The 56,762-nt window shown below is 26.2% G+C and overlaps 3 protein-coding genes and 1 long non-coding RNA gene across 4 annotated transcripts; all 4 read right to left on the bottom strand.

Moving 5' to 3' along the window:
* Positions 1-6,412: 6,412 nt before the first annotated feature.
* Positions 6,413-13,835, bottom strand: LOC145835864 (kelch-like protein 40). The gene is made up of 12 exons (XM_082943605.1): positions 13,616-13,835; positions 12,981-13,179; positions 12,431-12,655; positions 12,101-12,247; positions 11,328-11,481; positions 10,933-11,062; positions 10,431-10,588; positions 10,146-10,307; positions 9,698-9,867; positions 7,325-7,507; positions 6,970-7,097; positions 6,413-6,729 (listed from the first exon to the last, which is right to left on the bottom strand). Exons 1-12 carry the CDS (start codon positions 13,756-13,758, stop codon positions 6,543-6,545), a joined length of 1,986 nt encoding a protein of 661 aa, XP_082799731.1. The 5' UTR covers positions 13,759-13,835; the 3' UTR covers positions 6,413-6,542.
* Positions 13,836-15,333: 1,498 nt separating this feature from the next.
* On the bottom strand, positions 15,334-23,191 carry LOC145837267 (ras GTPase-activating protein-binding protein 1-like). Its single transcript, XM_082945070.1, has 5 exons — positions 23,067-23,191; positions 19,278-19,359; positions 17,487-18,296; positions 16,949-17,284; positions 15,334-16,533 (listed from the first exon to the last, which is right to left on the bottom strand). The coding sequence occupies exons 1-5, from the start codon at positions 23,174-23,176 to the stop codon at positions 16,291-16,293; spliced, it is 1,581 nt and encodes a 526-aa protein (XP_082801196.1). The 5' UTR covers positions 23,177-23,191; the 3' UTR covers positions 15,334-16,290.
* Positions 23,192-38,740: 15,549 nt separating this feature from the next.
* On the bottom strand, positions 38,741-47,386 carry LOC145835804 (AN1-type zinc finger protein 2A-like). Its single transcript, XM_082943522.1, has 8 exons — positions 47,306-47,386; positions 46,813-46,855; positions 45,882-46,056; positions 44,099-44,292; positions 42,505-42,588; positions 40,660-40,711; positions 40,240-40,301; positions 38,741-39,595 (listed from the first exon to the last, which is right to left on the bottom strand). Exons 1-8 carry the CDS (start codon positions 47,352-47,354, stop codon positions 39,457-39,459), a joined length of 798 nt encoding a protein of 265 aa, XP_082799648.1. The 5' UTR covers positions 47,355-47,386; the 3' UTR covers positions 38,741-39,456.
* A 5,821-nt stretch (positions 47,387-53,207) lies between these two features.
* Positions 53,208-55,726, bottom strand: LOC145837274 (uncharacterized). Its single transcript, XR_014369937.1, has 2 exons — positions 55,507-55,726; positions 53,208-53,381 (listed from the first exon to the last, which is right to left on the bottom strand). It is a non-coding gene; the product is annotated as an uncharacterized LOC145837274 (long non-coding RNA).
* Positions 55,727-56,762: the final 1,036 nt, after the last annotated feature.

Raw genomic sequence — 56,762 nt, 5'->3', positions numbered from 1 at the left:
ATTCCTTGTTTTTAGTTTCATTTTTGTTCTTGGCAAGAACAACAAACTCTTGCTTTTTTTCTTCTTTTTTTAAATTCAGCAACTTATTTTTGACAGTAAATCCAAAGTTAACAAAGAAGTCAACAAATTTTTATTAAAACTTTGGCAACATTTTTCTTGGTTTACTTTCTATTTCATATATCTTCTGTAAACAACTTTTTACTCATATAAGAATGCAAAAGCGTATAATACACTTTAAATTTCTTCTCTAAAGCTATAGCTTTGTAAGAAAGTAAACTAACCTTTAACTTTAGTTTATAACTTTTTCCTCACAACTTACTGTGAACTAAATGATACTTAAATTAGTTTTGAAAACGTAAACCTGTAGTTGTGGTTAGTATTGTATAGAAACTTTCAAAATTTTAATACGTTTGGTTCCTGAAATCTTTGTTGAAGTCTGCTGATCATTTAAATTGTGTAGTTTATATAGACAAAAATTGTTTTCATATAGAAAATTTAAGCAAAAAAGATAAAAGCTAATTAGATAAATTAGTTTTGTTAACTTTTTTCTGCTAAGTAATCTTTAATTTTAGTACTTTAATTAATTAAAACAGGAGTTTAGAGTTTAAGCTCATTACAAGCATATAAATAATAATCTTTACGATAGTTTTCAGCACAACTAGAAGTTTTCAAACATTTTTTGTCGTATGTTGCTTTTCTATTGTTATTTAATGTTATGTTCAAACTTTAATTTAAATTGTTTTTATTTTAATGAGGCTATATAAACCTAGATTGAAGCTTTTTGAATAGGTAAAGTGTACAAAACTTGAGTAATACTTTCTTTTTACAAGCTTAAAAACTGTTTGATACATTAAAATTTACACTAGTATGAATAAAGCAATATACTTACTTGATTTAGTTTTTTTTTCCATATCTTGAACTTGGTAAAAAAATCGGTTCTTGAACTCTTATTTGAAGCTTTTTTGGTTCAACTACCAATTAAAAAAGTTGTATTTAAAACAAAACAACTCAATATAACAAAAAGTAGCTGACCCTAACTGCCTCACCTTACGTCATAAGTAGTTTATTTTACAAACTTTTTTTTATAATTTTAATTATTTTATGTAACTTTTGTGCAACTTTACTTAAATTTACACAAGTTTTTCTAATTACCTAATTTTTGTAATGAAGTTTATTATTTCTGGTAAAATTAAAAAAAAAAAATCAAATGATTGTTTAGAAAATTTAAAAACTTTTAAGCATAAATTAGTTTAAAACGCATTCAGCTTTAAAATTCTTATTCAATAAACTATCATTAAAAAAGATTATCAACAAATTTATTTTAGTAAGTGTAGTAAAATCAGCTAGTATTCTAACGTTTCTCTTTTCAATAAAAGTATTACTAACCATAAGTAACCACTACTTAGTTAAAACACTTTTACGCTCTGAAGACATTCTAAAACTTAATCGTAGCCGATTAACACTCGTATATTTAGGACAGGGGTTGACAGGCGTTTGGTGGTTGCAGGAAAACTGTTGAAGACAAAAATATTTTTGGGTGGTAGTTTTAGTTTTTTTTTCAGGACAGACTAAAAATGTCTAGAATAAGTTTCAAATTTCGTAAATTGTGCCTAAGAATTACTTTTTTTATGCTTAATTTTTTATAACCATAATAAAAATATCTAGTGCAAGTTTTAAAGTTTTATTTTGTGGGGTAAATTTTCGTGTTAAAAGTATAGGTGATCAAGCTTTCGTGATAATAAAAACACGCTCGTGGCCCGCAGTTTGCAGACTCCTGATTTAAGATCTAGCACTGTAGTTATGTTTTTAAACTTTCCAAGCTAAAATATTTTTATGTTAGATAATCATTTATCAGTTTACTTTATGATTTTGATATGAAACAGAGAGTATAATGATACAAAATAAATAGATAAAATTAAACTACAGTCTAAACCAGGGGTCGGCAAACTGCGGCCCGCGGGCCAAATGCGGCCCGCGAGGGGTAAATCTGCGGCCCGCGAACACGTTTATTTTTTGAATAGAATGTGGCCCGCGAAAGAAAATTTTGTGGCCCGCGAGCATGTAAATGTGGCCCGCTGAGCAAAAATATTTTTTAAGTTAAGTTTTTTTCGGTAATCTGGTTTAATTTGATAAATTTCGTTTTAAGTTCCTGTATAAAAATTTAAAATAGTTAATAGACTTTACTGCTATAACTTAATATGTGAAAAAGACAGATTAGCAATCTAACAAGGTTTTTTTTTCTCAGTTTAATAACAGCTTTCTTCTTACAACAGCAAGTTATTATCTGAAAAAAAGTGTAAAGAGTGCTTAGATTTAGTAAATTATTTATATAAAACCTATTTAGTAAATAAATTAAATGCAAATGATTTCCATATTGACATAAGTGATGCACAGTAATTAACAAAAATACTATTTCTTTACAATTTAGGTATTTTGTGAAACATTTATTTTATACCTTAGTTTCTTTTATAAATATCTTCTCACTATAAGTTAAGCTTGAGTGTGCATAAAAACATTTAAAATAACAAAATTATAAGAAATAAGGTTTATTTTATTGTAGTCTTGATACATTTTGATTTTTTTAAAATTTTGTTTGCACTTAAAATAAATTTCTATGTACACCAATGAATAAACATGCTTATGTTTATACTTAAGTTAGATTAAGTTTAATATATAAGTTTGTTTACTTGTGATCATCGCTTTAGCGTGAAATAATTGTTAAGTAATAAACTCAATATAACTTTTGTCTTAATTGTAAGTTTAGTTTATGGATAACTTTCTAAGATTATTGTTTCTACATGTAATGGCTAAGTGTGTCTACAGTGTGTATGACATAAATTAAAATAGTTTTTGTTAGGCATGCATTTTTCATTTTCAAACAATGTTTTATGGTAAATTAAGTTAATTTGTTTGCGTTGCATAAGCATACTAATATACACAATTGCTGTTTTTTGGAACTACCTGTTTAATAGAAACTAGATTTAGGGATGGTAAATTTATCAAGTTTGTACATTGTTTATAAAAAAAACTAAAATTCAAAACTGTTTGAAGATTTCAAATCTCAGGCCAATTTAGTCTTTTTTTTTAGATTTTGGCTTGAATTACTTTTTGTATACGAAAATATCAGACTAGTTTTTTTGTCACTCAGGCTGGCTTTTTTGCTTTAAAGAGTTACAAATTAAACTTATGATTTATGTTTTGTTCATTTCACAGTGTTGGTTTGAATTATAATATGTTTTAAATTTTGAAGCTGATATAATTTGAAATATTATTTCCATTAATGTATTCATATAAGTGTAATAAATCAGTGTTACCAAAAAACTTAAATCCCAGAAAAGCTTGGAATTTGAATTTTATGCTTAAAAAATATGGAAAAAGCTTGAATTTGAGCATTTTTGAAAAACCTGGAATTTTAAACAAATTTTACATGTAGAGTAATGAAATCTCGATATGAAGCAAAAAACTTACCATAATAATGTTTTTTATTAAAAAGCACACTTAATTGGCTTAACATTATCTTTTTTATACTGATATTTTATATAAGAAAGTTATTTTTACTTTTAATTTGATTTTATACTAAAAGCAGGAAAAAAAAATGCACTTTCAAAAACTTTATATTGGTGCGTTGCACCTTTGCTTTTAAAATGTATTGTTGTGATTTGCATTGGAATTAAACCTAGAGATTCTTCAAAAATATCAAAGTTAGTAAAAACACCTCTATACAGAATTCTTATTTTCATTGATAAAAAACGAAAATCTTTCATTACCGCCAACATAAATTCTTAAGAAGATAAAGTTCTAAATGGCACATTCTTTTTAGTAATTAGTTTTGCTCCTTCATAGCTTTCCTTAACAGTTTCTTTGATCAGTTAGTAGTTACTGAAGATAATCATAAGCTTTTTTGCAACTGACTACAACGATTTGTTTTTTTTTTTTGTTTCTCGCAATAACTCCTAACTACCGTTTTTTAATTCTTATAGTTTGTTATATAGTTACCGCTTTTAAATTCAATATTTTTATTTCAGATAAAGAATTGCTATAATGCTCAATAAAAATAAGTTTTTCTGTTTCATTATTGGCTTAATAAACTTTTATACTTTTGTTAAAGATTTTTAATACACTTATTTGTCCATTCAAACTAAATTATAACATTTTTTGCTATATATTTTATTATTCACTGTTAATAGGTTCGTTACTTCTTAATTTTAAACAGTGTTTTCAAACAAACAGGCATGTTTAAAAATTTGAAAAACTCAGAATAGGCTAAACCTATTTAAGACATTTTTTAAAAACTCAGGTGTGTGTCATACTTTTATTTTAAGCACTTTGAATAAGTCTTCAAATTATCAAAATAGTTTTTATGACTGTAATGTAAATTACTAGTTATAATTTTTTTTTTGTCATCTTAAATATTGTGTACTTTATTATAATGATGATAAATTAATTAGGTATTTAAGCTTGATTATCAGCAAGTTTTTAGCTTTTGAGCTTTTAATAAACTTGTAAATGTTTAATATAACTTAAATATTTTTTTTAAGTGACAACCATATAGCATACTAGTTTATTACTAATAAGATGTTTTATTAAAATATTCGAGAATTAGTTATGTTAATATACTTGTTTTAGCTTTCTCAGTAAAAATAGGTATGTTTTTATAGTTAGCTAATAAATGAGTTTTTTAAAAAGCGTAAGCTATTTAAGACAAAAAAAAATATTGAAAATTATTAGAAGTATGAAAAAAGGGTTAAAAATATAAAAATTGTATAAAAGTACCCATAAATGTCTTTCAAGCTCGTTTTCTATAGAGAGCTAGGTTGTAATTAAAATTACAAAAATATTAAGTTTAACTTATTAAGTCCTTAAGAAAGTACATAGTTTATTAAGACTTAGGGATATTAGTCAATGTAAGTTTTATTCTAATAATTTATTTTAATTTAAGTAGTCATTATATGTATAGCGAAAAGTTATTTAGTTTAATAAAGTGATTTAAAGTAAACCTTTCTCTAGTTTGACTAAAACCAAAATATTATTCAAATGTCACTAAAACTAAAACTGCGGCCCGCGAAGACTTTGTAAATTCGAAATTTGGCCCGCGAGCACCAACTACCTGCCGACCCCTGGTCTAAACTAAACAATTAGCGTAAAATACAAATATTTTCCTGATTTTTGGTATGGTTAGTTTTTTTTTAATCCTTCCCTCGTAAGAAGCTTTTAAGATTTAACTTCGCTATTATTATATCTACAAACATAAAACTTAACTTGATCCTTCTTTTAAGTATTTAAGTAATATACGCGTTTTTTGTTTGTAAGCTGATTACAACTTAATTTATTTTATACCAAACTAGAAAAAAATACATAAACTCTATCGTACCTCTTGCACATTTTATTATACAGTCTTTGGTTTTCAAAAAAAATTATGACTCCAAAATGTTTGAAGCAAGGTATAAAGTAAATAGTTACTAACTAGTTTTAAGTATGTTGAAAAAATAATTTTCTCATTTGTTTCTACTTTTTTAAGCATTTAGTAAACTTGTCTTGAATTTTTTAAAAGCATTTTATTTTCGATAGAATAGTACCTTAAGCCTTTTAAAACTTCCAATAACAATATACTATAACTTTTTGTTTATACAAAGACATATAGCTTAGTAACCACAAAATTAGTTAAGTCTTAATTCGGGTGCAAACTATTCAAATTTGGACAATAAAGATTCTTTGAAAAAATATTTAGGGGACCACAATTCAAAAAGTACTACATGTTTTATGAAAAATAAATAAAATTAGTTGTAAGTCTAACTAAAACACTTCTTTTTTTTTAATGTAATTGTATTTTGAAATGTAGCTTTAAAGGTATAGTAGTTTTTAGGACTCTTCTAATATACTTTTTTTTATTTTTTTTGCTATTGTAGTCTTATTAATCATTCCGATTTTTTTTGTTTAATTTATTTAAATATGTCTTACTTTTTAAGTTGTGGCTGTTTGAATATTTCTTAAGAATTCGAATTGTCGTGCAACTCTTAATTCAAAATGGTAGTAAACTAACTGCCATAGAACCTAAAATTTCTACTTTGTATCTATTGAATATAGTAGCTATATATTTATAAAGCTTGTTAATTTTTAGATTAAGTTTTTCTAAACTATGATAGACCACACTACAGTATTCTAAAAATAATAAAAATGAATGGAATTTATTGTTTGTAACTTTCTTATGCTTTTAAACTTATAGCTGTTTGTTAGTAAAAATTCAGTTGCAATTTATCTACATAATTGTATTTGTTTTGTGAAGTATTTTATTATTATCTTAAGTTTCTGCTATAGATAAATACTTGTTTATTTTCATATATTGAGTTTTTTCAAGAAGTGTTAAGTATGAATATAATGATATGGTTGACAATCAATCACATTTTTATACAGTTTATACATTTTTTTACAAAACTCTACTGTATAAAAATAACAACACCTATATAGTTCAAATGTAATGTAACAACAAACTGCATAGATAAAATTATAAAAACATCTTGTTGTTAAAAATTTTACAGGGAATTCTAGTATTCATTATCGTCAATTTTGCATAGATCAAGTTGTACTTTAGTGCAAGCAGCATACAAGCTGGTGAGACAATCGACTTTACCAACCTCACAACTCCATTTCCCCTTTCCTTCTTCTCCACCATGCGGATTGAATTTATAAAAATCAAATCTCGCACAAGACTCGTACCGGCCTGTTTGCATCCTGCATATCCAGTAGTTGTGTAAATTATTTTTTAGTTTTTTTGTATGTATGTAATAAAAAAACTAAATCTTTTTTTTCTTGAAACTTTGTCGAAGTTATCTAAAAACTATGTTTCAAACTTGACTTACAGTTTATCCATAATTTTTAGTTCCTCAAAACATATTATTTTACCAAAAATATATATAATAGTAAATTTAAGCATTGAAAAGTTACAAAACTAAGATTTTCTTTTTGAGAAACCTTGCTGTGATGTGACCTCCAAAAGCGTATAATTCATCATCAAAGAATGCAAGTGTTTGAGCGCATCTTCTTTCTGGAAAATTCTTCAAGCTTTTCCATTTGGAACTTAACCTTGCTCCTTTTAACACCTACTCAGAAAAAATAAATGATGCACTTGTAAAATATTCGTTAGTTTATATGTGCTAAAATATTAATTAGAGCTTTTTCAGTAATAATCATAACTCACATGAATTTTCGATTAGGTTTTGAAATATTAGATTACTGGGTAAAAAAATAAATTAAGTTAATGCAATATTATTTACAACCACAATAAAAAACATTAACGATGAATGACTTTTTAACACACGTTCATCACCTCTAAACTGCTGTGTAAGCCAATCCTTCCAATTCCTCCTAAAACATATATGCTTTCCTCGTTACTGTCTTTGCTCACAGGAGAAACGGCAACACTGGTGAGAAATCGGGGTGTTATTAATGATGACATGATGTGCCAATTCCCAGAGTCGCCGTTAAAGCAGTACACGTCTGGTAAGATTTCCTGTAACAATATTATTGGTATGCTTATTGTATAACTTCTGACAAAACTAGTTTTAACATAACAACCTAGAAAGTCACAAAAAGCACTCTGTTCTTAGTATTGTTGATTATTGAGATTATATGTTTATACGTTATCATCTTAAACACTAAATTTTTTATTCGTTTTTCATACAAACATCCTCAAATATTTTTATTAATTGAGTGTTTTCTTCACTTTTAAACCGAAATATGAACTTGATGAAATAATAGATAAAAATTTATACTATATAATACTCTTTAAATGATCAGATACTCTTCTACAATATCTAATTATAAACAATGACCGTACATTAAAAAAATCTACCAAGTATTTAACTTTCAGTTTAATTGTATGTATCTTGTGGGTAGCTCTCAAATTTGCACGAGGGGACAAAATTGCACGAACGCACAAAATTACACGAAGATACTTTTGCACGAAGACACTTTTGCACGAGGGGATAAAATTGCACAAAGATAAAATTGCTTGAAAACACTTTTGCACGAACGGTCATTTTTGCGCGAAGACACTTTTGCACGAGCAGGCGATTTTGCACGGAGACATTTTTGCACGGTTTAAATTTTTGTTTTTAATTTTTTATTAACTTTTTTATTATTATTTTCATTATTTTTTTTAATTAAGTTTTTTTTTACTATCACTGTTACCCCTAACCCTTACCCTCGGTCGGTAACTCTCTTTTTTTTCATTTTTTTTTTTAATAATCTATCTTTTGGTTTTTTTTTCCTTTTTTTTATATATTCTTTTTTTGTTTTTTTACTCTCGTGCAAAATTGATCCTTGGTGGAAACTTATATTCGTTCAATTTTATCCCCTCGTAAAAATTTTTCCTCTCGTGCAATTTTTTCCCCTCGTGCGAAAGTAATTCGTGCAAGAATGTGCCCTCGTGAAATTTTGTATTCGTGCAATTTAGACCCCTCGTGCAATCTAGTAAACTCGTGCAATTTTGTCTTCGTGCAATTTAGACCGTTCCCGTATATTGTATGTAAACTGCAATAACATATAGCTAAAATTTTTGAATCAGATAAACTACATAACTTCACTTTTTTACACTTCTAAAACTAAATGTATTTTAAAGTTTACATATTTTATACAAAAGTATGTAGACTATTTTGTTTTAAATCTTAAACTTGTACATACTTTTTAAACATTTTTGTTGTACAATTCAAATGGTTCTTTAGTCAAAAAGCATGTTTTGTTTTTAAAAAATGTTAAGTAGTGTATTGAGTACAGTATTGTAAATATTATTTTTAAGAGGCTGAAAATTATTACCTTTTTTTTGCTTTTTTTTTTCTTAAAATCAAAATTTAATTTCATTACAATAATATTTCATTGTAGTAACCAAAAAAAATTTATAATAATGTTTTGTTGTATAAAAAAAACTAGCAGAAAATAGTCTAAGTTTGTCTATATAAAGCTTTTGTCATTAAAAACAAATCAAGTAAAAAATTAGTCTTATTCTTGTTACATTTTTAAATTTAAAAACTTTTTTTTACTACTTTTTTTTGAATTGTTCATAGTATAATAACAAAACTGATAAACTTAAGTTTAATTTTTAGTTTTTTTTTAAATTGTAAATGACTTGTAATATAGTTCACAAGTAATTTTTTAACTAAACATTATAAAACTGAACTCACTTTGTGTTAGTATATAAACTATTTTTAAATTTCTAAAATAAAAAAGCTGTTTTTTGATGGTTCATTATGTTAGCTATTCAAAAAATAATAATAAAACCAACATGTTTAGATTTAAAAGTGTGTGTGTTCACGTTAAGCCTTTTTTTATGTTAACTTTGAAAACACAACTATAAATTACTTGTTCTGTGTTTAACTGTTTAAAACTATACATTTCAATTTTCCAAAACATACATTTGATAAATTTCATAAAATAAATACGACAATTATATGTCTATGATATCTTTCCCTTTCAAAATTATTTTTAGGTTCTCTCACTTATTTTCATTAATAAGTTATCGAAATTTTCATTTTATATTTTATACTAACTTAAATTATATATAAGTTCATTGTCACTGTTAATAATTTTTAGCTGGACCAGTCACAAAACTTAATTTTTAAAAAAGTAGACTAACTTTCTGTATTTTCTTTAATTTTTACTTTAGATTTAGTCTTTTTACATTATACTACAAATAAAAACCAACTTTGTTCTGAGACTTTCCTCCTATAACAAAAATTTTGTTTGTTCGCAGGGAAGCGCAAGAGTGCCCATATACGGCTCTAATCATGTCATGACCAACTGACCAACTATCTGTGTCAGGACAATATATATCAACCCTTGAAACACAGCTGTTGTCTTCAACTGATTTCCCTCCTGAAAAATTCAAGCTAAAATGATCAAAAATAAAACTTTTCTTTTAATTTACTTAATCAGTACTCAACTTAGGAATATTGTTATCGCGAGTTTGCGTTTGGTAAAAAGATTTTTATTTTATATGAATCACCTAATGTAAAATAATTTTTACCAAATCGTATTTATAAAGCAGTTTAAGTTTTTTTGCTAGTATGCAATTTGTTTGAGTCATAACTGTATAGTTTACATTACTTTTCAAACTGTAATTTAGTAATTTTTAAAAGTGAAATAAAACATACCCATTACGTAAACACTTCCATTGGCTTCTCCGATAGCAGCCATACAACGTGGACTTGATAGAGATTTTTTCTGTGTCCATTTCAATTCTTGAGCATTTAATTTCCAAAACTTGCACAATATTTTAGGTTCGACTGATGATTCTTGTGAAACTATCTCAAGCCCTGCAAAATTTTATCTTTTATTTAGTACTACTTATTGTTAAGCATTGGCAGTTTTATATTTTTATTTTATTAAACTTTTCGTGAACTAAATTTAAATTTTATTACTTAAGTAAAGTTTATTACCTCCTAACAAATAAACAGAGCCATTGAAAGTAGAAAAACAATCACAATTTTTCAATGTCTGCATTCCGTTTTCATCAGGTAAGTCTTCACTGTCATCTCCATCATCTTCTTTTGTTGATTCTGAGCCATATGAAAGCCCTGTGTTTGGGTCGTATAGTCTGTTGTAATTTTTTATAAACTTTTGCTAACGCATAACTTGAAAATAAAGTATAAAACTCTATTGATAAATTATAATTATGCCGTATGGTTTTAAATTTATGTTTAAGTAAACTTACAACACTTTGAAATTAAAAACCATTTTAATAAAGTAAAAATTCGTATACAAATTAAGATAATTTGTAAAGAACCCTTGACCTGAGATATTTTTAAATTATTGTTTAGAAAAACCGGTATACTTATGTGGAAAATACATTTTTTTAAATACACCTTAAAACATAGAATACATTATACTTAATATAGTAAGAATATTTTCTAATAACTTTCGTATTAGTATACATTTTACTTTGTCAGTTTTCCAGTCGTAAAAAGTAAAAGATCACGTGATCTCATTCCGGCTCTTAACTGGTTATTCAATGGAATCCTAATTTTATTATTTTCTTGACCAATTTCAACGAAATAATGAGGAAAATTGTCTATTGAAAAAAAAAAAATTAAATAAAATTTTGTATCAGTAAAAAAATATCACGTGAAAACATAAACAAAACATAACAAACTTAAACATAAAACTAGCAAATAAACGTTTGAGAACATTAAAAAAAAGTATTTAGTGTTGTAAATCAGTAAATTTTTTTAACTTTAAATTACAGTTTTATAATTATCAACTTACTAAAAGTTTACTAAATTTTAGAATTGTACAAAATAGATTTAATAGTAAAATAACCCTAAAATAAAGCTAACAAAAGTCGATGTTTTCTTTGTCTTCTTCTGTACTAAAAATATTTTCACCGTCAGGTACCGCTAAAGAGCAGTTGTATTTTTCGCGCAAAGTATTATAACGTTTTGCCGCGCTCGCTTGTTGTTTTATTCCAGAAAATTCTCTCAACGAAGGCTCCTTTGTGCAAACATAAGTTTAAGCTTTGAAATTACACCCGCGTAAACTAACTTCAATAAAAAGTTTCTCTTATGTGAGGCGCACGTTTTATTACTTTTAATCTTTTACCATATAAACATTTCTTAGAATATCATTTAAAAACTAGATTTTTAGAAAACGTGTTTTAAATTGAGTTTAATTATCATTGTAAAAGTGTATTGAAGCAGTTGCCTAGATAGTATTTTTTTAAATTTTCTAAATGCATAAAAGTCATAAAATATAATTGGCTTTTTTTACTATGTCACACAACACAACTTTAAGAAGTATATGATTTATTATATATTAATTTATAGTTACTTTTAAAACACTGAATTTAAATAAAACTTTGAACTAATAACTTAGAATACAAAATTATATTATTATATAGTTAAATATGTAAACTGTTCAAAGACTTAAATTTAACTAAGTAAAAATATTAAAAAGCTTTCATAACTTATTTTACACATTAGTTTTAACTTTTTTTATTTATCTTGATAAGTAAGTGACATACTTTAAATATAAACTTGTATATGGATTAAAAGTTCAGAAAAAAATATATATAAATCAAAAGTCAATTAAATTATTTATAACTATAACTCACGTCAATTAAACATCTCTGTAAAAAAATTCCATTCAGAATTGCCATTCTAATATGAGAAAAAAGTTCTGATGTGTAATTTGTGCGTTCAATTATGTCGTGAGCTATCCAATTTAACACACTTTCGTATATAATTTCTTCATTGTCTATCTAAAATATTGTAGTTACATGAGTTTAGATACAAAATATCATATTAATGTTAGATTTTTTCTGTATGTTTGATATACCTTTTGTACAAGTAACAACATTTTAGCCTAAAATTTAGTTTTAATTAAATGTTGATATACAAATTTTAATTTAAAAAATCTGTCAGTATTTTTATTTATTGCATACCATGAGATCATCAGAGGAAATAACATCAACGACAGTTTCTTTAGAAACCATCAAAAACTCTTCACTGAGCAATACCATTTTAGTGTATTTACAAATCAAAGAAAAAGACGACTTTTTCAAGTCTTCGCACGAAATTGTGCAGGCAAACTGGTACGCTTCCAAACAATTATCACGTGATAAACAACCAATCATAAAGTTTTTAGCTTCTTCATACAAGCCTTTAACCTTAAAAATTTAGTTTTATATGAAAACAACAAGTTTGTATTTTAAAAATAAAGTATATTTTTGTCATTGTTTTTCTTTTTCATAAAGCAAAATATTGTTATATTATTTAAAATGTATAAATATATTTTTATCATACAGAAATGTTTTATTTAATCTATGAATTGTCACATTACAAAGAACTTAGGTTTTAGAAAATCAAAACTTTTAGAACTTTAAACTCCTAATAGTATTAAAACTACATATATTTCTTGTGAAATTCAGTATTAGGATTAAATACAGCAATATAAACTAATAATTAAAAAATTAGTCAATAATGTTTACTAACTTGCAAGATAGAGCTTGCAACAAGAACTTCCTGAACAAATTCTACTTCAATACCCGGTATCCCAGTGTATATATAATCAACAAGGGTAGAAATAGCCTTGTATGTAAATCCCTTCAACTCTACCACCTTTTTGTTTTCTTCTGCCATTTGATGGCTAAACATGGCGCGAAAGTATTCACATGACGCCGCCAAGACAACCCTATTAAATTGGAAACAAAAATGTTAATTTAGAAGTTTATTTGCAGCTATTTCAGCTCATCTATTAATAAACTCGATAACAGAAGGGTTATTTCATACACCATATCCACAAACCAACTTTTTGAGCACTTTTCTATGGTTGTTTAATAAACAATACTTTTCAAGAATAGTAAGCAGTTATTAAGTTTTGCTTATAAACATTCTAAGCTTTTATTTAGGTAAACAGTAAAAAAAAAAAGAGTTGTCTTTAGGTCATAATAGGTTTAATAAGATTATTTATGATAAGTTTTATTCTGAAAAGTAACACTTACAGCATGAAAATATACTAACTTATACCCATTATGGTCAAAATAATTTAATAAAATTTAAGCTTGATTTTTATCTTTACTTGAGAATATTCATTAAACTATTTAGATCTGATCTTTAAAAAAGTATACCGATGACAAGGTTTTATTTCTTTTCCTTCTACAACTAAAGTCACGTCAGTAAAAACTTCATTATTTCTCAAAAAGCTTAATCCTTTGACAAGTTCTTTATTTTGACTAATTACACGATTTACTGCCAACTCGTCCTTTGACATTGCTTACGTAATTAAATCAACGAAAATCTTTATTCAACAATTGTTTTGCTGTATTCAACTGAATTTAAACATTTAGTATCAAGTACATCCATACACTACTTATATTACTTGCTAGCATGCTAATTGCATAACAGCTGCACATGACAATACTTCTTCGATAGAACTTAAGTGTTAGATGTCGCTATTAGTCTACAATGGGGAAGCTTCAAAGTGTTAGCCGAATTTTTAGCACTGCTTCATATACATGTAGTCAGTTTTTTACTGAAACGCTTGAATGAGTTTGTTTTTATTTATACCTTTTTTTTACCATAATCCAACTAACTGTAAAGTTTTTTTTTTCATTTGTAGCTCATAATTTTGATTAAGTTGGGTGTGCAACTCGATGACCGAGAGGTCTTTTTGCGTATCCAGGTCCTTGAAACAAAAAACATTTCAATTTTTTGTTTTTGTTCAATAGACCACTTACCCAACAGCTTTACCGAAAAAAAAAAGCTTTTGCCACTAGTAGTTCGGCTAGCACTTCGAAGCCTCCCCTACAAATAACTAGTTATAAGAAATTTAACTATTTTAGTGTTTTGTTGCTGAAGTATAATTTATGGGTAAATTTTTAGAATTGGGATTTTTAAAGAAGTCAGACTCGAACAAATTAGACCTTTGTTTAATTCGCAAAATCACTTACATAAATAAAATGTTGTACCTTGTAAATACCAAACTTAAGCATAAATGTTTTTTTAAGTTAAATATTGCCTAATAAGCGTGACTTTATATTAGTAAACCGATAATTAAGGGCAACATATTGATAATTTAAACATTTCCAACGGCCGATTAATTTCTCCTTTCTTTGCTCAGTAAAAAATAGCTGACATTCCATTAGCTTTGTATTTGCACGTGCTTACGAAGTTTCATTGGTTTTTTGCTTCAAACAAGCTATTTTTCGTTAGTGAAAATTATAAGCTTCGTTTATTTTACACCATTTAAATATTGTGATTACATTAAGACCTTAATGTTTTCAATAATTTTAAAACTATATAGAATAACTTTAAAAATTTTGTATACTGTTAAAGTTTATAAGCTGAAGTAGAAAAGTTTGGTTCGGAAATATTCTTTATAATTACTGTGAACATTCATGGTATAAGTGAGTGGTCATTAAGTTTGATTTTTATTATTTACTGCGTAAACGAAAACAATACTGTCATTATTCAAACGATATCGGTTGTTTATATTCGATTACAATAGTTAGGAATGAATACAACTATGACGAATGTGAATTACTTATTATAACATGAGTAATTATGTTTGCAGGTTTGCTTATTAAAGAGCAAGTTAATTTCAACATTTGAGTCGACTTGAACTTTAGTCTAAAAATACATTAATACAAATACTATTCTTTGAGCTAGCATTAAAATAAATGATGCTATTTTTTATATGATACTGTAATAATTTGAGTTTAAATTAATTTCAACTATAATACTCGTAAGAAGCCAATCAAAAACTAAATATTATATATAAAAATTCAAATTTAAAATATTTTAGATGTACTAATATATTATTATAAAAAAAGACAAGTGTTTTGTTATTTCTATTTATTTACCATGTAGCAAAACTTCAAACCAAGTAACTTATTTAGAAATCCCAATCTATGGGACGGAGAATGTTCAATATGTTTACTAAAATGATTTAGATATAAAAGTTTTTATATTTATGTGTAGAAAAGCTAGTAAATATTGGTTTCAAAACAGTATCTTAGTTTACTATTAAATTTAAGTAGATTGATGAGCAATTAAATAGCTAATATAACTTGCTTAAAGTAAAATAAATACTAACTTTACAATGAACGAAATATTATTAGAATATATCTAGAGTTTTATAAGCTGTTTACACCTTACTAAGCCCCATCCTTAAATCATGCAGCGGGTACTCAATCAAATAATGGAGCTTAATATGGTGTAAAAGATAACTAACTAAGATGGTTTAAAATATTTAAGATAAATTTTTATACCCAACTTATTTAGAGAAATCAAGATTTAATTTGCTCAAAACTTAACGCTACTAACTTAAAAATTATCGTAAACATCAAGCTTAAACTTATACCAAACAGACTTTAGGTATAATTTTTTTTTTAATTAAATAAATATAAACTAACACAAGTTATAAAATTTGGTGGGTGGAAAATCGACAATTTTTTACTTTAGCATTTCTTAAAATACAAAAATCAGCGAATTTATCCTAAGTCTTGCTTTACTGTAATGAAATCAACATTATCTATTTACGTATTATAAAACTTTCTTTCATCAAAAATACTAAACTATAAATGTTTGTGTTTCTGATAAAAATAGAAGTAAAAGTTTTTTAAATTAACTCTGGCAAACAATTCATATAAAAAATAAGTCCTAGTAAATATAGGTTGAAAAAGAAGTAAGTCAATTCCAACATTATTCAAAACTAGTAACAATAATTTAAGTGTTCATTACACCATCACAAGTGTTTCCGAAGGAATTTTCTACATTGTAAAGGTGTTGCAGGGAACTGATCCTAACGGCGAGGCCTGTCGTTTTCAGACTGTCTGAAGCCGCCTCTGTCCTGGCGTCTGTCTCTCCTCATGTAACCGCCCCTGTTGTTGGCGTCACCGTTGTTGCGATCGTTTGGGCGCATGTCTCGCCTGTCGTTGTTGTATTTCCTACGGAAGTCACCACCTCCACGGTCGTTCCTCCTCTGCACTCTCTGCTTCTTTTCCTCGATGTTGATATCAAAGTTGCCCACCTTGCGAGCTTCAGGCTGTCAAATCATTGTACAAAAATTAAATGCTGAGTTAGTTAGACAAAATAGCAGTTGAGAAAAATGAAGCTAACTATTTTTGGAATATTTAACTATTTAGAAAGGAAGAGTCCTCATAATTAATTCATATTCAATTTATTACTAACTAGTTGCCTTTGACTACTTATTGTATGAATAAAAAATAATTATAAGTTTAAGGATCTTTATTGGGACTGTTCATTTAATTGAACATTTATATTATTAGAAAAATAGCTAATCAGTTAAGTATTTGTGTTGGCAAAAAATATTTCAATTAATTATTTAAGAAAATATTCACTTTAAACATTACTAAATATTTTCGATAATAAAACATAAGTTAATTAAGTAAAATAAACATAAGTAAGGCCATACAACATCAAATTCAACCACAGCTTACCTTGTTGTCAAGAACAGTTCTTGCAGTTTCAGGATCTTCGAAAATCACAAAACCGAAATTTGGCTGTCTACCATCAGGACTGAAGTTGATTCTTACTTCAATCACAGGTCCGTACTTTTCGAAGTGTTCCTTAATTTCATCCTTAGAGAGGTTGTTTCTGAGATTTCCAATGAAAACTTGTTGGTTGTCTGCGTAAATAATAGTGTTGTTCCTGGTTCTGCCATCATTCCTGTAGTTCTGGCGATCATCATTGTGGTTTCTATAGTCCTGACGAGGGCGGTTTTGGCGCTGCTGAGTGTTGTTCTCTGTGGTTGGTTTTGGCTCAGCAGGTTCCGGCTGAAAACAGGGCTGATATGGTTTCCACTAAACAAAGAAACAAGAAAAAAATTGTTTTTAATACAATATAATAGTGCTTATAATTATACGTATAATATAATTTGTAAATAGTGCTAAACTTAAACAATTGTCAGATTAGATGTTTGCTAAGAGTTTTTGGCTTGGTCAAAATTTTTATGTATAAATTTACGAATTCACTTACTGTTGGCTTCTTGGGAGCTTGTACTGGTTTTGGTACAACTTTTGCTACAGGCGGTGTGGGAAAGACAGGCTTATTAGGCTTGTTAGCGACCAAGTTTGCCCAGGATTTTTTCACAGGTTTTGCAGGAGGGCAGGCTACTTGTTGGGATTCTTGAATTTCTGTGAAACTGGGAACTGCAGGTTTTGGTACCGGTTTTAGTGGCTCCTCAACTGCAGGAGCTTCAGCAACAGGTTTGGGTTCCTCAACCGCAGCCTCTTCGATCTTTTGCTCTTCAGCAGCTGGTGGAGTTGCTACCTCTGGTTCTTCTTCAACTGGCTTTTCTTCAGTAATAGCTTCAACTGGTTCTTCAACAGCTTCCTCTTCCACAGCAACCTGCTCAACTTCAGCTTGCTCTTCTGGCTGTGCAGCTTCTTCAGCTTCTTCAACAGGAGAGCTGTTAGCTTGACTTACATCAGATTCAGCTTCTTCAGGCGCAGCAGGAGCTTCTGCTTCCGGTGTTTCAACTGATGGTTCAGCTTCAGAAGCTTCTTGCTCAACAGGTTCTTCTGGAACTTCACTATTAGCATCTTCAACAGGCCAGATGTTGTCAACATACCTGAATATGTCTGAAAGGACATAGTATTTGCTGCTGCTGTCCCCTTGTGGTGCTAATACAAAGGTTTGCATAAATCTTCGCAAGGCTTCATTGTTGTTTGAAATCTCTCCACACACTTGTACTGCAACTTGTCCATTACAATCACATGCATCAACTTGCTTAATGATGGTTTTCGCATTGTTGTAGTTTTCCAATTCTATTTGCTTTTTGATAGCCTGTAATAGAAAGGGTCATTTTAATTTCAATATTTAACTGAAACTTCCTTTATATTAAGGGCATAGAGGGGGGGGGGTAAACACCCTTTTTTGGTTTTTGATCTTATTTTTTATAGTTTTTACTAAGCTACAAGATGCTTTTTACAGATTTTAAAAATTCAAAATAATTTTTGAGATATAGCCGGTCAAAGTCGGAGGCAACAATAGGATCCTTATGGGAGGCGCAAACTAAAACAGCAAATAACTAGAAATCACTAAAAATCTATCTTCTCCTACGTTTTTAGAGATAACTACCTCAAATTTTCAGGAAATGTTCCTTGCAATATTTAGAAAATTCTGTCGGAACAGATTTAAAAAAAATTAAAATATAAAAATTTTATAACAAAAAAAAACTGTTTTTTTTGTTTATTTTTTAAATAAAATTTTTATTTTTTAATTTTTTCAAAATCTGTTCCGACAGAATTTTCTAAATATTGTTGCCTCTGACTTTGACCGGCTATATCTCAAAAATTATTTTGAATATTTTTAATCTGTAAAAAGCATTTTGTAGCTTAGTAAAAACTATATAAAATAAGATCAAAAACCAAAAAAGGGTGTTTACCCCCCCCCCCCCATGCCCTTAATGTCTGCATTATTTATAAATTATAATAAACATTTTTACTAAATAACTAAAAAACTGATTAAAAAAAAGTAAAAAAAATAAGTTAATTAAGTTAAAATTAAGTCTAAAGACTTACATATTCTTTGATATTAGTTAACTACTCTTTTCAGTTAACATATAAAACAACATAAATTTGTCTTGTAATTTATCTTTGTCTAAGTATAATATGTTTGAATACACATATTTATTTCGAAATATAAAACTGTTAAAACAAGGTGTTTAATTACTTAAGATTATGTAAATATATTTTACAGCTACTTTACAATTCCAAGGACTATGTATAAACTAGCTTTTTGAATAATGATAATTCAAAAACTAACAGCTTGTCCAACATATCGTTCGGCAGCTTCTCCTTCTTGATATTCATCCCCATGTGTGTATGATGATTTAGTTCCATAAAACCTACAAAAATTAGAACTTTTTTATGGTAATTAAAAGCAAGAGATATGTATAATAACAACTGAATAAATAAAAAGAAATATGAGGATAAAACTAGTTAAAAAAGTTTTAAGTTATCAAATTTAAGTTAATACATAAAATTTACTTAACATAAAAAAAAAGTGGTAGTAATCATTTTTTTTTCATTCATTTTTCTTGAGCACATTCATCTAAATTATAAAGCTGTCATAGGGGAAGGGAATAAACACTTATTTTTAGTCTTATTATTTTAGATAAATTACTAAGCGACCAATTACTTTCTACGTTTTGATTAAATTTAATTTAACTTATGCAATATAAGCAATCAAAGTTTGACTTCTACACAAAGGGAGGTACAAACTGAAAATTGATTATTTTGCTAAAAATCTATATACTCTCATGTTTGAGATAAATACAGGGTTGCCACTTGTTTTTAAAAAAATTTTTCCAGGTTTTCCAAATTTCTTCCAGGTTTTTAAAAGTACACATTTTTGTGTCTATTTTTAGTTTCAAGTTAGTTTCTATTTAAAATACTGTGTTAAATAGTATAAAAATATTGAAAAGATACTGTTAAGTTACTTTAAATGTGTTTTTTAATAAAAAAAAATTTTAGTGATAACAAAAAATCTTAATTATATGATAGATTTTTTGTGTCAAATCTAAATTTTACAACTGAAAATGTTAAAATTACTAAAAATTCCAGGTTTTACCAGGTTTTTTGATCAAAATTCCAGGTTTTTCCAGTTTTTTCAAAATTTCTCAAATTCCAGGTTTTTCCAGGTTATTTTAGCCTAAATTGTCTAACTCCAGGTTTTTTAAGGTTTTTCCAGGTTTCCAGGTAAAGTGGCAACCCTGAAAATACATCAACTTTTCAGGACATGTTCCTTGCAATATTTATAAAAAATTTCTATGGAAGAAAGTTTAAATTTGTATCTTAATATTTTTGCTTTTCAAAAAATGACAAAAAAAAATTGTTTTTTTTTTTTTTTTGAATATAGTTGTATGTATATGAGTAAAAAAATTTCCTTGGTGACCTTAAACTGTGTTGAGTCAACTAAAGGCCATAGGGGAGTCCAACATTTTTTTTACAAAAACTAACTTTGGCTTTTATATGAAAGCATTTAAGTACAAACTACAAGCCAGTTTTTATAGAATTTAAAAATATTGTTTTTTTTGAGTATTTAGTTTTTTATAAAAATTTTCCAATATAAAAGTATGGACCGCAAATTTTTTAGGATTAATTTTCTCGGAAATTTAAAAATTTACTAAAAATCTATCTCCTCTATCATTTTTCAAGCAAGGATCTTCAAATTCAGAAAAATTTCCTTATAATATAAGGAAAAAACGTTACTTTAGAACTTAAGTAATTTAAAAAAATAAAAAAATTTCCAAATTAACGTTTTTTGTTATTGATAAAGATTAAACTTAAAGTTTGAAGAAGATTGCTTGAAAAATGTAGGAGATAGATTTTAAATGAAATAGCCTTTTTTTGCTGTTTTAGTTATCCCTTCCCATAGGCAACCTATTATGCGGCCGGGCTTTGACTGGTCATAGCACAAAAAATAGTTTGATTATTATTAAACGATAAAAACCATCTTGAAGCTTTGAAAAAACTCTATAGAATAAGATCAACTTGTAAAAAACATGGTTTGCCTCATATTTTATTTAAAAAAATAACTATTTTTATTTATTTATTGAAGACAGATTTTCAATGTTTTAAATTCCTGATAAAACTGGCAATGAAAAACTTGTGGTCTATGTTTTTATCTGAAACTTTTTACAAAAATATATATACCAACAGTTAATTAAATATTTGTATTCTAAAAACAGTTTGAACTATATCTTTTACAGGGTTGCCAAATGTTTTTGGCAAATTTCCTTCAGGCTTTCAAACTTTCTTCCAGGTTTTCAAATTACATGTTTACAATTAAGATTAAGGTAAAAAAACTAACTTAGATAGTATAAAAACATTGAAAAGATTTCTTAATGCTTCCTTAAATGTGTTTCTGAATAAAAAAAAGTTTGATGATGACTATAAAATTTATCTATATGATAGATTTTTTGTATTAAATCGAATTTTTACTACTTAATATGTAAAAGTTGTTTAAAGTTCCAGGTTTTTACAGCTTTTTTTAGCCTAAATAGTCAAAGTTCAGGTTTTTCCAGGATTCCAGGTTTTTGGGATTTGGCAACCCAGGTTTTGGGCAACCCTGCTTATAGTTTATATTTTAAAATATCTTGTAACCAATGTTAAATTTTGTAAAAAAAAAATTTTCTTACCCCTAAGCCTTATTTTTTCTGTTTAAAAATTACCAAAAAACTACTTAATTCTATATTAAATTAATGCTTGCAAGAGCTCACAAAAATGTCTGAAATACTTATATACAGAATTGCTACTCGTTTATTCAAAAAAAAATCAGGTTTTTAAAAGTAGACATTTTTGAGTCAGTATTTAGTCTAGAGTTAAGTTTAAGGTAAGAAACTGTGTTAAATAGTATAAAAACATTGAAAAGATACTGTAAAGCTACATTAAATGCGTTTTTTAGTATAAAAATTTATTGATGATGACAAAAATTTATCTATATGATAGATATTTTGAGTCAAATTGAAATTTTACTACTGAACATGTTAAAATTCAAAGTTTTTTTAGTGATTTTTATTCAAAATTCCAAGTTTTCAGGTTAAGTGGCAACCCTGTATATATAGTAATTTTCTATGATGTTTATATTATGGTAGAGTTTCTCTTCAAAAGTATAGTTAAATTGTTTCTAACTCTTAAACACTTGAAAAATTTTAAGTGAGCAATATTTTACTTAATAAACTTATTTTAATGATATTTTTGTAAAAATAAAATTAAAAAGTTAAAAACATTTACAGTAATTAGATTAACAATTTAACTTACTATTTTATTTTTTTAAACATACTATATAAAAGGATACTAAAAATAAGCTAGGATCATGTTGCATTAATTAAAAATGTCATAGCAATGAAAATTGGTAAACACAATACAATGTCATATCTTTTTTTGTACTTGCAAACCTTTTATTATAAAATAAAAATAATTTTTGAGTTTTTTTTTCAACTGAAATTAGCAAACATGACTACTTTAATTTTTTTCAACTTTTGAAATACTTGATACAGAACAAATACAAAATAATTTTTGAAAAGAAACCCAACTATAAAATAATATAAATACTATTCAGTGTTCTACTTTATTACTTTGTTTTCAAATCACTAAAATAGTCAATTGCTGCTAGACTCCTTTTTAAACCCACAGTGTTGTAAGCAATTTTTAAAAATAATTGTTTTTGTCTATACTAGATATATATTTATTTACAAATTACTATTTAAAAAAATCAAGTTAAGTTTGACTTTTAGTCTCTTATTTAGAAATTAATTACTGAAAAACTATTGAAAGCAGTACAAAAAATTACAAAACTAAAATAAAATTGTATGAATTATTTAACTTGTATATCACTGTGAAAGGCTTCAACATATCTTTAGGTATTATTTAGGTTATAAGTTTAAAATACAAATTAGAAAAAAAACTTAAAATTTATATTTTGATATAAAACCACAAAACATACTTGATGTTTAAATTATTTCACCTTAGTAAAAAAAATTGTCTACTTGAGTAAAAATAATTATAGTATTTGTACAAATTAGTATTTCTTATTCATAAAAAAAATTACCTGTGCAAGTAGTTTGGTCTGATGTATAAAACTGTGTAGAACTGTTTTACAAATGCTTGACCAATCTGATTTGGATCTGGTTGTTCAATTGAAACATTCATATTGACCATGGTGAAATTTATATATAGCTAAAATATTTTTGTTAAAATTTAAGTGCACTATATATAAGCACTATATATACTAAAAATAAGCTAGGGTTATGTTGCATTAATTAAAAATAATCATTGTGTTTATTAAAACGTGAGATATTTTCTGTAAACATTATAATACAAAAAGGTTTTAAGTTATTATCTTTAATGAAAAACTAACAACTAATTCTACAGCATACCAAAATTTAATATAAACAAACAGAATAAAAATCCGAAGTTGAATACAGTTTAATATATGTTTAAGGTGAAACATTGTTAGCTCAGTAACAATTTGTTGAATAATCCTTTGATAATTATCTTTCTAAATTTTTATATAGCTTGAGCTCTTTAATTCATATATTTACTTAACTTTTGTAACTTAAAACAATAAAAATTAATTATTAAAAATCTATAAACCATAAAATAGTAACTAAGCTTTTTTTTAATCTATTATAATAATAAAAATATCTGAAAACAAAATGCTAATCTTTTCAAATAAGATTCTCCAAGTCATTAAATTTAACCTGAGATTTTGAAAAACTATCTTAACTAGTCTAAGTTTTTCATTAACTTCAAACAAGTCTGGTAACCCTATATAAGTTTAAATAAGCTTTATTAAGACTAACTTAGTTCATTTGAGTAAATGACAAACATTTAACTTATTTTTTAAGTTGTTTATGTCCATTTATAAAGTGAATTACTGAAATTTTGTATTAAGTATAATAATTACAGTATAATGCTGCTACAACAACTTAGTGTAAAAAATTTGAAACTAAAATTTATTTCTTATAATTTTGGTTTGTCATTTTAAAACACATTCTATTTCATAATAGATTGGAAGCTTCATGGTTAACTTAGATTAAACTTATTAACAAAAAATCATACCTAAACTTTAAAATAACTATCATTGTTATAATTAAGACTCATAGATAGGGTCAATGACTTTTTACGTTTATACACAATACTGTTTTGCTATTGGAATTTTAAGTTCTCTTTTCTTTTTCTTTTAATAAAAATGTTATTGCTTAAAAATTAAATCATCTAATTTCTAAGTATATTTTACTTGAATTAATAATTCAAAAGATACTTTAATCTATTTAAGATATCTTTACTTGGATATATCAAAAAAAAAATTCTTGTAAGTTAATGTTTTAAAAGTTTTTGAGTTAAGATTTTCAAAAAATATTCATAAACTATAAAATAACACTATAAGTAGAAATTTCAAATAAATATTTATTTATCTTTTTATTGATTCAAGACTATATAGAACTTGAAATATGACAAATTACATACAAATCTTAAAACTGATTTAATAAGTGTACTCATTTTTAATTGGTGTTTTTGTAATTACAAGTTTAACCAAGTTCTTTTTTTACAAATATTTTTTCAGACTCTTAAATTTGCAACTTGATAAATAAAATAATTACAGTGAAATGTTGATCTCTTTATAACTGAACAGTACAAAAATTTAAAAGTATGTTGTCCTATTAAAACAATTTATAAATTCAGAACAATTGTTTTAATGCAACTCCTAATGGCTTTTACCACACAAACTTTTTTAGATATTTGATCAAACCTGTTTATTGTAATTAATTTAACAATTCATATATATTTGAAATAAACAGTATAACTTTTTCAGAATTAATAATATAAAATATAAGCAAATTTAGTTTAATTATTTGAAATGTAAACAAATTGTCAGGTAAAATTAAAGTTATTAATTAAATAGAAAAATTCAAGCAAATTTGTTTAAATTACTTTAACTCAGCTTAAATTCCAAAAAATATCAACCAGCCTGGTTTAGACGTGAATGTAAGCAACACTATTTTTACTTGCATAATTATGCACACACATGTCTTAAAACCAACTCAAGACAAAACTATTTAAATATAAACAGCCTTAAAGCTAAAATACCAGTCTGAGTTATATCAAACTAGCTTAAGTCTACCTTAGTTTGTTTTTCAATTGGAAAAGTTGGATCATGAACTAAAAACTGAAAACTTCACCAAGTTAAAATAGCAGTTCTTATTTATGGAACTGCTGTGGAAAAATATTATATAGTTAAAATAATTTAGAAACTAAAGCTTAAGTATTTGATTTAGTTAGATATTTGACATAATTTACATCAACAAATTTAAGGGCATGGGGGGTTAAACACTTTTTTTTTTAATTTAATCTTATTTTATAGTTTTTACTAAGCTACAAAATGCTTTTTACAGATTTAAAAACTTCAAAATAATTTTTGAGATATAGCCGGTCAAAGTCGGAGGCAACAATAGGTTCCTTATTATAAAACTTCTATTTTTTTTTTTTTTAATAATTTTTGACAAAGATTTCTTAATATATCAAGGAACATTTCCTGAAAATTTGAGGTAGTTATCTCAAAAAATGTAGGAGGAGATAGATTTTTTGTAATTTCTAGTTATTTGCATTTTTAGTTTGCACCTCCCATAAGGATCCTATTGTTGCCTCCGACTTTTTAAAATTTCTGAAATTTTTAAAATCTGTAAAAAGCATCTTGTAGCTTAGCAAAAACTATATAAAACTGGATCAGACTTCCAAAAAAGGTGATTACCCCCCTATGCCCTTAACTCTTCAAAACTAGCCTGAGATTAACAAAAAAATACTTAAGCATGAGTCAGCCTGCGTTTTTCAAGTATTGTGAAGAAGATAAGCAGATTCAGCAGGATTTTTATCCAGCTTGAGTTAGAGTGTGGTAACCATATTTATTTGAGCTTAAAAAATTTTTTAGCAATTATAGACTATAGATCCTGTAACTAGATTTGCTAGGCTTGTAATGAATTTGTGGAACTTAGTAACAAGCATTTTTACACAATAAGTACTTAATTAGCCAAAATGTAAATAAATAAATTCTGCCCATTAAGTAAATTAACTAATTTATTGACCAAAAGTACTCATGATTTAACAACAACTACATAAATTTTGCCATCATCACCAATAAAAATTTTCAAATAATTATATTTAAAATTTCAATAAGATTCCCAAAAAAAAAACCTTGGTTTTTATATAAATAAGGCTAACTTTGATCACTTATTTGTTAAAAAATACTTAAAAATTTAACTGTTTTATTTTTTCTACTTGTTTTATTGTACAACTATGTAATCTTCAAACTCTTTTAATAGTTGTTATCATTTATTACAATTAAATTAGTCCCATCTAAAATGTTATTCACAAAACCTTGGGCAACTCCGTTATTAGCAGTCATTATTTAGCTAATCAATAGTATGTAGAAACTTTGGTTGCTTGATTTAAATCAGGGGTCGGCAAACTGCGGGCCGCGGGCCACATTACAATTTTTATTCAACTAATTTAATAAACTAATATTTTTGAAAACAAAAAAATAAAATTTTAGTGTTACACTTAAATGATATTCTATAGCTTTTTTTTTTTTGTTCAAAGAAATTGTCTTTAATTATGTTTTTTAAAGCATATAAAAAACGTTATTTTTTGATCTGGCAACTCCTGGTTTAAATCATGGTTTCCAACCACTCAAGGGCTTGTAATTAGGATATTATTTTAAAAATGTAGAAAAACCATGATATAAACCAAGCAACTAAAGTTTTTAGATACTATTGATTAGCTGAATAATGACTGCTAATAGGAAAGTTGTCCAAGGTTTTTTGAATAACATATTTATATTTCCTGAACTTCTCACAGGTTACTTTAATAACTAGTTTTTTGTGCAACTTTTGTATAATCAATAATTTTATGGTAAAAAATGTCTTAACAGGGTTGCCAAAGGTTTTTGGAAAATTTTCTCTAGGTTTACAAAATTTCCTCCAGGTTTTTAAAAGTACACATTTTTTGGTCTATTTATAGTTTAAAGTTAAGTTTAAGGTAATAAACTGTGTTAGATAGTATAAAAACATTGAAAAGATAATGCTAAGCTACATTAAACGTGTTTTTTAATTTATAAAAATTTTATGATGATAAAAGAATTTTATCTGTATGATACATTTTTTGTTCCAAATCAAAATTTAACTTTTGAACATGTAAAAATTGTTTAGAATCCCAAGTTTTTTTAGTGATTTTTGTTCAAAATTCCAAGTTTTTCAAGGTTTTATTTCAAAGTTTCTCAAATTCTGTGTTTTTTAGCCTAAATTGTCAAATTCCAGGTTTTTTAGCCTAAATTTTCAAATTCCAGGTTTTTCCAAGTTTTGAGATTTTTTGGCAACCTTAATCAACTTCAAATACCACCTAAAAACACTAAAAGGTAACATTAATTAAGTTAATAGATGAAATTTAGAAAAACTGAAAAATGGTTGAACTGAAGTCAAAAATTAGCCAAAAGTTTAGAAAAAAAAAATTCAAACTAACTAAGTTTTCAAAGCCTAAACCAGTCTGAATGTGTGACAACCATATGCTACTCTTTGAAAAAAAGAAAAAACCTGAATGACCAAAAACTAGCCAAAGTGACTGGAGACTAACCTGAGTTTATTATATACATCTTTTTTTTTACTTCTGCTGCAATTATACTTAGCTAGTGTGCATTTACACTATTGGACATATAATATAATTACCACAAAATAAGGTAATAGATTTTAAAAGTTGTTTAATCACAACAATATCAGTATAATTCATTCTTTGATAGTTTTTAACATTTTTTTATATTTTACATAACTCTAACAGGGTTGAAATTATTTAAGGTACAAAATCCAGCCTGAGTGACCAAAAACTAGTTTGAGTTATATCAAACTGGTCTTTAGACTAGTTATATATAAAAAGAGGAAGCATTTATCAAACAAAATTTTGAACTTTTCACAGAAACGTTTTCTTCTATAGCAGGGCTAAAAGAGAAATTAGTTTGTTTTTTATTACTGAAGTTTATTTAGCTGCTACTTTTAAAGTCATTTCAACTTTATTCAAAATAATTATTAGAGGTGCTGCCATTTAAACCCAGTTTTACAAAGAAACTTCTCATTTTTTTAGTTTAAAAGTATTCAAGTGATTTTGAATTATTTATGCATAAGTATTATATTTATCTTAACTTGTAAGTTGAAAGTATTAAAACTATGCAAAAGTTAAATGACATCATAATAGCAGCAATTAAATACACATCATTCATAAGCAACAAAATAAATACATTTTATAGTCTTGATATAAAAAAAACCGTATAAAACAGGGTTGCCACTAGTTTATGGAAAATTTTCTCCAGGTTTTAAAAAGTTTTTTTTTGGGTCTATTTTGAGTTTAAAATTGGGTTTAAGGTGAAAAACTGTGTAAAATAGTAAAGCAACATTGATAAGATACTGTAAAGCTGTTTTAAATGTGATTTTTACTTTATAACATTTTTTGATGATTACAAAAATAGTCTATTATATTTTTGACAGATTTTTTGTGTCAAATTGAAATTTAGCTACTCAAGATGTAAAAATTGTTTAAAATTCAAGTTTTTTAAAGGTTTTTTATGCCTAAATTTTTAAATTCCAGGTTTTGTGGCACCTTGATAAAACTGAAAAATTGTTGAACAAGTGCTGCCCAAGTTTTAGTAAACAAACTGTTAGTCAAGCTTAAGATCTAAAAATACCAAAATTTAACACTAATTTCAGGGAAAGAATATGTTAGACTATCTGAATTATCTTGAGCAGCCCGAGTGTGTAACAACCCTGAAAAGACAACTAAACCTTAGAAAAGTATTTCATTTATAAGTAAGAAGAAGTTAAATAATATGATAATGTGGATTAAACTATAAGCATTTTAATACATTTTTTTAGGCTTATACATATGATACATATATCAGGGTGCTTATATAAAAGGCAGCCTTTGAACTTTAACCTGGTAAACTTATATGCACCCTACTGCTCAACTTTTTTTTAAACACTTAGGCCAAAACTGTTAATATATTTTTTCAGACTTTATGCAATGACAAAATACCAAGAGAAGTACATTCAAGTTGTATTAAAGAAAAGCTAGCTCTAAAGAAGGAAAGTATTGCATAAATTAGTTTCAAGATTATATTAAAATTAAAAATTAATTATATTAACATTAATTATGAGAGTACTTAAACTTTCTCTAAGTCAAATATAATACTAGTTATTTTATTTACAACAACTATTAACTAGTCCTAGTTGGTCTGAGAGTGTGGCAACCCTGTTAAATGCAACACACTTTATAAAATAAACAAAACTTTTTTTGTCTCAAACAATGAAAAATTGAATTTTCACTTTAGTGCAAATGTGTAAGATAAAATTTTAATTGATGAAGAAATGACATCACTGACATTTAGTATACACTTAACAATGAGAATTCTAGTCAAATAAAAATTTTAAAAAACAAATATCCAAAGAAAAACGTAGCTGGAAAATATGCAGAAATATTACCTAAAGCTTCACAATACTTATTTCAACTCATACAAATAAACTGAAATTCAACCCAACAAATACTTTTCTGTAAAATAGTATAAATCAGAGCCTGATGTAATTGTTACCTTTAATACACGGCCATTGGTATACAAAATATATTTTTCAAGGTATGAGAACATGTTGGTGACATGGTGGTTTGAGCATAAATTAAATAGAACATAAAGATAGTTGATAAGGTAGTAAGTGTTTCAGTTAAATTTAATTTTGAGAAAAAAAAAATTGGAAGCATTTGCGATTAGTCAAGCATAAAAAAGTGCCCTAAATATTTACCTAAAAATCCTTAAAAAATTAAGTTACTAACACAATGCTTATTAAACGACAAAAAATGCGCTCATACAGGGTGTACGAAAAAAACCTTTCGGTAAAAGACTCATACACAACGGAAACAGTTTAATATCTTATCCAAGACTGAACTTAAAAGTTACTTATAAAAATTTGAAGGTTTTAAGTGTTGTTACATTAAAAAAAAAAAAATATTTTTATGAAAAACTATAGCTTAAACAATGTATAAGTAATTTTTTTTTTGTTTACTTCTTTTTTTTAAATAGATGTCATAACAATTGTAAAAAAATAACAAACATTTACAGCATTAACTAGAAAAAATGTTATGTTTAGTAAGTATAGTTTATTATAGTTTATTATTTGTAGGACGACAATAATAAAACGCACAAAATATTTGGTCCTAGGACCTGGTATACGAAGAACCTTTCGGTCATCGATTCGCACACCACGGATACCTTTTAACATCTTGTCCAGGACAAACTTAACTTAACAAATTATTAGTCATAAAAATCTAATAAACTATTAAAATCCGACGCAAAACGCAGTTTTTTTATCTTAATAGTAAATCAATAATAACCTGTATTATTGTTCGTATATTTCACTTAAGATATTACTAAAAATTTTTACAGAAATAAAAACTGTTTAGCACTGAATAAATGTATGTTCTTTTTTTTACATAAATAGTTTTGGTCCATTTTATTTACATTAGGCCGTTTTGCTGAACAACAATCGTCAGACGCAAAATAATAAAAGCTTTTATATTAGATAGAAACTTTTTTTGTCAGAATAGCTGTTATTCAGCCTAAGGCAATAAGTAAAGTAAACAAAATGTTTGTGTAAATTATATCTTCTCATCTATTAGACGTTAGAGAATTCATAACTCTGCTTTATCTGTTTCTATCAAAAATAGTATATTTGTTATAACTCAAAATGTCATACTCGATTAACTAAGAGCAGATTGGCTTGTAAAAATGTGGCATTTAAGCTGAAGTTAAGACTAAACATGAAATTTTTCATATAAAGCTATAAATAGCAAAGTTTTAAAATAAAAAAAACTATTAATTTTAAGACTTACTTAAATTTAAAAAAATTTACTTACTGTTACTTAAAAAATGCAAATAATGCAATACCTACTGAAAACTTAATAAACGTTTGTCTGTTTAATATAAAACACTCAAGTAATTTTAGTAAATAGTTTTGAACTAAAATAGTATGGCTGGATAACTACAAACATCCTTTTTTAATGAACTTCCTATTTTATGTTAGGCAATGCATACAATAAAACAAACACAATTTTTTTTTTAACATTTTTGAATTATTTTAAACGAAACAAACTATTAAAACAGAAGAAATATAAACAACAGTACTTTGATTAAGTTTAAAATTAGTCAAATTAAGATAAATTACGTCGTAAACAATTTAACTGTTATCGGAACGTTTTCTTAAAAGGGAAAGAATTGAGGCTTGTTTGATAGAGCTTTCTTGTTTCTAAGCAAAAAACTCACGGAATCGGATGAGTTGTGACACACTTTCTGGTGTGGCTTCTGGTTGACAACGAGAGTAAGCTAAATAATCATCCATTTTCTGCATGGCTTTAGCGTGAAAGAATGGACATTTAGATGTTTGGGGAACATCGTTTTCGTCTTCAACACCCTCATCGGCCTTTTTTTTGTTGTATCCAGAAATCAGTGGAGCAATTCCTTACTCGTTCATGTGTTTACACTCAGGATCATCGCAACTCATCCAGTTTTAGATCATATTGTCTGTAAATAAGATTTCTAAGCTTAAAAAGTAGTTTATAAGCTTTTATAATTAAAAAAACTACAACTGGATAATTGTAAGAAAATGTTTTAGTTTTTAAATTTAGATGTTTCAACAAGCATTTCGTTTGTTAAACATTTTTTATTGTACTACAGTGATTATTTTTCAGTGAATGTATGAAAATAATTTGTAAAAATCTATAACTTTTTGTGGCATAATTTTTTTGGAAAACTTTTATCTTAAAGTAGCTATTGATAATATATATATGTTGTTTATTGAACGATAAAAAAGCGCTTAAAAAGTTTGGTCTAAGGACCTGGTGTACAAAGGAACCTTTCGGTTATCGAGTCGTACACCACATGCTTATAAAGTTTCTTACGAGTTATTACACATAGTTTTTTTTTTATCATTTAAATATTTAAATCTTTAGTAATAAAACAATCAGTTAAACGAAAAGAAAAATGAAAGAAAATAAAACTAAACGAAAATTAACTGAATTTTGTGTTTAATAATGTACTATGAATCTTGTTTAGTAAAATAAGAACTAAAAAATACAAATAACTTTAGATTAACTTTTAAAAGGAGATAAACAACACTAGTAGCAAACGTGTGTGTATTTGAATTGTAGGTTACAACCTCTTTAAAGAAAGTAAAATTTAATACGCCTAAATATTTTTACGTTAAAAATTTATAAGTATTTTGTGCTAAAAAGGTAATTTTTATTTTATAAAATAATTTAACTTGAACAGTAAAAATAATTTTACATTTGAATACTTAAATAAACTGTTGTAATTTATTATTTTAATTTTTAAAGAAGTGACTTTTACTATAACTGAACTTAACTTTTATAAATGAAAATATGAAGATAAGTACTGTAAAATTTATGCTTTTAATAAGAAAAAAAAACTATAATAGTTTTAACAATAATGATATTAAGAACAAGAAATTTCTTTATATTTTTCGGCGAAAGTCAGCAGAGCAGAAGTCTGGACTTTCGTTTGCCGTGAGACAAGCTCAAGTTTAACAAAAGGGTTGATCATGCTAATTCGATCATCAGATTACAAGTTTCGGTAGACTGAGACCGGTTTCGTCCTTATTAGGACTCATCAGTCAGTCACAACCGAAAAACCTGCAGTCGTCAATCTACAAACGGTTTATCATGCTTTCACATGAAGAAACCATATGCTGGCAATGATCAGTCACGTCAGCATTGTCGTTTGCCGTGCAACGTTTAAAACATTGTCCACTAGGCAAGACATCTGGTACGCTCGTGGTTTTTCGGTTGTGACTGACTGATGAGTCCTAATAAGGACTAAACCGATCTCAGTCTACCGAAACTTGTGGTCTGATGATCGAATTAGCATGATCAACCCTTTTATTTTAGAATATATATACTTTTTTTTGAATACTTGTCCAAGTCTAAAACTGTAGTAATAGAAAGCAAACAACTTTGCAAACATAAAAAAGAAGATTTTTTTTCTTTGATTTTTTCAAAAAAAAAGAGATTTTTCAACTTAAGTTTGCTTGAAACAGTTATCTCAGCTTAATATTTAAATACTTTTTTTACTGCTAAACTATAAACATCTATAACTAGTTTTTTGCATTTGTATGCTAAAAAAGGAAAGTTTGTAAGTATTCTGAACTTAATTCAAAATAGTAATCTTTAAGAATGATATTTAAAATAACTAGATAGAAAATTCCAAAGCCTAGACTAAACCAATGTCATTCTAACCAAACAAATAAACTTTCGAAAAGTATAAAAAAATAAATTAATTTTTAATTGTTCACTAGCTACATCCTCTGTACCAAACCAGTGGAAAGTTTCATATGTCATACCAGTGCACAAAAAAGGTAGTAAGTACAACCCTTTAAACTACAGACCCATTTCTTTGACAAGCAGTTTTTGTAGAATTTTCGAACATATAATTTCTCTACAAATACTTGATCACCTTTTTTTAAATAAGCTAATTTCATATAAACAATTTGGTTTTCTACCTAATCGATCATCTAGTTATCAACTGTTGAATTGCTTACACTCATGGTTGGTTTCATTTCTAAGCAATTAGTCAACTAAAGTTATTTACACAGACATTCAAAAGGCTGTTGACTCTGTATCCCATTTTAAACTAATAAAGACTTTAACTCAATACAAAATTCATAAAAGTTTAGGTAGCTGGTTCAAAGAGTTTCTTGAAAACAGAACCCAAAAAGTAGTTATTGGTAGCACTTTTTCAAAGTCTTTACCTGTTTTCAGTGGAGTGCCTCAATGAGGGGTTATTGGCCCACTTTTATTTATAATTTATATCAATGATATAGCTTTAGAAGTAGATGTTGATAGCAACATAAATCTTATTGCAGACGATACAAAAATTTTTAGCCATTCTAACACAATTCTACAAAAATCTTTGGATAAAATTTATCATTGGCTAAAAGAAAGAAAACTAGTTTTAAATCCTAGTAAATGTTAGGTTCTAAACATTCAAAAAATACATCTAGTATCACTTCTGAATTTAGAATAAACAACATAAGGTTACCTTAAACTAAAGTTTTTAAAGATCTGGGAATTTTTATTGCTGAGACCTAAAATGGAACCACCATATCAATAACGTTTATCAAATTGCATCAACTATTTCTTTTCAAGTTTTAAAGAGTTTTAAATCTACAGATATAAACATTCTAAAGAAAATTTATCTCGTTTACATTCGTCCTAAGTTAGAATACAACACACCAATTTGGTTTCCATACTTGAAGAAAGATATTAACCATCTTGAATCCATTCAAAGAAAATATACAAGAATAGTCTTCAACCGTTGCAACATCTCATACACACTTTATTTTGATAGACTCTCAAAACTTGGTATTAAGTCTTTAGAGTATAGAATGATTGAGTTTGACTTAATTACTTTTTTCAAACTAATTAATAGTGAAACTACAATTAATTTACAGTCTATTTTTAAACCTCATAAATGTAATTATTTACTGAGAGGTAACAACAGAAAATTTATATGCAGACATAATTTCAATAATAATGTTTGGCATAATTATTTTTTTATCGTTCAGTTGAATAATGGAACAAGCTTCCAAACGAATTAGTTTCTTGTAAAAAAGTTGAGCATTTTCGGTTAAGGTTAAAAAAGTTTGATTTAAATAAATATTTTGTCAGCAAAATTCATAAGTAATTTTTTTTTGTTGTTATTTCTTCATTAACCACTGGTTGTATTTGTCTAATTTGGTTTAACCTATAGCTTTACTTTATTAGCGGCGCCTTTCCTCTGTGTATAACAAAACCTGTTTCTTAATACATAGTTTATTGGCCTGTTAAAGTGCTTGGGGCCTTGGGTTCTTAAGTTTTGTTTATAGTCAGTATTCTCAACATTTATCAGCTACTACGAAAGTCCAACAAACGCTGAGTTATCTGAGTATTAAAGATTTGAAAGTAAATATGAAGCAGGCTCTCCTAACAAAAGTGAAAAACGTTGTTCAGGTAAAAGCGGTTCTAGTTAAAGGAATAAAAGTGAAACAAGTTGTATGGATAAAAGTTAAACCAGTTACTCAAATGAAGGCTGAACCAGTTGTTCAAATAATGTGAAGCCAGTCGTTCGAATGAAAGTGAAACCAGTTTTGGAGTGAAACCATTTGTTCGGGTGAAGTTGAAGTAGGATATTGTTGTTCTCTTTTCGGAAGCACCGGAATTATAAATTTTGTGTTATAATTTTTGTGTTTTTATGTTAATTCTTAAACTTTAATTAGTTAGGCTCAGTTTTTTTTTTTTCATTTTTAATGTACAATTTTGGTTTGTTTTTGTCTTTTTGTTGTATGTCTTTCTGTATAAGTGGCCTAGGTTTTGATACCTGGGTCCTTCGGATGACAATAAACTTACAATAATAAAATAAATATTTGGATATTAAATGACAAATACTATTAACTCCTTAAACAAAAGTAAATAGACGAGTATATACTTGGTTAAAGTAGATTTAGTATAGAAGTAATTCAAGTGAAGTCTATTAACTTAACAACTGCTTTAATAAAAACCAAATTTCATCATTTAATGGATTATTAAACTTTAAGCTGTAAAACAAAAATAAAAAGACAAAATTGAAAAACAATAACGTGCATGCAATAACCTACAAAAGTATATACAAGATAGTATATTCAAAGCCATAAAAAGTATAAAACATTTAATGGATATTGCTTCAATTGAACTTAAAAGACCAATGTCACCTTAGAAAGTGCGAGGTTAAACCGAGGGACACTTTACTAAAAAATAACAGTCAGAAAAAAACTATAAAGAGGTAGCATCGGTATGTTATCATAATATATTCTAGAAAAATGCTTACAATTAATTAATTTTTCAGACAAGTCATTGTTCACTACATTAATTGGGTTAAGATGACTTTGGTCTAGACTCGATTGTATCAACTTTCTATTGTTTTTTTATATGTTAGGTTATTAGTAAAGTATTTTGAAATAAAGTACTTCTGTGTAAGTTTAATCACTTTTTCGAAGCTTATACTTTTTAAGCAGATTGAAATTTAAATACAGTAACATCTCGCTTATTTACGCACATTGTGTCCACAGAAAATTTGCGTAAAGATACGAGAGATCGTAAAGATACGAGAGGTACCAAATATACTTACTATAATGGTTGTTTTATGATATTGCTTCTAGTTAAAAGCAGACTGGGGACTTTTCCACTTTTAACAATTTGTTTAATTTATTTACAAATATGAAAACAAAAGATAAAACTATACATATATATAAAGAAAAGGATATAATTGATAAAAAATAATAATACTTGTAGATAATTTTACTAATTTTAATAATAAGTAGATTTTATCTTTTTTCTTTATTTGTATGTGACTTATTTGATACTTAACACTTATATTCAAGTCTACTAACCAGATTCAATTTACAATTAAGCATTTGTTTACAATTAAGAAATGGTGTGGTGTCTATATTAAAATTTGTTTCTATACCATTTTAGAAAAATATGCATTTGATTCTGTATTGGATATCTTTTTTCGAAGAAAAATAAAATATAAGAAAAATTTTTAATGAAAATAGTTTATGTTAATACAACTTTTTCTTATTTGACCTTTGCCCACATAAGAATAAACTTGTCTTGTTCTGTATTAAAGATATACTTATGGATTTAAAAAAAATCACAGTAAACCTAATTTGTGCAACAATAAGAAAAATTAAAATTTTTATTTTCTGAATTTTTAAGAATTTTAAAATGCGTAACTAAACGAGAGTGCGTAACGTCACGAGTGCGTAAAGATGCGAGAGGTTACTGTACCATTGTTTATAATTCAAAGTATTACTAAGTTAAGTAATGTATATATTTTTTTTCATTGAAATTTTTTAAAGCTAAAATTTTTTTCTTATTATCAGTTTATTTTTGTTATCAAAATTTTTTTAAATATTTGATCATTATATATATCTATGGCTAGCTGTCAAAATTGCACGAAGATACTTTTGCACGAAGAAACTTTTGCACTAGGGGATAAAATTGCACGAAATAAAATTGCACTGAGATATTTTTGCACGGACTAATTACTAAAAAAAAAATTTTTTGTTAGTTTTTTTAAAAATATATTATTAACTTTTTTTACTATCACTGTTACCCCTAACCTTTACCCTCGGTCGGTAGCTTTCTTTTATTATTAATTAGACTTTTTTTTAATAATTGTTTTTACTGATTTTTTTTAAATTTTACTTTCACTGTTACCCGTACCCTCGGTCAGTAACTTTTTTTTTTTTATTAAATAATTTTTTAGTTTTATTTTTCTGTATTTTTTTACTCTTGTGCAAAAATGTAACTCGTGCAAATTTGGCTTCGTGCAATTTTGTTCTCGTGCAATTAAGACCCGTTCCCATATCTATAGTAGATCTAAATTGATTTTTGAGTTTTAATACTCTTAGTTATTATTTTTTAAATAACTTAAAAAAAAGTTAAAAACCGAAAGGTTTTTTTCGTGCACCAGGTCCTTGGACCAAACTTTTTGAGTGTTTTTGTCGTTCAATAAATAATATAATATTACTTAGCACTATTCAAGACCTTTGCTAAAGTTTATTAAAAAAAAAGAATATGTGTTTCATCTTTGTTTTTTAACTTCGTACCAACTTAGATTATAATATGTGTATCTAATTCAAAGCTGTCTGAAGATTTTTCTTATAATATAAAAAACTACTAAAATATTTTTCACTACACAATTCAAACAACAAAATTAATTGCAACAACAAATAGAAAGTCCTTCACCACATCGAGGTAGTTAAAAGCCTACATACAATCTGCAAGAGTGTATCCTAGAAAAAATGGAGACAGCCAAAGCTAACAAGAAGTACAACTCGAAATGAAATTATTTGAAATCTGTCCATTTTTCAAAGAAACTCTGCTTTTAATCTTATTTAAAATTTTTGTAATAGTTAAGTGTTATCTGTACCTCTAGAAACTCGTTTTTATAAAGAGGATATGATTTCCACTTATAAACTTTAAATATATAAATTTTCTTCAATAGGGCTATTTAGAAAAAAACTAAAAAAAAATCCAATTTGTACATAAAATTAAACCGTACGATAATAATGTCCAAAAGCAATTTTTTATTTTAAACACTTTAAGTAAAGCCTTTACTAGTTACAAAGTTTACTATTATTTCTAACTTCCAACAGCTTTTCATGTGAATTCGATTTATTATATGTTTTTTGCAAACTTTCTCAGGTTTTTAAAAGTACACATTTTTGGGTCTAATTTTAGTTTAAAGTTAAGATTAAAAACGGTGTTAATTAGTATAAAAACTCTGAAAAGATTCTGTAAAGCTGCTGTAAATATGTATTTTAAATACTGTAAGAAAGGATAGAAGCTAATGTAGTTGTATACTTGTGTCCATTAAAAATAATTGCTATAGATTTCCAAAGTTAATGGTCAATAATAGATAAAATACGTTATGTTAAATCCAACTGTTATAAAACCATAAAATATTTGTAATTATTAAGTAAAATAAAATAAATTAAAATAAAAACGTTTTTTAGGCTACTTACGATTTTAAATAGCTTTATCAAATTAAAAGTAATTCCAGGAGTTAATACTTGCTAAAATTAAACAACTGTAAATATTTGATTTAGTTTATTAAAACTTTACGAAGTTAAAAGTGCCAAGTTGTTTAGAATTCTGTTTCAAAACAGTCATGTGTAAAATGAGCCTGTAAAAATATAAATTTTTATTAACAGCACATGCATAAATTAGTAAAGTAAAATATTTTTACGTTTAGGTAGATTTTTGATGCAGATCCAATAAACACTTTACACCAGTTAAATTGCACAGCGAAAAATAGTTTGTAAGGCAGAAATATACTTAAAAAATACTAAAAACCAAAATAAAACATTTGATAGGATATGTTTGTGTGTGCGATAAACAAAATAAGAAAAACAATTATTATCGTTAATAGTTTTTAAAATTTTGTTATTATGTATTATATTTTGATAAGATAGATTCAGTATTGAACGTATAATACGGCAATATTTCATAGTTCAATATAAAAGATATGTAAAACTTTACTCATATATAGTACATGATAAAACTTAAAAACTGTCTAATGGACTGAAAATACGCCAACAAAAGGTAACACTAAAATAAACTCTAGTATTAATATTATTAAAATTTACTTCATTTTACTAAAGCTACTACACCTAAATTTTTATAAGACTTAGTTGTGTTAAAATTTTTTGAGCGTTACATCTTTACTTCTTCAGCTGTAACTATACTTTGTATTCAAAAAAACATTTGCTTCAGCCAAGAAAACAATCAAGTAAAAAATATTTTTAAAAACAATTTGTTCACATGACTCCGCATGAGCTCGAACTCGGTTGCGGGTTGTCCCTGTTCTGTTGATCTCTTCTCCTAGCCGCCAATCTTCTTTCGTTCTCCTCATTCTGCAGTTGCTCCGCCATCATCTTGTCTTGTTCTTCTTGCGTCCTGAAAATATTTAGTTGTGATATAATGGGTTCTACAGAATTATAAATGTACTGTTTATTGCAATATTCCTTGAAAACAGCTCTTATGAAATTGGTAGTTTATATTAGAAAGAAATAAAGTTTTACATTTTGCTTAATATTATTAAATGTATAGATAGTCTATGAAAAAATTTAAATAAGAAGTTTAAGGTATAACGAAATTAAAGACGAAATAATTACTAATTTACTTGTTATAAAATACTTAGTTTTTTCATTATTAACTTAAAAAATACCATTTAAATCATTTTAAACTTGACACTAAAAAATATAAATAATTCTTAGTATATTTAATTTTTTTCCTTTAAAAACTTACTTGTAAAAGTTTTTTAAAAATAGAAATATTACAATAAACTTGTAAATACCAACGCCTATGACGTAGCAATGAAACACAGTTTATTATATTGCAAAAATTTGAGAACTTATTTACAGAAGCAGCTAATAATTTTACAAATAGTTTTGTATACCTATTGAAATGATTAAATTTATTTCTTATTTGTTTTAGTAACACTTTATAATTTACTGTGAGTATTAACAAATAGTAATTGAGAAAAACTTTACAAATAAAAATCATGATTAGATTAGTTTAGATGCAATAGTAAAACTAACATAAGAGCTTGAGTATCATTTAAAGAAAGCTGCAGAGCATAAGCCAGTTGTTCATCTTCTGTCTGTTTAAACAAATTGACTTATTTATTTAGGCTTAACATTGAAATTTTAAAGATTTAGGCATAATTAGACTAATATACTAAAAACAATATAAAATAAACAACAATAAATAAAATTAGCTTCAATAAAGTTCAATAACTAAATGTTTTATTGTAAAAAATACTTAGTTTTTAGGTCAGGGATATCTAAAATATAAAATAATTATAAACATCAAAAATATCTTCCAAAAACTTTGTAATCAAGGTTTTGAAAATAATGTGGCCGACGTAAGTATAGTACAAAATGTTAAACACCTAATTACTTTAACTTAAAATTCTTTTAATTTTGTTTGATGAGTTTTTTAAAATAACTAAATCTTACCATATTCCTACTTCTACCTATGTTTTGTTGATTTCGCCTCTGTTCGCGGAGTCTGTAAAAATAAATTACAAAATTGAAATAAAAAATCTCAACAAAGCTATAAAACACCTGTAAAAAATTACTGAATGTTAGAACAACATTGAGCTCTACTTGTGACGAACAAAACTTTTGAATTTTCAACATCCAAGGTTGCCCAATGCTTTTGAGAAATTTCTTCCAGGTTTACGAAAGTAAAAATTTTTAAGTCGTTTTTTAGTATAATACTAAGTTAAAGGTAAAAGTATGTCTTAAATAATATAACAAAATTTAAAAGATACTGTAGAGCTACTTTAAATGTGTTTTAGTAAAAAAAACTATTGAAGACAATTTTTTAAAATCTATATCAGGGTTTCCCCAAAGTGGGCGATTTTAGTAAGTTGGGGGGCAATATTTAGTAAAGGGGCGAACGGGATTTTAAAGTTTTGAAACTTACAAAAGAAATTCTTGAGTTGCAGATGAAAGTTTTTTGAGTAGTTTTGTTGGAGGGGGCAATAGATTTTTAAATTTTTTTATAGGGGGCAATTTAAAATAAAAGTTTGGGTTACCCTGATCTATATGATAGACTTTTTTCGTCAAATAGAAATTTTACTACTACTGTACATGTCAAAATTGATAAAAATTCCAATTTTTTTTCAAAAATTTTCAATTTTAAGAATTGTTAGCCTAAATTGTTAAGTTCCAGGTTTTTCCAGATTTCAGGTTTTTTGAACAACCTAATTACCTGAATATTTTTTTAAAATATAATAAGAACTAGGTATAAGTACAAAAAAGCTGGTTAATGAATGTAAAAACAAAACATTCTGACTTACATTTAAAAACTAGTTGTAATCTTGAACATGTTGAAACAAGTTCTTTATACATTATCGAAATAAAGGATTGTTATTTAGAATAAATATTTAGCCATGACTTTCTGTTTTTTTTTTTGAAAAACTTTAGTTTTGCATTATATACTAAATAATTTTATTAATATAAATAATGGTTTGGTTTAATTAAATATAGGAAATCTTCAAATGTTAGATATTTTACAGGGTGAACCAAAGATTCTTGGACCCTTTTTTATTTAAAAGTGAAGATATAAGAATAATCAAATATTTTTAAAATCAAAGCAGTATTTAGTTTAACTATTTTTATTAATATTTTCAAATTAGTTAGACAATATAAAATAATAAATTTCTATAAAAAAAGGAATATTTTATCCTTATTGTGCTGGAACGACAAACTCAGATAAATTAAGCTGTCAAAGGTTGCCAAATTCAGTTTACCATGTTGTAAAAATATTTAAGGAGCTTGGTACATCTGAATATATTCCTAAGAGTGGAAGACTTTGCTCGATTAAAAAGTTATTAATACCGTTTGAAAAGTAGGGAACAATCTGAAAAGGTCATCAAGACAAACAGCTTAATAAATGTAAGCTTGACCTCAATAAGAAGAATTATAAAAAAAAAATATCAACCATTTGCTACCCAAAAAAATGAGAATTTATCATAGAGACAATTTTTTTATCTATATGATAGATTTTTCGTATAAAATCAATTTTTTATTATTTAACATGCAAAATTTGTCTAAAACTCCACAAGATTTTTTAGTGATTTCTGTTCAAAATTTCAGTTTTTTCCAGGTTTATTTAAAAATTTCTCAATTTCCATGTATTTTTAGCCTTAATTTTCAAAATCCAGGTTTAGTGGCGACTATGAGTTCTTTCTAATAGACCTACTTTTAATTATTTCAAGAACTTTTAGCTAATCTAAATATTTATTGGCACTAAGTAAATAAAACCACTTTTGTATGGTTTGTAATTATATTTACCTGTTTAGTTCTGCACCAGATTGATTTAGTGTGGTTTGTTGTGGTCTTGAACGGTTTATACTGCTACTTTGTCTTGCTTGTTGACTGTGAAAATTTACTTACTTTATAGCAGCATAAGAAGTCAAAGTACTATTTAAAATAGTGTTAAGTTAAACAGCTGAATTACAGAAATTTCAAAAAAAAAAAAAATTTCAAGTAAAATATCGTACAAACTTTTAACGAAAATTAACAAAATATAAAAACCAAGTTAAAAGCAGCATAAACATTTTAAAACAAGCTTATAAATACATGAACGTGTTTTAAATATTTTACAGAAGTTTTGATGATACTTATCAAACACTGGAAATTGAACTACTATTTATTTTACCAAACTGATTTTTTTGTTTATCTCAGAATGAAACAATACTTGTTTAATTTATCAACCAGTTTTAACTTCGTGTTTTATACATGATAGCTTTCATTTTTTATTTGTACAATTCTATCAAAAACCATACTTGAGAACAACTCATCATTTACAACAGATATGTTGTTCTTTACATAGAAATTAATTAATTTTTCATTTGAGGTTGATAAGTCTGTTATAAACCTAAAATTTTTTGAATCGTTTAGCGTAACTGTAATACTATTTCAATTACAGTATTATAAAAAATAGTTAAATCATTTGAAAAAAATTAAAGCATGATTTAGGGATCACCGATTATTAAACTATTTTTGTTCAATCCCATTAAACTTTAAGAAAATTGGTTTAAGTAGTATCTTTAACTAAACACTATTGGGCACTGGCTTTACAGTTCATACAACTTAAAAGTAAATAAAGCAAAAAAAAAGAGCTTAAAAAATTGATAGCTTAAAAATAAACATAGTTTGTAAGGTTACATGACAATTCAAATTCATGGGGACAATTCAAATTCTTAAAGAAATGTTTATGAGACCATATGTCAAAAAGAAACATATATTAAAAAAAGCGGTTGTAGTTCTAATTAATAAGATCATGATTGAAAAAATAAACAGAGAAACAAATTTTCAAAAGATAATTTTTAAAATAAATGAAAACTAATTTTAGTCATATCTCAAAAAGTATTAAATTTTTTTCAAAAGTAAAAAAATAGTCTGCAGGTGTTGGTTGGACCTAAATACTTATTTTTTTAAATATGTTTTACTTTTTAGTTTGTGGCCCTTGATAAGAAATTTTAAGAATTTAATTTTTGGAATTTGAATTGTTGTTCACCCAGTTTGTAATTTAAAACTTCAAATAGTGATCATTAAAAAAAGCTATTTATAAAACACACAACTATTTAACTTTTATAAGCTTGTTTAAAACAATAAACAGTTTTCAAAAAGAAAAAATGTTTTAAGGACTACTGCGAACATACACATATTACCTAAAATCTTTTATTGTGTCACACAACGTGAATTAATAGTTATGTAGATTTAAGATAATAGAAATAAACTTTAAAATATATTTATTTTTCGTGAAAGTAATTTTTAGTATTTGATAAAAAGTTATACCTACCATTAGCATTAACTGACTAATAAATGAATTTTATTTAAAAAAAAAGTAGAATTAAAAAATACAAAACAACTGAAAAAAAACCTAGACTTTGTTGCGGTTATTTTACTCCACCGATCTCGCATCTTCTGATCATGGTAGCTGGTGGTTTGCTTTTTTCCAGTGCAATTGTGATCTTGGGGGTGGCGATGAAGGAGACAGAAATTCATCTGACATTTCTCACACTTAACTTCAATCCACTCCTTGTGTTTGCATTTTCTAAACGAACATCTGAAGGCCTGTTACATTTGAAAAGTTGTTATTTTAATAAAACTTGTTTTAATTCCACACAAATAAAACAAACAAAAACTTTAGAAGATTGCTTAGGCCAGCAATTCTTAACCTTTTCTTTTTATGCATTACCCCTTTTTGGAATGTTATTACCAAATTTACCCTGAATATACAAAGTATGTAGTGTTTAATTTTGAGGAATTTTTTTGAACTTTAAGCTTATTAAGTACAAAAAATTTTAAAATTTAAAGAGTTTATTTAACTTTAAAATTACAGTTAAATACTAACTTATTGATTGAAAATACAATTGACAAAAGTACTTGTAATCAAGAGAATTTACTCCCTAAAACAAGGGAATATACCTAAGGGGTAAGTTTACCCCAGGTTAAGAATAGATGTATTAGACTATTTAAATATTATTTAAAAAAACTATATTGTAGCTTAATTGTACTATAATGAATATTTTAACTATCTATTCAACTATTTTATTAAAAAAATAAACTCTATCATAAACAGCTCTTGTTTAGAATTTTGTAGCAAATATCAAAATATCAATGTAAAGCCTCTATATTTTTGAATTACAAGTTCTAATATAAATCAGACTTAAATTTTGTCATATAAATGGACTAAAATTTAAATTAAGTAGAAGAAAGTATATTATTTTAAACAAAATTACTTTTATATTTTTGTTAATTATCATCGAGATTATTTTTATAACAAAAAAAAAAACTATTAGAACTATTGTCTCTAGTAAAAAAATGGGTGCACAACTATTCAAATTCCGACAATTCAAATTCTTAAAAATAAATCAAAAGGGCCATAAATAAAAAAGTAATACATATATAAAAAATACATATGTAGGTCATATTAAAACCTACAAGCCATTTTTTTCTTTTTGCTAAACACTAAATATTTTTTGAGATATGGATTAAATAAAGTAAATAACATAGTAATTTTTAGTAATTTTAAAACATCTTGGAAAACATTTAACATTTTGCAAAAAAGAAAAAAGTGGCTTTTAAGATATTAAAAAGATCTACATACGTATTCTTTATATTTAAAATTTATATTAATTATTGAGATATAGTCTTTTAAATATTATTTTAAAAATTAGAATTGTCGGAATTTGAGTTGTCCGAATTTGAATTGTTATGTATCCAAAAAAACTCCTAAACAATGAAATAAATTCAGCTACTTTTTTGCAATGTATGTGGTTTTAATTGTTTTAAAATGTTTGACTATTTTTGCAGTTGCGGTTGTATGTGATCAAATTATACAAACATTTTAAAATTAGTCAAATACACAAATTAAACTAAAAAATATGAAGTTTAACAGTTAAAAAAAAATTGTGGAAACTGGTTATATTAGTTTTAATAAAACTTAAACAACTACTTAATTGAAAACTATCATAAAACAAGAAAATGAGTTATCAAATTTCATGTCAAATAAATTAAAAAACAGTATTCATTAAAGAGTTTGTTATGACAGAGAAAAAATAGTATCTTGATAGCAAAATACTCAGTGAAAGAGTAAATTAAATGTTATAAAAACATAAAAACTAAACTAGATCAAGATGAGAAAACAAATTAAAACAAACATTTTTTGTTGACTTAGTATTGCAACCACTGGCAATATGCCTGCTGACAACTTCATCAGGTGTTTGACCTGGTAAAATAGGTACAGGTTTGTTGCAGAGTGGACAGACTGGCACTCGTTTGTCTAACTGACCCACTTTTGTACAATTGTGTTTGCCATATTCAAAGTGGTCTTTGCTAAAAATTATAAAAATTAAATCTAATATACTATAAATGATACATTAGATACGAAACAAATAGTATAAGCGAGTAAAGAACTTACAGCAAAAATAGGAGTTATCTAATGTTAATATTACTTACAGAAATAATGAACTTTGTAGAAACCTAAAGGAAATAGTTAACTCAAAAACAAACAACATTTCATTTTAATACAAAATGCAATATCTTACTATTATAAAAACAAACTAGATAAAACTAGTACATTATCTTATTTTAAGAGTTTATTGTAATATTAATTGAATCATAATGTTTATCTTTGTATTTTATAAATACCATTTTAAAATTCAATATATAGTATTACTATATATCCGATAAACTTTTAGTTGTAATTTAGGTAACATAATAATAATAAAATGTTATTTACTAAAATAATTAATCAGCTCAAACAGTTAAATATTTTCTTTTAAAAATATAATAACTTATCAAGTTTTTATATAATGTAGAACATGTTTGTTACAGAGGGCGTTTATAAAAGCATTGAGAATACATTTGATAGAAAAAAAGATTTAATGTCTTATATGTAAATATATTTTTTACTTTTACAAAATTAGACAACAAATAAGTTTTCATTCTTTTTTAAAACTAGGCATAACAATGTTGTTGACCCAAGTTAAACTGTTGTAAACTTAATAATATACTTTTTCATTAAGTAAATACTTACTAAATTTTAAGTATATATATAGTAAAAAAATATTATTATACAAAAAGACTCACCAAAAAACTTTGTTGCATGCTTTACATGTTATTGGTAGCATATCTAAAAAAATTAAACTTTTTAATATAGAAGAAGGTTTCATTAGTTATATGTTTAAATTGTAAGGCATCAAATTATTATAGTAAAGAAAAAGGTATTTCTATAAGTGCATTAGCACGTTGCGGTCTGTTTGAGCTAAGATTATGCAAAAAAAAAGTACCTAACGTTCCACATGAGTAGTTACACTACTAAAATAGGTAGAGAATTTTTATGTTTTTTAATTTAGAGAAACATTAGAGAACACACTCTCCCCTCTGCAACGATAAACGTTTTTTGAAGGTCAAGTGAGTTTGAGCTCATCATGTGTTACTCCACCTGCCCTATCTTTAAACTCATCAATAAAACACTTTACCTTTTAATATACCTTTTAATATAATTAATTTAAAAATTTAATAATTAATGATTTAAAAAAAACTCTTAATTGAAGTTTTAGGTTAAAATAGTTCTTCTTACCCAATAAATTGCATTCAGCACAATGTTTTCCAATATGAGGTAACTCCATGTTAGATTATAATGTATAAAAGATTATAATCTAAAAATTGATAAGTTTTAAAATATAAAATCCTCACCTAATTTGATTGCTACTAAAATGTTTTTGACTTTGAAACTGCAAATTAACTAATTAAATTAACCAAGTGTAATATTAATATTTTAAATAGTACTATACAAATTAAAAATTATACAGTAAAAATAAGTTTAAATAGTTATAAATTAAACAAGTCTGCATTTAATAAAAAGTTTTAATAACTTAAAAAAAAGCTCAACACAGAGTTAAATTATACTCTTTAAAATAATTTGTTAGTTTTAATCTGAAGTTTAAACCAAGTAAATAGTTTTTTTATGGTTTTGTATTACATTCTAATAAAATGTACTTAATATTTTACTCTTGGAGTGCTAACTCACTAACTATTTAAATGACTTTAATTACAGCAACACTAATATACTTCCATTATGCATAACATAATAATTCCCTTTCACATCTTAATAATCTACTCAATTCAGAATAATAAAAAAATCTAAAATGTTTTTAAAAAAATATCAATTTTTCCAATATAAATGATTAAGACAGGCGCGTTCAAACCGTTTTTTTATATATACAAAAAAATTTAGTCTAGAAAATTCAGGAAAAAAGGGAGAAATAAGGTTTAAAATTGCACTTTCATACCATGAGACTGCTATTTGGAAAACAACCATCAAAATGCTTGTTTACACACAATTTGGATATTATACAAACTGGAACAGGTTGCGCCATAATTTAAACTAGTAAATCTGGCGGTGGTAAATGCTACACTTTCTTGCACTTAGTTAGTCATTCATACATCAAGTCTTGACGAATCAAAAAATAAAATTAGTAAAATTTTTGCTTGTTAGATTTTAATAAGCTTTATTAAGCCATAATATTTGTGTTCAAATAGCAATTTTCTATTTAGGCTGATACTGGTACTTCTTATTCCTTATCTCAGCTACGGTAAGAACTTCAAGTTGAGTAAAAACTTTTTGGCTGTATTAAAAGTGCTTTAGAAAAGAATAAAAAAATTAAATTTAAAGAACGAATGTTTTAGGTTTCATTTGCCGAGCTAGAAGATCTGATTTTGTACTGATGAGCGCTACTTTTGTTTAGGTTATCATTTTTGCAAGTGTGACATTTGTGCACAAGTATCATTTTTGCATAAATAATTTATTTTGAATTAATGAAATTATTTTGCCATTTTCGTTCTGTTCGGACAATTCTACTAGAATTAACTTTCACTTAAAATTTTCAAAACAAAAATGAAAACTTTTAAACACTAAATTTAACGTCAACCTGTTAGTCCTCATTCCTCAACTTTAATTTAATTTAAAATAACTCCATCATTGTTAAACCATTAGTTTTAACTGTTGAAACCTTTTAAAATATTTAGTTTGATTTTAAGTTTTTTAACTGAAGACTAAAGATAAACTTTTTACTCATCCTGCTCAATCTAGTTGTTGAACTTTATGAATTCTAGCTTAGTAATAGTCATGTAAAGGACTAAAATCGCTCTAAGCTTGGCTAGAAAATAAAAATTTGAAAAAAATCAATAATTGAAATAAATTACAAAAACTATCAGACTTTAAGAAGTAAACAATTAGCTTCCTAAAATGTTTTTGTTTTATAATTTTTTTGTACTTGAAAAAATAATACAATTTATTGAACGAACAAAAATCATTCAAAATGTCTAGTCGTAGTACTTAGTGGACGAAAAAACCTTTTAGTTTTTAAGTCGCACACCACTTGGATACCTTTTAACGTCTTATTCGGGACAATATAGGTTTGTTTTAAACTTAAAATTAGGCAACTTAAACTAATGTTATGATTCATTTTATTCTGTAGCTCCAAATGTTTATTAGATGTAAAGTAAAAAAGTTTTGATGATGAAAAAGTCCTTTTTCTAATAAAATTAATAAACGAAATGTAAAAAAATAAGTCAAACAAATTAAAAATTACATTTGAATAGTTTTGTAACGCTATTAAAATGTTTTAAATATTTGGTTAAAAAATTATATATCCCCTAATTTTTCGCTAAGTACCTTAATCTTTAAAGGTTTACCAGATCAATAAAAAAATAAAACGATAAATTAAACATAACAGTTCTTTTCTAAAATTTTGATAAAACTACTTACTAAACTTTTTTTAAAAGCTTTCAACGATCTTTGAACTATGAAAATGTAAATATTTTTTAATTTCTAAGCATTAAAAGAAAGATTTTTCATTGACAGTTGATTTTCTATTTTTAAAGACAAAAATATCAAAATATTCCAAAACTGTTTAAAATTTTTACTCTAACTAGTATAACTAATGTTGCAAACTTAATTTTAAAATTAGTCTTGAAGCTCTAAATGTGATAAACGATTGTTTGATTTAAATGTTTCTAACAAACTTTTAACATAGATCATATAAGAAAACATATCAGAGTATTTAATTTGTAGATTCTAGTGTAAACATAACTAAGCAAAAAAGTTAAATTAGATACTAAATTAGGAACACCTCTGTCGAGTATAGAATAAAAAGCACTTATTAAACAGTACAATAAACAAATTTATTTAATTAAGTACTCTTTCAGAGCATGCATGTTAACATTTTTTTTTGTTTTCAGACAACTAAAAGTTGTTGCGTTAATATGAAGAAAAAACAAAAGATATAAATGGTTTGTATTATTACCAATTTTTTAATTATAATCTGTAAAAAGTTTGAAATAATGAAAATTTTGTCAGGAAAGTTTTATTTTTTAAAATTTACTTTATACTTATAAACTCAATATTTATACTACCAAATAAGAATTATATTTTTGTTTAAAAAGATCCAAACAGTTTTCACTTAAATATTAAAAAATCATTTTTTAGTTAGAATTATGTTTTTATACTGCTTGAACGATTTAAGCACCATTTGTAGCTAAGTAATAAGAAAGTCGAAACGTCGTCATGCGAATAAATTTTAAACGTAGAATGTGTTTCTTACTGAATTGGTATTTAAAAACTCCAGTATCCCCACCTGTTTTTTAAGTAATAAGAGCCGATTTTTATATATTTTGATTTTCTAACTTGCTTCGTATCTTTTACTTTTTGAACTTGATGTTTTTCATTTGAATACATTTATAACTTGATCATTTCCAATTTGGTTGTGGTGAGTTTCTTACCCAATTCGATTTTAACTTACTTTTTTTTAACTCAATTTGTTAGTTGAATTAAAGTTAGATTTTAAATGAACTTAAAGTTACATTAAAAGTGTAACTACATTTAAATTGATAATTAACTAAAGTTAAGTTTAACAAAATTAAAGCAAAATAAACTGGGAACGGGCTAAAAATTCACAAAGACAATTTTGCACGAAGGGTCAATTTTGCACGAGTTACAATTTCTCACGGAGGGTCATTTTTGCATGAGAGTAAAAAAAAAACAGAAAAAAAAAAAACTAAGTAATAAATCAATTAAAAAACAATAAGAAAAAAAAAGTTACTTACCGAGGCTAAGAGTTAGGTGTGAAAGTAAAAAAAAAAAAATTATAAAAATAATTATAAAAACTAGAAAAATGAATAAATAAAATAAATTAGTTACAAAGAAAAAAAAAAAAGCTACCGACCTAGGGTAAAGGTTGGGGTTAACAGTGATAATAAAAATAATAAAAAGCAAATAATAGAAAAAAAAAATATTAATAAAAAAAAAAAATAAATAATTAAAAAAAAGTTACGGATCGAGGGTAAGGGTTAGGGTATAACAAGGGTAGTAAAAATAAATAACCAAAAATTGAACCCATGCAAAAATGTCTTCGTGCAAAATTGTCTGCTCATGCAAAAATGTCCCCTCATGCAAAAGTGTCTTCGTGCAGTTTAGTCCCCTCATGCAATTTTTTCCGCTCGTGCAAATATGACACCTACCCAAATAAACTAATTAAAAAACTTACCAAATTTTAAACGAGTTTAGTTTACAAACAATTTTTACACACATAACAAACTAAAAACTAGAAATGTACTAAGTAGCCAAATTAAAGTTATAATAGTGTTTATTGAACGAAAAAAGATTAGCTTAAAAGTTTTGTCTAAGGACCTTGTGTACGAAAAAAACCTTTCAGTTATCAAGTCGTACACCACACTAAGCACGTACTTACTAAAAAAAGTAAGGCTATAAACATATGTAGTACAAAAAAATCAAATTTTGAAATAAAACGAGTTAGAAAAGAATAAGTTAGAAACGTATTTTTTTACGGTAATAGCACTCCTTAATTATTTAGCAAAATTTATCTGTGACTCAATCGTAAAACTTTCAATTAAAAAATTAAAGTGATTTGAAGTAAACTAACTAAAAAAAGTTGACGATAAGTTGATAAAAATTTTTTGAGAATAAAAAACTAAATTCAAAAAGACTACAATTTTTTTCATTTTATCTATTATATATCTATGCACAGATCTAAAATAAATAAAATATAAGTATTTTTTAATAATTTAAGCTAAATTATAGTTCTTAGTCAGTAAATTAATAAAAATGAACTTTTATTTCTCGTAAAAGTTAAAAATCTAAATAGTTATTTAAATCATGCTTAAAAAGTAAAAGCATTTTGCAAAAAAGTTCAGTAATTATGTTTGTTATAGTTTCAAAGATACTTTTAATAATTAAAAAATGTTTTAATTGAATTAATTTTGAATGTTGATAATAATATGTTAGCTTTGGTAGTTATCTTTTATTTTTTCACAAATATTTAATCAATGACTCAATTTTTGGTAGTTGCTTTATAAATAAAACGTTTATTTTAAAATATAGTTTACTCTTTTTGAAAAATTTACAAAACTTAAGTTAAAACTTTAGAGGTTTGAAAAATAGACAATGAAAGTGTTAAATTATCTAAAATCTTTATTTGTACCATATAATCAAACAAATTTACTGTAGCTTTATAGTGAACCTTTGGTAGAAGCTTTTAAAATTTCACCGACAACACTTTTTGTAATTAAACGCAAAGTTATTTATCATAAAAGTAACTCTTTGGTAATACTTTTATTACACATACGACATTAAATCACAATTGAGTATGTAGGAATCATTCCCCGTACAGACACAGAGTTGTTCTGAGTTAAATCAAAAGATGAATTCTTTTGAAGATATGGTATAAAAATCGACCTCTACTATATAAATCAGTTGTGCCATTTGATTTCTTATTATTCAACTTACTTATAAAATGTTTTGTTTGAAACTTTCTGTTTGCATTTTGCTCGAAAATAAGAAACAAAAGTCAATTTTCTAACTTGGTTTTCAGCACTGCAGTAACTAGTACATTTCAAAAGTTCTCGACTCATGGAAATAGAGTCGTAGCAAAAGCAATTTTTATTAGTTACATGTTTTGGGAGAACAATACTTTATGCATTGTTCATATAAAGCTGCATAACATTTTTTATTTAAAAAAGTTATTAACTATGCTAGAACTGACCCCTTGCAGATAAAAAGAACGTTTCTGTATTTTTCTTACATCGTATTGGTCATCAGGTTTGATTTATACGTGTAGAACTTTGAAACTTTTGTGCAACCATTGTTATTTAATGAGCTTAACATCTTTATCCGAACTTATTGGTACTTCTGTGTTGTACTTGATGGAATCCAATGCGCTTCTTTCAAAAAGACGCTCGCGCAATTTAGACACCTACCCCTATTTAGACCTATTTGTCTAATAACCAAGTTCGTATCAAAAAACAACTTAACAATTCATCTTATTTAATACTACAGTTTATCGAAAACATTTCAAAAGTACGAAATAATTTTTAACGATAGAGTATCATCCAAAACAATAAAAAACTAAAATCACTACTAGAGGTCCTTCTCGCAAACGAAGCTCTTTTTCACGGAACCGCATCCCTTTTAGTAATTTTGTTGAAATTTGAACGGGCCGTAACTGTCGCTGCACCACTCCCCCCAGCCGCATACGGGCAGCTGCCTCTCGTAGTCGAGGCAGTCTTCGTCGTTGCTTGAAAACGCGTTTCTCACCCATATTTCGTCCCAGGTGCTGGTTAACGGCCAAAGCGCGTCCCTGCATGAGTTTTTGGATTAAACTATAATTGTTTGTTGGTTGGCTAACCCATAAAAACGTTAAGGGTGTGGTTTAACTATGCGTCGTTAATATACAACCTAATCTTGAGCGTCTTATTTTGTTGTTCAATAAACTATAACTTAATGTTAAAGTTAAAGGTTTGTTTAAATATCAATGAAAAGTATATCTTAACTTTAAGCACTTAAAATATAATTTTATAATTTATTGTTAAATTGTAAGTTTCAAAAGCAAATATTACAGCGATGACTGAATAAATAATTAAATTTTTTACTAAATATCAGAACTTTTGGAAACATTGACAAACTTAAATTTATATTCGTAAAATATACGGTAACATAGATTTAATACAATTGTATTTAAATAAATTTAGCTTTACAATCCTTAAAATCTAATTCAAGCATAAATAGTTTGTATTCTATTTGAATAAGATTTTATTATTAAGTGATGATCTCTTTTTTTTTTGAGCGAAACATTGTTTTAAATAAGACCTTAAAATATTTGAAGTCAAAAAAAGTTTGAGTAAAAAAGTATAAGTACTACTGAAAATTACTTATTCTTTAGTAAATACTTTTAGTTCAACAGTCGTAAAAGTTTTTGCTAAAATCAAGCAAAACAGAATTTTGGTAGTATTTCTAAAAAGACGTTAACATTTAAACACCTTGACTAATTAGTACCTACTGAGTTGTTTTGTGGTTTCAATGCTTGTTTTAAAAATTGTTAAAGATATGATTTTGAAAAAATCCATACTTGTAAAAAATGGTTGCATATAATTAGTATGAGTTTAAGTATACTTAAGTTTCTAACTTTTTTAATCAAATTACTTTGAATAAGGTAAATTTATAAAAAAGTAAGATAATAAAAGTTATGATTAGTTTGTTTAATCTAAAAACTAAAGGTGCTGTTTTTTGAACTCTTTTAAAACTTAAATAAAGTAAAAGTATTTGCAATTTGTTTTGCCATACAATTAATATAAATTAATAATACATTAACCTCTCGCATCTTTACGCACTCCTGACGTTACGCACTCTCGTTTAGTTACGCATTTTAAAATTCTGAAATTTCAATTTTTTTTATTTTAATATTGTACAAATTAAGTTCGTTGTATATTTTTAATTTAAAAAATGTTTTTAAATGCTTACAAACCTCTTTATATTTTGAGACTTTGTAAACTTATGTTCCGTGACTAATTGATAAACATTTAGTTATACCTCAGTATATTATAAATTTTGTTTACAATAAGAGATTAGATTAAAATTCTGAAAAAATTTGACTGTGTTAAGTAAAGAAAATATAATGAAATAATGACAGTTTAAAACACAAATAAATAATACAGCTCTCTTACCCTATGTATGAACATACATCTAAAAAAGAAATATAATGAAACTTCCTAGCAAAATGTAGCCTAGATAATTAATAAATACAGATCTTACACTTAACACAAATCTCAATTGTTTTTTTAGTAAACATATCACTAATTTTCATTTGACGTTTTTTTTTTACTTTAAGTTCTTCTTCTGTAACACGTGCTTTGCACAGCAAGCGTTGAAATTTTTCGCACGTAGCCTTCAATTCTTCGTAATGCTCATCAGTACCAGTTACAGCTTTGGAAGAACACAACTGCACGTTATAATTGGGAAAGTCCCCAGTCTGCTTTTAACTAGAAGCAATGTCAAAAAAAGCCATTATAGTGAAAATATTTGGTACCTCTCGTATTTTTACGATATCTCGTATCTTTACGCATTTTTTCTGTGGACACAATGTGCGTAATTAAGCGAGAGGTTACTGTACTCATGGTTTACATCTATGTACAATCTGTTAGACTAGTGAAAAATTTAACTAGATATAGGACGAGTAAGTTGTTATTTCTTACTTTCTTTAATAAATCTACAAAACTAGCTATTCAGCTATGTTAGTTTAAACATAAGAATTTGTTTCCTTTTTACAGAGTATTCCAATTAACTTTACACATTCTAACTTTAAAAACACGTTTTTTACAGCTCTTACTTATTTTAACAGTTGAAAGTAGTCATGTCAATAAAAGAACAGCTTAAATCTGATAAAAATAATGAAAGTAAAAACGACAAACAGCGTGATACCGACATACCTTTCCCAATATTGCAAATAATCCATCTTAAAATAATTCATAGGCTGCTGAAGTTTCCTGATCCGGTGGACAAATACCAGCTAGAAGGTTGTTCGCTGATCTCCCAACAAACCCGCTGCGCCACCAAACTCTGTTTCATTCCGTGAAACTCCGAAAGCTTTAAAGTCAGAAACTGCATGTCAAAAAAGGAATAAGGAAGGTTAACATATGAAGAGGAAAAGAATCTGGCAGCGTTGCGAAAGGAAGTAAATAAGTTTAAGACATAATTGAAGACAAAGCTAATCCCGCAGTCTTTCAAAACACGTCGTCAAATTTTCAAACCAAACCTTCTGCAAATGTCCACTTTTCTTCAAGTTCTAACGATAGGAACAAAAATATTTTTCTGACAACATCATCTTCAGTTGAGATCTCCTCTGAAATTGATGATCCGAAGACTGGTAATGTTCTCAGTGAAGCTTTACAAATAAAAAGTCGCATTGTAGGTTGTTCCCCAGCTGAATCTTATATTCCAAGCATTGATGTAACCCTTGCAGAAAATATTAGTGTTGACAAGAAAGAATCTAAACTTTAAAAGCAGTTATTTTACGTAATAATATGTTTTTCAATTATTCTAGCTGTGTTCACTTACGCTGTGTAAGTAATTTTTGAACGGCATTTGTAATTGTGGCTGCAAAAATGTAGGCGGTGGTGATCCAAGCTAAAAAGTAGTTAAGTTAATTCTTAGTTTTTGATTTTTTTCATTTTTAATTTCTTGTGTTGTTTTAAGTGATATTGATTTTAAAACATATTTTTGTTTAAACAATGTTATGGGTTATTTTTTTTTGTTAACTGTTATATGTGAAGTTCGTGAAAAGTAAAATAAGTGTCTTATTGTATAATAATTGAGTTAATATATATAACTAAAACTTTTTATTAATTTGGAAACTATTGAAATAAATTGTTTAACACAAAAATTAAAAGCTATAACAAATTACAAGCTTAGAGCTATTACTGAAATAGCCAGATACGCTAGATTGAAGAATAGTTTGTTCTTTTAGTAAAAGCTTTACTTATCATTTCAGTTTCTTTGAAATGTTTTCTAAACTTGATCTAAATAGTGTTTTAAAAACCCATTAATTAAATTAACAAGTCCAAGCCCGTTAGTTTATTATGTGAAAGGTTTAGTAATTGATAAATGATTTGCTTTTTTATCGGATTTATGTTACATTTTATTTGTTGCCGCTTATTTACTTCTGAAAATACTCCCTTACCTATTA

This window comes from Thalia democratica, chromosome 5 (assembly GCF_965202585.1).
Source record: "Thalia democratica chromosome 5, ktThaDemo2.hap1.1, whole genome shotgun sequence".
Taxonomy (NCBI): Eukaryota; Metazoa; Chordata; class Thaliacea; order Salpida; family Salpidae; genus Thalia; species Thalia democratica.
The sequence above is the reverse complement of the archived record's forward strand: the minus strand, read 5'-3'. Positions and strand labels throughout refer to the sequence as shown.

Coding starts and splice junctions, on each gene's coding strand:
- LOC145835864 (XM_082943605.1), bottom strand. CDS start 13,758: ATGTCAAAGGACGAGTTGGCAGTAAATCGTGTAATTAGTCAAAATAAA. Junction 11,063..11,327: donor CAAAGAAAACATCGACTTTT/GTTAGCTTTATT, acceptor TTTTTTCAATAG/ACAATTTTCCTCATTATTTC. Junction 10,589..10,932: donor ACGACTGGAAAACTGACAAA/GTAAAATGTATA, acceptor AAATTACAACAG/ACTATACGACCCAAACACAG.
- LOC145837267 (XM_082945070.1), bottom strand. CDS start 23,176: ATGGTCAATATGAATGTTTCAATTGAACAACCAGATCCAAATCAGATT. Junction 19,360..23,066: donor AGACCAAACTACTTGCACAG/GTAATTTTTTTT, acceptor TAATTTTTGTAG/GTTTTATGGAACTAAATCAT. Junction 16,534..16,948: donor GAACTGTTCTTGACAACAAG/GTAAGCTGTGGT, acceptor ATGATTTGACAG/CCTGAAGCTCGCAAGGTGGG.
- LOC145835804 (XM_082943522.1), bottom strand. CDS start 47,354: ATGGAGTTACCTCATATTGGAAAACATTGTGCTGAATGCAATTTATTG. Junction 40,712..42,504: donor TCTGGTGCAGAACTAAACAG/GTAAATATAATT, acceptor TTATTTTTACAG/ACTCCGCGAACAGAGGCGAA. Junction 40,302..40,659: donor TAGGTAGAAGTAGGAATATG/GTAAGATTTAGT, acceptor TTGTTTAAACAG/ACAGAAGATGAACAACTGGC.